The following is a 52,867-nucleotide window of genomic DNA, read 5'->3' on the forward strand; positions in this document are numbered from 1 at the left end:
TCGGAGCTCGACATTTTGTCGTCGCAGTTCGGCCAACTCCCTGGCGTCGGCCTCTCTCTGCCTTCGGATAGCGGCCATTTCTTCTCGTAAAGCACGTAAGTCATCTTGGAGGTCAGGTTGGTCTCGGTTGGTGTTCGGTCGGACCTCTTGTATAACAGGTTCAGGTTCAGTTTGAGGCATTCCATACGGGTAGCGTTCTTGGTTGGTCATGACGGGGTTGCTATCGGGATTAGGAACCGGTTGAGTTGCTGTTGATTGTCCTTTGCGGGTTACTACCATGTCTTGGTCTCAGTCGCAGAGTTCGAAAGGGGCTGAAAACCTCTTCTCGGCCCCACGGTGGGCGCCAAATGTTCCTGTGTTAGGATACACACTTCAATTATCCTTGTTGTAGCAGGTCTGATCCTGGGTCTCGGTCTTCTCGTCCTATCCGGGTAGTCCGAAATGAGGGGGGTGCCTGCAAAGACACTCCAACGCTCAAGTAAGTGCTCGGCGTAATAAATGTGGTAGTTCAGAATTAAATGCATACCTTGTTGAGGTCCTATTTATAGTGGTTCTTATTGGGCTGCAATTAGGGACTGGGCCCCGGAAAATTAGGGGTTTAATCCTGTGCATTATATTAATTAATCTCTCCGTAACCATCTAGATGATGTCGACAGACTCGGCCGACTCCGCCGACCCGCTTTACCCATGTAGGGTTGGTCGGCGGGTTCGGGTATTCGGCGTAATCAACGATCTCGGGAATTCGGACGTTTCGGCTACTATACGGTCAACGATCTCGGGTATTCGGCCGTTTCGGCTACCATACGGTATAGGTAATATTTGGAATGAGCAGAATACAAGATTCTAGAAGGAGGGCGACTGCATTGGAGTAATTGAAACCAACTTACGACTTATATGTGTAGAAGGAGGGCGACTGCATTGGAAGAATTGAAACCAACTTATGACTTAATGTGTGGTCGTCGCTGAAACTATTAATGACCTCACGAATATTTTATCTATGATCAATGGCTAGCATGCATGTTCCTCTCAATACATGTAAAATGGTTGGAGAAATCAAATTTGAGATAAGTGTTAAAAATTTTATTTTTAATAATTAATATGTACTACATATATTATTTGTAGAATTTATATTAGCTATTTATATTTAATTGGAGTCAATAAAAGTGATATGATTTTAGTGAACTTTTAGACTGTTAATAAAAAAAAATTAATATAAGTCTAAATAAGTGAAAACTAGATTTGACCCGTTAGGCGTTAATAAAAATCTTAATAAATTTAAAATCGTAAAGATGATGATGGTCCCCAATATGCCAAATTAGAAATTAAAAAAATTATTTAAATTAATTCTTATATATTAAATACAATTTTTTTGTGATAGTATTTTTAATTTTTTTTAGGTAAGAGAGTTTTTAAGAGTTTTTTAATTACTTATAAAATTTAATTTTTATTTATTATAATTATTTATAAATTAAATTTTTATATTTTAAAATAAATTATTGATAAATAAAAACAATCTTATGTTAAAATATAAATTACTTATCATAAATCTAAAATATAATTTGTATTTAAAAATATCTATTTATACAAAATTTTACTATAATTTATATATTTAAATATAATATTTATTTATACATATAATTTATTTTAAATTTTTGTTATATATAATAAATATTTAAAATATACATTGTATAAGTTAAAATACTAATTTATATAAAGAGTCACGGATAACATTATGATTAATATTTTCTTTTAAAATAATATTAAATTCAAATAAAAAGAATACATTGTTAAAAATAGGAGATTTAATTTTTTTTATTTAAAAAATCTCTCTCTCAAGAAACCTTATTCGATATAATTATTTAAATTTAATATATAGAATGATTTAGTTTCTTTTATAATAATTTGATCTTTAAGATGATTTTTTTTAGAGTTTAAGATGATATATTAAATATGTATAAAATAAAAAAATATTTTCTCTTATATTATCTTTTATCCACATAAATAAAATAAAGATAAATGTTATCATAATTACTAACACACTTTGATTAATTAGTTAAATTTTATTAAAAATTACAAAATTTTATGAAATCCTCCAGGTCTTTCTTAATGTCTCTTTCATGAGTTTTGATTTTCAATAAAGAGTTTTTATAAAAAAAAATTAAACAAATAAATCCTATAACGGATTTAATTACTATAATTAATAGAATGAAATTCGTTAAGTGAAAATTGAGACGCATGTTATTTAATAATCTTAAAAAAAAAATATTAAAAGTGTTACGAAAATACAATATAAAATACAATAAAATAAATAAAGGGAGCATCATTTGATTGAAACTTGCTTGACTTGATTTACAGAGGAACCATCATTTGTTGACGATTAAGGTTTCTTATCACTGATTTTGGGTTTCTGGTGGTCTTGTTCAGGGTCCCAGTATCAAATATTTTTGTTTGGTTTAAATGAATATAAAAATTTACGTAATTAAATTGTATAAAAAAATATTATAAAAACAAATTAATAAATAACAATTAATAATTGATAGGTGATATTTTTATTTCTCAAAAAATATCTACTTCTAATTTAAAAAAATAAATAAATCGATGATGTTAAATATTATAAAAAAAAGTGATAGATATTATTTAAAAAGTTTTTCCTATAAAAATGCTGAATTGTATATTCAATAAATCATTTTTTTTCCAAATATTTAACACAATTGTACTACTTATAAATTTAATAATATACCGATTTATCGACATACTTTCAGCAATACTTTATTTAAATATACTTTAATTCATTCAGAGGCATGCGCTTAATATTTATATTTAAAAAGAATTGTTAAAGAAATGGTAGATGAATATCATAATTATGAGTGACCTTTTGAATAGGTTATTGTCAATTTTTATATATTTAATTTTCTTCTCTTAGTAAGTGATTTTCCATCTTTTGATTAATATTACAAACTTTCATAACTGATCTAGATCCTTTATTTAACTATAAGGATGTAATCACCCACAACCACAAAGAAATTGGAACTACTCTTTGATACACACAAGATGTTATTTCTTTTAACTTTTATTATTTTATTTATTTTTAAATAAATATATAGAGTCACAAAATTCCTCTAATTAATAATAATAGTAATTAGTGAAAATAAAATGAATCATAAAGACCAAAAATCATAGATATAAAAAGTTTCACCTATTTTTTAATATGTGAAAATCAAACCTAATATCAAGAAATTTATAACACTCACATATTATATTCAACCAATTAAACTAAGTACTCTAGATTGAGATTCGATATTTATGTTTCTTAACTAAATATTGAAATTTGATCAATAACTTAAATATGAAATGAAAATTAAAAATATACACTTTATTAAGTCAAAGGTAAAAAAAAAGGAGATTAGACAATTATTTTAGTGGTTTAGTGGCCTTAGTTTCTTGCCACTATGTTAACGGACCAAACAAAGGGTTATGGCATGTAGGAAGTTTTTATTTTTTAATAATTAAAGGCGGTTAAATTAGAAACTATTAAACATCAAGTGAGATATAAATAACGGTGACAAAACATGGTAACGGTATATTTCACATAACATAACTTATAAAATATATACATAAATTCTCAAAACGAGCTTAACTTGCAAGTTAGTTAAAAGAGAAAAATAGAGTAAAGAAATAGATATCTTAGAAAGAAAAAAGAAGATAGAATTGAAGAAATGGCATTGTGGTTCTATATTCTTGCAACCATTTGTCTATGTATATCTTTTCAAGCACTTCTCAAAGTAAATCGCAACAAAAGGTTACCACCAAGCCCTCCTACCATACCCATCATAGGTAACATATTTTGGCTCCTTAAGTCATCAAAAATTTTTGCTGATCTTGAACCCGTTCTTCGCTCTCTACGTTCAAAGTACGGTAACATTGTTACCATCCACATTGGATCTACCCCTTCAATTTTCATAACATGTCATGAAGCTGCTCATAGAACACTTGTTAAAAATGGCACTGTATTTGTTGGTCGTCCTTTGGCTCTTAAAATTGTAACGACCCACTCTAGGCCGTCACATCAATAACCAACCAAAATAAAATAATATAAAATAAAGAAAATAGAGCAAAAGTCAGCTACGCTAGAGTGTAAATATACAATAACATATAAATTGTTTCCAAAATATATAATATAATCTTCTATAGCAGAGTCATCATCCTTAGTAAAGTTATACAGTAATCCAAAAAGATAATATAATTACAATGTCATGAAAACATCAAAATAAGACACCCTAGGTGCTGGTCAAACTCTAAACCTAGCCACTTCTCAAAGCAGCTATCCAAAAGACTCCTTGTTATCCCAAAGCCTCATACCTGATCTGCTCCCCCACATAGTGAGATCATCACAGTCCACATCATGGAAATATAAGGGTTAGCACATATAAAACCAATCATAGTACATCATAATAAAATATCATTAAACAAATATTTATCCACAGTATTTATCCAGACCAACAAGTCATTTTCAAGCTAAATATAGACCAACCCAAAATATAATGTATACACGTCCATGCCAATGTATACATATTTTATGATAATAAAATAATCCATAACCAATGTATACAATCCATACCATATGTATACATATTCCATATCCAAAACAAAGTCACACCACTGTATAATCCATGATGTAACCAACACATCCAAACCAAATGTTGGCCTCAACACCATCCAAACCAAGTGTTGATACGGTGAAACATGTCAGCAACCCATGTCCCACGCCTAACCTCTCATGGAAAATATACAGTTGGATTACGTCGTCACGTAACCCTGGTGGGGCCACCTCATCCATCGGTATGACTCGGCCTAGACCCATACCGGTAGCAAATAGAATACTTAGAGGAGTACTTCAAAATTCACCTAACATCTGAAGTGGTTTATCATATAATCTTTGGAAAAGTTCCACATTGGAATCCTCACCATGGGATTCCCAAATTCCATATTTTTCCAAAGATTATATCCTGATCTCACCAAGAGATCTAATCCATACCATAACCTTACTCCTTTAAGTCCTATTTACTTTTCCAAACCACATACACATAGCATATTCCATAATTAAACATAACCATAACCATGCCAATTTGTCAATATAATAATAATATAAATAATTAAATATCCAAAACAACCATCAATTGATCCAAATTATATTATGTGAAATGAAAATCTCCACATAAAATAGCATATTAAAATTATACTATTCCTATCATGCTCATACGCACTAGATTAATTTTATAAGCACTACCCTTACTTGGATAAACCTAAACTGAAACTCGGGCAGAACCTTCTCCTCTTTCTTGCTTAAACAAGAACCGAAACTCGGGCAGAATCTCCACCTCTCTCCTTAAACAAGGATCGAAACTCGGGCAGAATCTCCACCTCTCTCCTTAAACAAGGATCGAAACTCGGACAGAATCTCCACCTCTCCCTCCTTTTTTTTCTCCCCTGGCAGAACCTCCTCTACTGGATTCCTCTTTCTCTCTCCACTTTTCTTTTCTCCTCCCCTCTTTTTCTTTCTCTCTCTCTCCTCTTTCTCTCTCTAGGATTCTCTTCTCTCTAGTTATATTTTTTTTCACCCCCCTGCCTCCTATTTATAGGCAATCAGAGTCACCCGGAACGGCCCGTATTGAATTCAGAACGGCCCGTTTTGAATCTTTCAAATGTACGCAAATTTTTAAACTGGAACGGCCCGTTCCAAAATCGGAACGGCACGTTCCCAAAAAGCAGAACGACCCGTTCTAAAATCAGAACGGCCCGTTCCGAGACTCATCCAGAACGGCCCGTTCTCCTTCCGGAACGGCCCGTTCTCCCTCTAGAATGGCCCGTTCCAAAGTCAGAACGGCCCGTTCTGGACCCGTTCCCAACTTAAAATTTAGTGTCTTTTTATTGCTTGGAACAGCCCGTTCCAAGTTACCCATTTATCCCTCAAACTTTAATAAAATTTGCGAAAATGCCATTAATAGAAATTACAAAAATACCCCCTTTAGAAAAATGAATATTACAAAAATCACCCAAGTTTTCTTCCCTAACCAATACACTGTTACTACTTCTCCATATGGCTCCAATTGGCGAATGTTGCGCCAAAACTTAATGCAAATAATTCAACCTTCTAAGTTAAAGTTATATTCCCATTGTCGTAAGTGAACATTTGATGTATTAAAGAAACATATTTTAGATGAAATTGAGTCGGGCAATAAGGAGATTACAATTAATGGTTATTTCAATTACACATTGTATGCTTTATTTTCATATATATGTTTTGGAGAGAAATTTGATGAGAAAACCATTAGGGATATTCAAAGGGTACAACACGGTTTTGTTCACAATTTCATTATAGGTTCAACGTGCTGAATTTCGTGCCGCTCTTGTCTAAGATTGTGTTTAGAAGACTGTGGAGAGAGATCTTGGAAATTCGTGAAAATCAGGTGAATGTGTTACTCCCTATCATAAAAGCACGCCACGAGAAAATGAAAAGCAAGGTTGGTATGGAAGATGAAAATGAAGAGGAGTTCAAGGCTTATGTGGATACCCTTTTTGATATGAAGCTTCCAAGCAATGGAAGAAAGCTAACGGATGAAGAGTTGGTGAGTGTGTGTGCTGAGTTTATGTTAGGTGGCACGGACACAACAGTTACCACTTGGGAATGGACCATGGCGAATTTGGTGAAGTACCAACGCCATACAAGAGAAACTGTTTGAGGAAATTAAGGAAGTTGTCAAACCGGATGAAGACATTGAGGAGGAACATTTGAAGAGGATGCCTTATTTAAAGGCTGTGGTGTTAGAGACTTTAAGGAGACACCCTCCGGGGCATTTTATATTGCCTAGGGAAGTTACACAGGACACTGTTATGGATGGTTATCATATACCAAAAAATGCAATTGTGAATTTTCTTGTAGCAAAATTTGGGTGGGATCCAAATGTGTGTGGGAAGATCCTATGGAGTTTAAGCCTGAGAGGTTTTTGAGGCATGATAAAGGTGATGCTAAGTTTGATCTGAAAGGGACTATAGATATTAAAATGATGCCTTTTGGTGCAGGAAGGAGAGTTTGTCCTGCAATTAGTATGGCAACTCTTCACCTTGAGTATTTTGTGGCCAATTTGGTGAGGGATTTTAAGTGGACACTTGAAGAGGGGTGTGAGGTTGACATGAGTGAGAAGCAGGTCTTCTCTATTGTGATGAAGAATCCTTTGAGGCCATGTGTGTCTCCAAGAATTAATCACTTGAAGACAAGTATATAGAAGCTTTCTAATTTTGCATTAGGGGTGCTAGGATTCCACAATCCCTATAGAAAAAGAAAAGAAAAATATTCTTTTTTGTAATTTTGATGGATCAATTGTAAAACCCTTTTATACTATTCATAATGTAAACTTGTAGAAGCGAATAATAATATCTATATGAAAGCTGTCATAAACATAAGAATAAAGTTAGAGTAGAAGGAATTGCATAGGCATTATTTATAGAAATATACAAGAAGTTCATCCTTAATTATTCTTTTTCTTTATTAAAGGATTTATCAGATTTTCTTTGTTACTTGTTCTTCCACTTTATTATTCCTTTTCAAGCTTCTTACTTAATACATCTACTAATAGAGGTAATAATATATGAAGGGGTTTTGTTGACCAGACAATATATTGATACATGACAAATAGAGGTTCCCATCCCAAGTGACTGCATAATCTTAACTTGCAGAACTATTATTTCTGCCAATCCATCCTTGATATGGGTGTTATGGTAATGAGTTTATCTGTATGTGTCATGGTGTATGTCCAAATTATTTCATAATGTGTTCATGTATTGTTACCATTTTGAATATAAAAGTTATATGGTTGATTGCGGGTGGAATAAACACGAACATGCATTGCACTTGAGATAATTTGTCTGCATCCAGTTTTTTGGTATCATATTTAAACCAAAGTAGTTCTTATAGCAGCTTTATGATTTTGTCTATATATCTTCTGAAGCATTGAGAAATAGAGGTCTAGTTGTATATCCATCCAACAAAACCTCAAATTTCCATGTGAGTAATAGTGAATTAATAATTAAATACTAACATATTTGTCATATAATTTTCAGCAAGTGGCTGGATGCTGGTCCATTCTGCTTAGAAATATTTATCCTACACGAAATTATCCTAATCTACATCGAATATTCGAATGTTATGGTACAAGCCGAACAATATAATTTTAGCCATTTATGTTTTATTTGCAGGAGCAAGATGAGGGACATCAAGATCAAGCATTTTGATAACAATGTTAAGAAGGTCTTTGTCTCTTGTCAATCAGGTACGAACATAGGCATAATTTTATCTGTATAGTAGAAAACTAATCACAAATATGATGCTAAGATAAAATACCTTTATCACTAAATTTTGTCTTTAGCAATGTGTAGTAAACTGTTAAATAGTATGTCGCAGGGCACATGGTTAGTTATAATGTCCGTGAACTGTTAACTATTTTGGTAATGATATTTCTATAGTTCATGGTTGACATTTGTAATTTGTTATATTTTTGTGAAACTTTAGTGAAACAGTAAGATTTCTAAACTAATTTTTTCAATTACATGATTTTATTTATATAATATATTTTTATACATTTTTATCTGTATACAAAATAAAAATACTATTTGTAGGAAATAAAATTTAACTTACTAAATGATGTGCATAAAAAGATTTTAAATTATTTTAAAATTATATTAATATGAATTTTAATTTGGTTTCTTTAAAATATATTTAATAACTTTTTTTATAAAAAAATGTATAGAAAATTTTAAAATACTTGAACACAACTTATTTTAAAAGTAATTAAAGACACAAATTTAGTGACTATTTATAACTATTTATATTTTAAATTGTACACATTATATTATTAAACATTTGATTTTTTAAAATATTTTTATACTAATTTTTAAGTTTTAATTAAGTAACAAATCTCTGTCAAAAATTATTTTTATATTTATTTTAATATTTTTTCTCCTCAAATGAAAACTATTCTCTTAATAATATAGCATTTGAATTTTCTTCTTATTACATTTGTATTGTTACATGCAATATTTTTAAATTAAAAAATTATTATATATTCATTGTTTATTTATTTAACAAAATATCAATGTAACTTAATTTATCTAATATAAAAAACTCCTATAATAACATAACATATATTATTTAATTTAATTATTTTTAGCACATAAAACTTAACTTACTGTATTGTATGCATAAAATAAAAATATAACAGGTAAAAAATGATTAGATGAAATTAATGCTTAACATATAACATAATCCTTAACAAATTTAAAATTATATTAACATGATTTTATTTTCTTCTTTAAAATATGTTTTTTTTACATGTAAAAACAATAATTTAAAATAAGGATTAGATTAAAATCTATAGAATATTCTAACAATTCATTGTAATTTATTAAAAATGATAAATTATGAAAAGAAAATAGGAGATAAACTATTACATATATGTGTATGATACTAATATAAACTTGAATTATTATTTTTATTTTAAAATATGTTTTAGAAACTTTTTAAAATCTTATTTAAATAACAAATTTGTCCGGCTAATATTATATAAGAAAATATTATTTATTTGTACTATAAAATGAATAACATTAAATATTATATTAATACTTTTTTTCAAGACTAATAAACTTATTAAATATTTTAAATGTAATAATGGGAGTTATAAAATGTCGTAGTTATTTTAATTATAAGTTGGTTATTGTGTTAAAAATGTTATTTTATATTGAGAAACTTTAAAATTTAAGAACTTTTTTGGAAGTTTGAGTAGTGTTGAGGTCTCTCTAAATAGAGATCCAGATTAATATCGAGGAAAAAGATATATAAAGTTTCTGTTTTAATTTAAGTTTTATAAGTTTAAATTTTAAAAAATTCTATATTGAGAAAAATTCTATATACAGGAACTCTATTGAAGAAGAACTTTGGTTTTAATATTTTATAATATTCAATACTTTATAGATATTTTTATAATATTCAAAATTTAAAATATATTAATGCATATTTAATGTTTTATAATATTTTTTTTAATAAAAAGCAGTACTTAAAAATAGAATTTTTTTATATATTAAATTTTTCAAAAGCATTTATTATATTTTGGATAGGAATTAAAAGATAAATTATAGTGCATATATATATATTAATATAAATTTGAATTTTTAATTTAATATATGTTTTATAATTTTTTAAAATTAAATAATAATTTTTTCAGAAGAAATCTATTTAATTTTATATAAATATTTCATTAATAACATTAAATGTTACGTCAATTCTTCATGTCGAGTTTATTTGATTACATTAAATATTACATATAGAGTTATATAGATAAATACATATAACTCTTATAAAAAAGATAAATACATATAAACTTATTTTTAAATATTTGATATAGATAATGTTTTTAAAATTTTGATTAAATAATGAAATTATATTATATATATATATATATATACATTTTATAATAAAGATATTAGTATGAAATATTTACTATTGAAAATAATGATTAATACATTTTTTAATATAATTTATTTAATATCTAAAATAAATATTTAAATTTGAATAATTTGATTAAATGAGACAAGTTGTTATTATTTCTCTCCATTAAAATAGATTTTTGTCATATTATACAGGAAAAAACCCTATAATAAATTTTACATTAATAATATTAAATGTTACATTAATACTTCTTATCAATTATAGTTTCCTTACTCGTAAAAAAATTAATAATTATTTTCTTTCATATTGTCCAGTTACATAACAAAGAAGAAGAAAGAGAAAGGAATAATATTTTTTCCTGTTTTAATATTCGGATAATACTTACTATTTTACTCTGTTATTCTTTTTTTCCTATTTGACAGTGTAATTTTATTTTTATTTAAAAAAATAAAACTTGAAAAAACAATTATAGATGTTAAGTTTGAGGACTTTAACAGAAGGAAGAGGTTTGAAAAAAAATTGGGGAGAAAAAGTTGGGATAAGTATTATTACAGGCGTCAGTTGAGTGTGGTATGAGCTGTGTGACTGGGTTCTAGTTCTAGAGCAAAGGCGTCGGTCGCACGTACGGTGTGTGGATGTTCTCACGTGCGAAACAGCCTTGCTCCCATTGGGTCCCCTTAATTCCCGAGCATCTATTCACACTCTCACCTCACTCACACGCACACACGCTCACACACTCGCACTCGCTCTCGCTCTCGCTCTCGCTCTCCGGAATCACAGAAATCTCAACGAACACAACGCAAAGCAGTGAGGCTGAGACAGGGTTTTGTTTTCCCGTTTTTCTTCTAATTCCTTTACAGCTCAACCTGCGTTTCTCTCACTCTCGCATCTCAGATCGAAATCCAGGTCAGTGCGTCTGCAATTTTCTCTCGATTTTCCGTGAACTCATATATGCTCCTCAATTTCATCATCGCTATTCCTGCAATTCAGACGCTGCCTTAATTAACTTCGATTTGATGTTTGCGCATTCACTGCTTTTGATTTCAAATGCTGAATTTCTCTTTAGTGTACTCTGTGCCAAGCTTTTCCAGCACTTTACCTAGTGTGCTTCGGTGCTGCTTTCTATTTAGATAGAAACGTGCTCCTGGTTTCAACTGAAAATTATGGAGCTCAGCTCGAAGCATTTGCTCCTTTTGTTGTATATTTTTGGTTTTATTCATATGCATCATCTTAATTAAAATATAGAAAAGTTATTTGTGTTTTTATTTATTCGGTGATGTTATATTATTTAAGTGTAAGCAGCTAATGTGGACCTAATGCACGGATACGATACGTATCCGATACGGCGATACGTCAAATTTTAAAAATATAAGATACGATATGTTTAGGATATGTATTAAAAAAAGAATAAACTAATATATATAAAATAATAATTGTAAATAAATATCATTCAAAAATTAAAATTAAGAATACATTTCTTGCTTTTTAAATTTTAAATATTACAAAAAAATTATAAATCATTTTTTATTGTCAAGAAATAGGAATAGTATTAATTTCATTCTCTCCTTGACTATCATATGTAAATAAGACAGCTTCCATTTCTGGTTCATCAAGAGATAATGACGCCATTTTAAGATTTTCAACACCATCAAAGCTACCCCATGCATCTCCACCAATGTCCCACATTCTAGTACTCCCTTGCATATATTCTTCACTTTTCCTAGACAAGAGTCGCAAATTAGTATGTACATAAACCAAGTCTTCTGCTCTTTTAGGGTTCAACTTATTTCTTTTCAAGGAGTGAATGAAGGAATAAGTACTCCAATTCCTTTCGCAACAAGATGAAGAACTAGGTTGTACAAGAAGCTTTAAAGAAAACTTTTGAAGGAGAGGGGCAGAAGAACCATGCATTACCCACCAGGATTTAGCATCTAATGTTCATCTATCTTCAATTGAGTCAAAAGAAACAAAATTATGAGTTTTTGATGAAAAATCAGCATATTCAAGAGAAATCTTTATTCTTTCTTCAGTTGTTGTGAAAAGCTTTTTTAAACATTTATTTCTTTCCATAGAAATTTCTTCATCCTCATGTGGGGAAATTCTATTTGGAGCCTCTTGAAGCCATTCATCACTGTAGTACCTGTGAATAAATAAAAAGTTAATAAATAAAAAAATTTAGTAACTATCAAATTATTTATAAATAAATAATGAAAACAAATAAATATTTAATAGGCTAATTTTACCTAGGATTTAAAGAGTGAGTCATGCAGTGGAGATGGGTGCAACTCTTAGTCCACCTATCAATTAATATAGAATAAACAACTTCATAAAATGTTGATGTATCATTTAACTCTTTTCCTTCATATCTATATATAGACGTCTTTACTTTTTCTATCATACTATCCCACATCTCATAGACCAAATGAAGTGTGGGACTATCTGTGTCACAAGCCCTAAGCATACTATAAATAGGCTCGGTGAAATTAAGAATATATGTAATTTTGTCCCACCACACATCATTCAAAATAAATTCTTTTGCAGCTTGGGCCTTACCCACATCATCTTCTCTATAAGAGTTCCATTCTTCACTAATAACCATCGATTGCAAAGCACCTTTCAAAAGTTTAAATCTCTTTAACATCACTAGAATAGATGCAAAGCGTGTTTCAGCTATAACAAGCAATTTTAGAGGTAAAAAGTGATTAAAAATTGCCAATCTCGTTGAGTGATTCATGATAAAGTTCCTAACAAAAGAAACATCATCAACAACTTGAGTAATCCAATTACATTCAGCATAAGCTACCTCATTCCTTTCAGTATTTTTGGCAGCACATATATTCTTCAATGCAAGGTTCAATGTGTGAACAACACAAGGAGTCCAAAAAAATTTAGGAAAAGAAATTTCAACAATCATTCCAGCACCTTTGCATACAGGAGCTTATCTGTTATAATTTGAACAACATTTTGTTCTCCTACTTCTTTTATAACTTCTATCATCTTATCAGCCATATAATGTTTGTTTTTAATCTCATCAGAAGCATTAATAGCTTTTAAAAATATTGGACCCCCTTCACTTGTAGCCATAAAATTGATTAAAGGTCTTCTTTGGACGTCTGTCCATCCATCAGATACTATGCTAACACCTTTTGCATTCCAAGTCGATTTAATAGGTTTAAGTAACCTCTCAACTTGTGCCTTCTCTTGTTGTAAGAGAGTTGTCCTCAAGGCATTGTATCTAGGAGGGAGAAAACCATTAAGCATGTGATTTGCAGTAAATGAATAAGAATTCACATAATAGGGATTTCTGGCAAGGTTGAAGAGCAATCCAGAAGAATAAAACATGTATGTGAGATTGAAAATATTAAAATAATAAATTAAATATTAAGAAAGATAATTAAAAAAGATAATTAAAATTAAAATTAAGAAAGATAATTAAAATTAAGAAAGATAATTAAAATTAAAAAAAAAACATGTATGTGAGATTGAAATTTTGTTAGTTTAAAAACTAGAAATTAAAAATCTGTTACAATTTTTAATACATTTTAGAGATGCTAAAAAAGAATTAAAAAAATCTAATTATTATTAATTTTCAGTTTTATATAAAATTAAAAACTTTTTAAATAAATTATAAAATTAAATATTAAAAAATGGTGAGTAATTGTCCTAAACGTGTATAATCACTAAAATAATTATCTATTTTTTAATATTTTATATTTTTAAATCCCTTCTTAAACGCAACAACAAATCCTATCTGGCTTCGGAATGCAAAGTATCTCCCTCTCAAATTTGTGTTTTCTTGCTATTTTATGGTTGATTTCCGAATAAATTTTCGTACTGGAACAAATCTGGAAAATATTTTTTCTTTTTTTCTTTTTTTAATAAAATCACTGTGGATACGGATGAGATACGTATCTTTGACGTATCAAAACGTATCCGTATCAGATACGTATCCGATACGGATACGGGATCAGATTTCACGTATCCGTGCTTCAGATGTATTTGTATCAAAATTTTATTGGAGGAATGGTTAATTAGATGTGACATCTTTTTAATTTTTGAATTTAAAGTACAAGTTGTGACAGCTTATCTTTAAATTCTTTCTCCAAAAAACAAAAATGTCCAACCAAAAATTTTTTTAAGATAATAATATTTATAGCAATAATTATAATTAAAATTTTATTGAATTGACTTTGATGTACACCTTAGTTAATTTTATATTTTTAGGGTGAATAAGCTGAGACAGTTCAAGAATCCTATATTTAACAAAAATAAAATTTAATCAACACACAAATATTTTCTATAAAGAACTAAGTGACTCTGATTCTTCATTACACATGAAGATACGTAGGAGTAAGAACTAAATCTTGTCGAGCCAAAAAATAAAAAATATATTATTTTCCTTTTTATATAATAATAATAATTTAATTAAATAAAATATATTTGATCATTTTAGTGAGATAAATATTTTATAAATTATAAATAATTAGTTTAATTAATTAAAGGTAATCGTCTTAGGATGAACGTTGTGAGGTGCTAATACCTTCCTCACACGTAATCGACTCCCGAACTCAAAAAAATTGGTTTTCGTAGACTATTTTCTATTTTATGATTTTTTCAATGTTTTTTCGTAAAAAATAACATTGGTGACGACTCCCTTTTTTTAAATTTATTTTTCGCCGTCCCATCGCGATCTCAGTTGCGATAGATGGCGACTCCACTGGGGATAATTTTGAGAGTCAAGCCTATAATAATTAGTTAAATTAATTAATAATTTTTTTAAAAAAATGTTTATCTCACTGTTATTTTTATTTTATTTTTTATTTATGTCCCTTATTTGTTGTTTGTCTTATTTGCATGAATTATATAAATATGTGTTGTGTAATTTGAACTTTAGGGTTGAAGAATTTTATTTTCTATATCATATGTGCTGTGTGTTTGTAGATTGGATAGTGTAGGATTGCTCCCTTCACACACTTCACTTGCACAAATTCACACACGTTTATGAGTGGGGTCCTACGCCCGGACTTGAGTGCAACTTAGGATAGTAAGAGGTTGAGTAATGGTAACCTTTTTGATGTACATCTTGTTTGGTTATTATGAAGGTCTCACCTAGAGTTTGATCATTTCAAGGGTATTATCACCTCTAATAGTTTACCTATTATTGTGACTAATATCCTAAGAATGGTTATTGGCTCTAGGAACCTGTTTTAGAACTATAGTTCCACCCTTTTGAGAGGAACACATATTAGTAGTCCATAGAATTCTCAACTTAGGGATGCCCTTATTAAGTATCACAGAAGCAATATTCTACCTCTACGTTCGAATGACGCAAAAAAAGAAAGAAAATTTTATTTCATTTCATAATACACATCATACATTTTTTTAACTTTTATCATATCTCACGTCTCTTCAATATAACACTCATCACAAAAAATTATTCATGCATGCATTCATTTACATTTTATAATTCATTCATGATATACATTCTACATCTTTGCATAAAAAATAATATTCTATGAAATCATTCATACAACTTTAAAAGATTGCAATTGTCATCATTATTGACACTTTTATTTTTTAAAGAAAATGAATAAAGTTCTCTCTTGCATAATTCAAAGTAAGATCATCATTTCATTTGAGTATTTAGTCTAAAATGTATCTCATAACATTCAATATTTTCATAATTTTTCATGACATTCACGCATAAACATTATTTAGATTAAGTAATCATGTTAGATATATTCATTAGGCATATTCGTCGTCTTTTCTTTTCATTCTCCATGATTGCATTCATTCTCATTTTATCCTCACGAATCAAATTCATTTGTTTCTCTATAAAAAAACAAAAAAACAAAAAAACAATTTTTTTTTTTTCAAATTCTTCATTCCAACATTTTTCTTTTATACATGCATTTCATAGTAAAATTGATTGCTCATTCATGTCATTTTAAAAAATAACTATCTAATTTGATTATTTTCTTTTAAAGAGGATACCAAGCAACAAATTTATGCAGTGTCTAAAAAAAATAGGAAAACAAAGAAAATGGGAAATAACATGAAATTTTTCATGGATCACATTCAAATCCTCTCAAAATTACCATTTTTCTTTCTTTCTGAAAAGCCCTCTGAAAAAGAAAAAAAAAATTCTTTTTTCGCTGTCAACTCCCAAAACCACACCAATGCTTCTCACAGTTTCACGAACTGGGTTCACTACACCCCAGCTTCATACACACTTGTCAAATACTCTGCAATCATCTGATCGAATTTCCTTGCATCATGGACCATAGTGTTCATCCTTTTCTGGTGCATAGTTATCTCTTCTCAGTTTCTATATTCAAATTTTGACTTAATTCTTATTTGTATTCAAACTTTCAGCACTTGTATATTCTGGACTGAATAATGGGTTGCATACTGTTCTATGTTTAGCTTAGCATGCTGGTTTAGCACGGTGTTGGTGGAAGGATGAGTGGGACATCGGTCCTTAGCCAAACCCATCTTTTGTCACTGCCAAATAATCCACCTCAAAGCTCTGAATTGAATTCAAAGTTCAATGATAAGGGATGGTTGTCTTTGCTTAAGAGACGCAAGAGCATGGAAGAGTTTAAGCAAGTTCATGCCCAAATTCTAAAATTGGGCCTTTTCTTGGATTCTTTCTGTGGTAGCAATCTTGTTGCCACATGTGCTCTTTCAAAATGGGGCAGCATGGAGTATGCTTGCTCTATCTTTAGGCAAATTAAGGAACCGGGTAGCTTTGAGTACAACACCATGATTAGAGGAAGTGTCAATAACGTGAATCTAGAAGAAGCCTTGTTTCTTTATGTTGAAATGCTTGAAAGAGGCATTGAACCTGACAAGTTCACCTACCCGTTTGTATTCAAGGCATGTTCTCTATTAGGTGCTCTCAAGGAAGGAGTGCAAATTCATGGCCATATTTTTAAGGCTGGTCTTGATGGTGATACCTTTGTGCAAAACAGCTTGATCAGCATGTATGGCAAGTGTAGGGCAATAAAGCATGCTTATGCTGTGTTTGAGCAAATGGACGAAAGGAGTGTGGCTTCATGGAGTGCCATCATTGGTGCCCATGCTAGTGTGGAGATGTGGCAAGAGTGCTTGATGCTTCTTGGGGACATGAGCAGTGAGGGGCGGCATAGGGCTGAAGAGAGCATTCTAGTTAGTGCTCTTTCTGCTTGCACCCATTTGGGGTCTCCCATTCTTGGAAGGTGCATACATGGGATCTTGTTGAGGAACATTAGTAAACTCAATGTTGTTGTGAAGACTTCATTAATTGACATGTATGTCAAGTGTGGTTGCCTTGAGAAAGGGCTCAGTGTGTTCCAAAATATGGCTGAGAAGAACAGGTTTTCTTACACAGTAATGATCGCGGGGCTTGCCATTCATGGGCGTGGTAGGGAAGCTCTAAGAGTTTTCTCTGACATGCTGGAAGAAGGTTTGGCACCAGATGATGTTGTCTATGTGGGTGTGTTGAGTGCTTGCAGCCATGCTGGTCTTGTCAATGAGGGTCTACAATGTTTCAATCGCATGAGATTTGAACACAAGATCAAACCAACAATTCAACACTACGGTTGCATGGTGGATCTTATGGGGAGAGCAGGGATGCTCAGGGAAGCCTATGACCTCATAAAGAGAATGCCAATTAAGCCTAATGACGTGGTTTGGAGGAGCCTTCTTAGTGCTTGTAAGGTTCACCTTAACTTGGAAATAGGGGTGATTGCAGCTGAGAATCTTTTCAAGTTGAATCAACACAACCCCGGGGACTATTTGATGCTAGCAAATATGTTTGCAAAAGCCAAAAAATGGGATGATGTGGCTAGGATCAGAACAGAAATGGCTGAAAAACACTTGGTGCAAATGCAAATACTTGGTTTTAGTTTGGTTGAAGCAAATAGGAAGTTGTACAAGTTTGTTTCACAGGACAAGTCTAAACCACAATGTGACATCATTTATGATATGATTCACCAAATGGAATGGCAGTTGAAATTTGAAGGCTATACACCAGACATGTCACAAGTGTTGCTTGATGTGAATGAAGAAGAAAAGAGGGAGAGATTGAAATATCATAGTCAGAAGTTGGCAATTGCTTTTGCACTAATACAGACATCTGAGGGTTCTCCCATAAGAATATCAAGAAATCTAAAGATGTGTAGCGACTGTCATACGTACACTAAGTTCATTTCCGTGATCTATGAACGGGAAATCACTGTAAGAGACCGTAATCGCTTCCACCATTTTAAAGATGGAACTTGCTCATGTAAAGATTATTGGTGAATTTCATTACATTTATGCTTAAAGGATTCTTATAGGGATAGTATTTTTACTTCTTGATATTTCCCACACATATTTGTTATTCGAGTAAATAGATAACTAATTGACATATGATTGGGACATTGTGGTATCTTGAGCATCTTTTTTTCTACCAATGATATTGTTATCCATAGCACACAAGCAACTCAAGAAAAAAGGTTTTGGTTAAATCGTTTGACATTTTCCATTTACTTGTTATAGAAATTGTAAGTACATCCTAATAAGAATAAGCAAAGATGTTGCAAGTGAGTAGATAAATTTGACTTAACTTTTGTTTTCTTTAGGCTATAGAAGACAGCAACAGAAATTCTTGGTTTTTAGAAACATGGCAAATGAAGGAAAAACACCTTTCTCATTGTACTGTTTTCAATTTTTTTGCTTCCCACCCCACAAATAACAATACCGCGTTGGATTTAATAGAAACCACTTTGTTTATGACTCTGGATGATACAAATACTCAGAATTTTTTAATCTTTTATATTATTATTATTATACATTCAAAAAAGAAGTTTGTATTCATGCATGAGTCTAGAGTGTTTATCTTTCTTTGTGGACTTGATAAGAATTCCTAGTACTGAATGAAACGTAGAAGAGTATTTGATGTTTTTACATATTCATAAAAGATCTCAAATTTTCAAATAATATCTAAAATATTATTTAGATTTAAAATATATTATTTTTCCTTAAAAGTATTGAATGAAATTAAAATATATTATATTTATTTTATAAATTTGTTTCATCTTTTAAATTTAAAATGTTAGGTCAATATATAAATTATTGACATGATTAAAGATCATCTACCTTTAAAGGAGGTCACTATCGTAAATGAATAATGATTTATATAAGAGAAGATTTATCAAGTTTCATCATAAAATTTGTATCGAAAGCTTTCAAGTTTCATCTGTCATAAAATAACTTATGAGGAAGGTATACCAAGTATTTTATAAAATTTGTATCTAAGAGTTTTCAAGTTTTATAAAATTTATTTAGAGGGTTTTCAACTTTTAATATGAAGAAAGATCTCTAAAAAAAAGTTGTAATACATATTGAGATAAATGAATATTCTATGAGATCGAATTATGTTGAATAAATTTTGTATAATTTTTTATAATATTTTTGTGTATTGTATTGTCGTAGATAAAGAAAATGAGATTTTTTTTATTCTCCAACCCTAAAAAATATGAGTAATTGAATTTTTTTTCTAACGTGTTAAGCTATTTAACAAATATAATCAAGAAATACAAAAAATTCTCAGAAAAATCTAGGCATATCAAAATACATGTAATCTTTTACTTGAATAAATATCATAATCAACACATTCAATCTTATATAATAAAGTTTTCATTAATAATAAAGTTTTTAAATATTATTTAATAATTTATTATATAGTCATTAATAATTTAATTGTTTATCTAAATCACATTCAATTATAATATAAAAGCTATGTATATGTGTGACTGGTTATTAACATAACAAGTGGTGGAACTTGGTGATTATTCAATATTTACATGGAGTATTTATTAAATATGTTGTAACCATCGATACTTTTATGCTATAAGAAACTATGAATATGGAATGATTATTGTAAAACATTTGAGTATTACTTATGCCTTTTAACATATATACAATATCTATTATTTTGCTGTTTAAATTATTTTAATTGTAATTAATATTGTTTGTCTATAAAATCATTCAAAATTTTTACATTTTTTCTTTTCAAACCACTAAGTGACATATCATTATCTACAAAATTAAATACATTATCATTACATATATTTAATAAGTTCATGTCATTTATATGAAAAATAATATTAAAAAATTAACAGAATATAAAAAGAAAAAAAATATATTATTAAAAATATATTTTAAATTATAGAAATAAAAAATAAAGCCAATAAAATTATGAGGATTACGAACTATATTTTAACAAATCTTCTTTTCACTACTGTAGTGAACTTAGTAATAAGAATTAGAATCATATCCACACAATCTTAAAATTTGAACATTTTTGTATTGTGATTACAATTTCTTAAGATAAAAAAAAATCGTTATTTCAAGTAATTTTTACATTTAATTAGTATTGCAACCATCTGATAAAATTTAATTAGAATGAAAATAATTTTGTTAACTTTATAATTTATTATTATTATTATTATTATTATTATTATTTAATCTAGTAAAGGTGCACTTGAGTAGAAAACGCTGTCGTTTCTTTTGCAACGTTGTGGTTCTTCATCGGTGGTCTTCTTCCTCCATCGTTATTCGTTGTCGTGGTAGGGTTCGCAGAGTTGCAGTTTCCCTTCATTTCTTCATCCTCACATCAACGTCTCGATCCCTCCACCAATTACACGCCAAATCAACAGCATCGCATGACACGGTTGATATTTCGTTACGTGCCTGCAAGTAATTAGCTGAAAAATTATTAAGCTTCTGAGAAGATCGTTAATCTCTGTGCATAGCATTGAAGCACTTGAAAGATGCAGAAATTGGGTGACTTCAAACTACCACATTTCTTCAATTACCCACCTTATTTCACGTAAATTCCCTTTTTATCCTTGTCTTTAGTTTTTTTATGCTTTGCAATTTTTTCTTTTTAATTCTGCTTTGTTATCAATTTTCTTCTAAGTAATTTATTAGATTTCAAACTAACAATATGATCGTTTATTTTCCTCCGTGAATAACAAAAATGCTTTGTTGTCAATTTGCTGGGACCTTCCTATTGCTTTCATTGGATATTTTATCAGGTTGCTTGTGATATTGTATTATTGTTGTGTGATTCAATTGTTTTTCCTCTTTTGTTTGCAAAGTTCGTTGCTTAGGGTTACTGATAAGATTATTGAGAGTGAGGTAGTAATTAACCAGTGGTTCACCTTTGTTTCTACCTTTCAGTTTGCAGCCAGTAAGAGACACAAGAGAGAAGCAGATACAACTATGGAAAGAGCTTATTTTAGATTATTGTAAAACACAGAAGATATTTGTAATTGGACTTGAAGAAGAATTTCCTCTATTTACAAATCATGTAATTGAAAGTAAGCTCAAAATTCCTGCTTTTTTGTCATTTTATGTGAAGTTGAGTAGTCCCGTAAATGCTCCTTTAGTGTTTTTAGGTGAATAAATGCTCCGCCAATTTTTTTTGGTGAATAAATGCTTCTTTAGTTTTTGGTCTTGCTTATTTCTGTTTTTTTTTTGTTGTATGATTGTTTTAGATTTTTCATCCTGCAGGGTCTCTTACCCATGAAGCCAGAGCAGCTTTCCTTTCAGCGTTAGTTTCTGAAGGTATGCTTCATTCATGTCTATGGATTTATAATTCTTGTATTTGGCTAAGAGAAAAATGCCTGAAGTGTGTTATTTTAATTTGGCAGGACGTGCAGCATGGATGGATAAAGGACATAGGAAGTGTCTTATTCTCTGGCATCGGATTCAAGATTGGGCTGACATTTTGATACAGTTTGTAATTTTAGATTACTAGTTTGATACTGCAATGGTTATTTAATGCCTTGTTATTGAATTTGCTTTAATATTGATTAGGCAAAAGATAATGGACTGGAAGATGGTGTTGTGACCATAGAAGAAATACGATCTGGGACTGAATCTCAAGGAACAGGTAATCTGTTAATGCTTATGTCCTATCTATTTGTTAAGCTATAATTTGTGACAGGAAAAGCTTGACGATTATTTGGTTGTTCAATACAATTGTCTTGTGTGTTGAAGCATACGAGTGTATGTTTAGGACTTGATAGTTAGTCAAAGAATAATATGTGAACATTTTCTATGAACTCACGTGGATGGAAGGTTTCACAAACCATCTGAATCCTTCGTCATTTAGGCCTGCAAATGAGTTTTACCAAGGGTTAGGCTTCCTTAGATGAGTTATTTTAATTATATCACATGTAAAAGTTGGTTACAAAGTTTGCATGAACACTTTATTATAAAATAAAAGTCTAGTAATAAAACTCCGAGTAAACACTTTTTTTTATTATTAGTCTATTCCACTTTGCCACTTTAACATTCCACATTATTCAATAAAAAAAATACGAATTAATAAATTTTTTTGAGGGGTAGAAAGAACAAAACTTACGATGAAAAAGAAACGAAAAGCCCACCTTTTCACCATGATCAATAAATTCCACGCTCAAGTTGGAAGCCTTTCATTCCACATGGGAGTGGGACAGGAGGAATATTAATTTAGTTTACTAAAACCACTTTCCACAACTTTGAATTGTTAATCGTAGATATTTTGTTTTTTTGGTGAAAAAAAAAATAGTAGATGGGAGTTAGAGGAGCTAGTTCTCTTTAATTAATGCATTAAATTAATTTAGGATTCCTCGGTCAAATTGTTGGATTACAATTTAATTTATCCGAAGAATTGTTACCATATAACTAAAACATTTTAATTTAATGCATTTCGGCTATGTTTGTTTTATTACCATATGATTATGATATATTGATTTGGAAATTTATTAGGATGATAGATTTATTTATTTTTTAAATCAGTATACTATCTGATGAACATATGACAAATGATGATTTATTGCATGAGCATGTAAATGTGGAATTTAAAATCACCACAAGAAATTAAACTTTTAATCTGGATAGTGACTAGAAGAATCCTCTCCATCAGGCAACAGTAGATTAATAAAGGATTTCAATGCCTTCTTTCAGGTGAGGGTTGTGATTTCCTAGCCCAAGAACATCTTTTGATCAAATAGCCAATGTTTAAATTCATAGGCTGATCACTAGAAATCGTTTAGACATTGTTTGTGGAGTCAATAGTTGAAACAGACAAGCTTTGGTCAAAGCTGAAAGAGTCTAAGACTACTCTTGCCTTTGCTATCTCTACCAACCAAGAGGTTCATGCTGAAAATCAAAAGATTGAAGTTGATTGTCAAAGACTTCTAAAGTTGGTTGATAACTTGAAAGATCAAGGCAAGGAGTCAAACGATGCTAAGGCCAAGTTAACTGAAGAATTTGTAAAGCTTCTTGAGTCTTTAACTATTGAGAAGGATAATGTTGTTGCCACCATATGAAGCTTACAAGGCTAAGGCTGAAGATAAAATTTATAAAGAACACGAAGGGAGCTTTCATATTGTACGTCAGGTTAAGCATTTTTTGAAAGTCTCCCAAAGCTTCCAATTTGATCTTAGGAAAAAAATTTATAAGGGGGACTTTCTTGACTTGGATGATATTCAAATAAACTCATTCAACGAGTTTTACATTTGTATCTGAATAGGGGCACACGAGTAATTTTATTGCTTTATATGCATTCTTAATCTTCTGCCACCAAGTCTTCGTACTTCAATTCTTTGACTATTGACCTTCCTATTATTGTCCTCGATTGTAGTTATTCAAAGGGCTAAATGTCTTCAATCCTACTCAAATAAGTCTTCGATCTCAGTTAAGTCAACCCAATTAATATAATAATAAATGTGATTTAAAAGTATCTTCATCTCTTTAATACATCATTATTTATACTAACTTTATTGATCCATGCCTTAATGGTAGGTCCAATAACTATCTGATTACCTTTGATTAGTGCTTCTACTACATTCTTAAAATATTTATTCACATAATTTTTAGCAGATATTTGAGAAATTTTTGATTTTATCCTTTGACTAAATCTTACAAGCATACACATGGCGAGACATGAGAGGTCTTCTAACTTGTGAAGAGAATCAGGTGGGACCAACCCTTTCCCAAAACATTAGGCTATTGTTATTGTGCCAGTTTGTTTGAAAGGGTTTTGATGCCCTTCTATATCAGCAAATCAGATGTTGACACGTATGTATAATAAGCTGAGTCATGGTCAATTCTCTCATAATCGGTCAAGGGGCAATTTTAGAATTTTACTTGGAATAGTACCTACGATCTCCACTTCCACCTTTCCCTCACGACTGCAAAGGGTACTTCCTCGACCCCTCGCTTCTTCGATCCCGTCCCGTTTGAAACACCGCTGGCCATCGCCACCGCCCCTACCGCCGACCTAGTCACCCTCACCGTCGGCACAGGCGACAGTTGGCTGATACCACCGACATCTAATTCGGTAAGGTAGAAGCCAGCTGCGTAGCAGCCCGCGGAGGCGCCACCACCGCCTCTTTCTCTAGCGATCCAAAGCTTCCAAGAACGAATCCCATGGAGAAAAACCCCAGCAGCAATAACACGCGTGTGGGCTAGGAACCAGCGGCAGCAGCGACGAAACAGGCACGCCGTGGAAGGATCTATCGCTGATACCCAGTCTCAGGGCCCGTCCGTAGGACGGGAAGCTTCTCTTGCTGGACCCATCTAGGGACGGAAAAATTGACGTAGGAGAAGGAGAGTTCCTTGTCCTAGGTCGACGGCGAAGGCGATAGCGGTGGCCACACACAGCTAACCAGTTGCATCACTTGCTTCATCGGAGAAGAAGACAGATTTGTCGGACAAGATGAGAGATTCGTCGGAGAAGAAGACACATTTGTCAAACAAGATAAGGATGTCCCAAGTGAAATTTCAAAATTACCCTTTGATCCATTTTGAGAGAACTGAGCATGACTCACACCACACGTGTTAACATCTGATTTACTGATGTGAGAAGGGGCATCCAAACCAAAATATTATCCTATCCAGAAATTCAATGTTCGATAATGTAACGTTGCTTTTTTGTGGCCGCAAATGCTCTCTCAAGTTGTATGGATCACATTCAAATCCTCTCAAAATTACCATTTTTCTTTCTTTCTGAAAAGCCCTCTGAAAAAGAAAAAAAGAAAAAAAAATCTTTTTTCGCTGTCAACTCCCAAAACCACACCAATGCTTCTCACAGTTTCACGAACTGGGTTCACTACACCCCAGCTTCATACACACTTGTCAAATACTCTGCAGTCATCTGATCAAATTTCCTTGCATCATGGACCATAGTGTTCATCCTTTTCTAGTGCATAGCTATCTCTTCTCAGTTTCTATATTCAAATTTTGACTTAATTCTTATTTGTATTCAAACTTTCAGCACTTGTATATTCTGGACTGAATAATGGGTTGCATACTATTCTATGTTTAGCTTAGCATGCTGGTTTAACATGGTGTTGGTGGAAGGATGAGTGGGACATCGGTCCTTAGCCAAACCCATCTTTTGTCACTGCCAAATAATCCACCTCAAAGCTCTGAATTGAATTCAAAGTTCAATGATAAGGGATGGTTGTCTTTGCTTAAGAGATGCAAGAGCATGGAAGAGTTTAAGCAAGTTCATGCCCAAATTCTAAAATTGGGCCTTTTCTTGGATTCTTTCTGTGGTAGCAATCTTGTTGCCACATGTGCTCTTTCAAAATGGGGCAGCATGGAGTATGCTTGCTCTATCTTTAGGCAAATTGAGGAACCGGGCAGCTTTGAGTACAACACCATTAGAGGAAGTGTCAATAACATGAATCTAGAAGAAGCCTTGTTTCTTTATGTTGAAATGCTTGAAAGAGGCATTGAACCTGACAAGTTCACCTACACGTTTGTATTCAAGGCATGTTCTCTATTAGGTGCTCTCAAGGAAGGAGTGCAAATTCATGGCCATATTTTTAAGGCTGGTCTTGATGGTGATACCTTTGTGCAAAACAGCTTGATCAGCATGTATGGCAAGTGTGGGGCAATAAAGCATGCTTATGCTGTGTTTGAGCAAATGGACGAAAGGAGTGTGGCTTCATGGAGTGCCATCATTGGTGCCCATGCTAGTGTAGAGATGTGGCAAGAGTGCTTGATGCTTCTTGGGGACATGAGCAGTGAGGGACGGCATAGGGCTGAAGAGAGCATTCTAGTTAGTGCTCTTTCTGCTTGCACCCATTTAGGGTCTCCCATTCTTGGAAGGTGCATACATGGGATCTTGTTGAGGAACATTAGTAAACTCAATGTTGTTGTGAAGACTTCATTAATTGATATGTATGTCAAGTGTGGTTGCCTTTAGTGTGTTCCAAAATATGGCTGAGAAGAACAGGTTTTCTTACACGGTAATGATCGCGGGGCTTGCCATTCATGGGCGTGGTAGGGAAGCTCTAAGAGTTTTCTTTGACATGCTGGAAGAAGGTTTGGCACCAGATGATGTTGTCTATGTGGGTGTGTTGAGTGCTTGCAGCCATGCTGGTCTTGTCAATGAGGGTCTACAATGTTTTAACCGCATGAGATTTGAACACAAGATCAAACCAACAGTTCAGCACTACGGTTGCATGGTGGATCTTATGGGGAGAGTAGGGATGCTCAGGGAAGCCTATGACCTCATAAAGAGAGTGCCAATTAAGCCTAATGATGTGGTTTGGAGGAGCCTTCTTAGTGCTTGTAAGGTTCACCTTAACTTGGAAATAGGGGTGATTGCAGCTAAGAATCTTTTCAAGTTGAATCAGCACAACCCCGGGGACTATTTGATGCTAGCAAATATGTTTGCAAGAGCCAAAAAATGGAATGATGTGGCTAGGATCAGAACAAAAATGGCTGAAAAACACTTGGTGCAACTGCAAACACCTGGTTTTAGTTTGGTTGAAGCAAATAGGAAGGTGTACAAATTTGTTTCACAGGACAAGTCTAAACCACAATGTGACACCATCTATGATATGATTCACCAAATGGAATGGCAGTTGAAATTTGAAGGCTATACACCAGACATGTCACAAGTTTTGCTTGATGTGAATGAAGAAGAAAAGAGGGAGAGATTGAAATATCATAGTCAGAAGTTGGCAATTGCTTTTGCACTTATACAGACTTCTGAGGGTTCTCCCATAAGAATATCAAGAAATCTAAAGATGTGTAGCGATTGTCATACGTACACTAAGTTCATTTCCATGATCTATGAACGGGAAATCACTGTAAGAGACCGTAATCGCTTCCACCATTTTAAAGATGGAACTTTCTGATGTAAAGATTATTGGTGAATTTCATTAGATTTATGCTTAAAGGATTCTTACAGGGATAGTATTTTTACTGTCTTGACATTTCCCACACATATTTGTTATTAGAATATATAGATAACTAATTGACATATAATTGGGACATTGTGGTATCTTGAGCATCTCTTTTTCTACCAATAATATTGTTATCCACAGCACACAAGCAAGTCAAGAAAAAAGGTTTTGGTTAAATCGTTTGACATATTCCATTTATTTGTTATAGAAATTGTAGGTACATCTTGATTTTTTTTTTAAAGATAAGAAAGATTACAAAGATGGTTACAATAAGAATTGAACTTAGGTCCTCGTGTTTCTAACTACTTAAATCCCTCCCCACCCAACCACTAGGTTAATCCTAGTGGTCACTTATAAGTGTACGATTGAATATTAGTTTAAAAATCAACGACAAATACATGTTTTAATATTAAAAAAAAAAAACTTTGAGTGTAGTTTTTTTTTTTTTTTTTTTTTTTTTTAACTCCAATTGAGTTAAATTTAACTAATTTTTAAACACACCTTAAATAGTTACAACTTACACCATATCACATTGTTGTAACTCTTACGTATCAACAGAATTACTTAAATCTGATGCCTAACTTCTCATGACTCATTATCACATCTTTGTAACTCCTATGCATTAACAGGTTTTTCTTTTTTAAAATGTGGCAGGTTCATTGGTTATGAAGGAATCTCCAGCATTTAGTAATTAGTAGTTACAGATCACAGTCTCTGTTTCTAAAGCTAACGGATTATGGATTCGTTGGTAAACCAAAATATTGAACATTTTTATTCGATAACCTCAGAATTGATATTCAATAAATGAATTATGCTCCCCACTTTATTTGATTGAAACTTGAAGAGATTTGCAGTCAGAGGTGACTGCAAAAAACAAATATTCAAGCTGATGTAAGACAAAAATATTGCCATCACTTGCAGATGCAGTATGTTAAAAGAAAAAATAAAGTTAAACCTTCCAGAGTGTACAAATTTCAAGATTTCTCATTGCAGAACCACGACTGGAATCACTCTCTCTGTCTCCTAAAGTATCTAATGAGAAGACATCCCAACCACCATCCCTCCAATAAGAGGAATAAACTGCTGGAACATGTTGCACTCTCCAATAATCCGCACCTCCACTTGGACTCAGTGCTGTAATCAATTCATCAGGCATATCAAAAAACTCTATTGATTTCAGTTTGATCAGGTGCTCAACGCCTAATGGTACCTGCTTGAATGAACTACAGCGCTGGATGATGAGCTTTTTAAGGCCAGGCATTGCTCCCTCCTCCACGGTCATAGATTTCAGTCCATTTAAATCATCAAGGCCTAACACCTTCAGACTAGGAAACCCTTTAGCCTTGAAATGCAGTGTCTCACCAACATAAACTTGAAGAAACTCAAGGTGTCTTAGATTTGGCAAATCCTGAAGATGCACCAGAGGATCCTCCTTTAACTGGCTCCATTTGAGAAACACTCGAACCAGATTCTTGAGAGAACTTATCCAGTGAGGAAACTTGTCCAAACGTCCACTCAAGTATAACTTCTGGAGATACTGAGGAGGCCTGGAAATGTTGTGAATATCAATGATCTCATCATATTCAATTGCAGTTATGGACAATGAGAGGAGATTGACCATCTTCTCAATGGAAGAACACAAAGCAGCCCCATCTTGTTGCCTCATCCTTCTAATTCCAAGCCTCCTTAGTTGAGTGAGTTTTCCTAGCTCAATCATCAAAGCTTGGTCTGCCTGTATAAAACATAGTTTCTGCAAAGATTGCATTTTTCCTATTGGTGCAGCCAACTTGAAGCCATGCCTTGAATGGAAAAAAGCATAGGATTCAATCTCATAAAAGTACACCAAGAGATGGCGTAGCCGTTGCAGCTCCACAATTTCAACTGGCAATTCAGTGACATAGGAGTGTTTAAGATCCAATGTCTCCAACTGCTGCAGCTTCTTAATGGAACCTGGAATGTTTCTTACCTTTGTATTCTTCAAACTGAGATATTTGAGAAGGTAAAGGCTGACAATTTCAGCAGGAAAAACTTCCAAAGGTGCATCCTGCAAATCTAACACCCTGAGTAACTTGTAACCAGTAGAACACAATGCACTTATAGAAAAATGCACTTGTGAATCTGATAAGGCAAACATCAGCAGAGACCGAAGTTGGAATGTGGTCCTATTTTGTTGCACATTATCCAATGTGTTTATGATTGATAAACGTCGAACTTTCTCTGGCCAGATTATGTCTTGGTCTTTGGCTATTGTTGCAAAGTTCTGATCCTTTGCCTTCAGATTCACAATCTCCCTCAACAGATCATGCATGCGACAAGTCTTCATCCTTCCATCACTGGTTTTTGCTACCACTTGCAGCAGACTTCTGTCCAAAAGCTCCTTGAGGTAACTATCTGCAACTTCCTCAAGTGTCTTTCCATCTTCTCCATTCACAAACCCTTCAGCTATCCACAAGCGAACCAATCTCGCGTGCTCAATTGCATGAAACTCAGGAAACATGCATAGGTAAAACAGGCATGATTTAAGATAGTAAGGCAAATCATTGAAACTGAGGGAAAGGACTTTCTTCATGTCCTCCAGTTTGTCATTGCCTTCAATCTCAGAGCCAAAACTTTTGCATACCATCTGCCACTCTTCTATGTTAGCCCTGCCTCTTGTAGCCAAAGCACCACCAATTGCCACAATTGCTAGTGGTAACCCCCCACACATTTTTAAGATATTCCTGCAAACTTCCTCCAGATGAGGAGGGCATGAGTTACCCTGAAATGTTTTCTTACAGAAAAGACGCCAAGCCTCTTCCTCAGGCAAGAATTCAAGGTTAAAATCCTTGCCCAATTCAGCACAGGAATACAAAGCTATGTCTTTCTTGCGTGTGGTAAGCATCACTCTACTACCACGGTTGTTATTTGGCAAAGCAAGTTTGATAGAATCCCATGCCCTAACATGCCACACATCATCCAGCACAATGAGGTACCTGCTTCGCTGAAGCAAGCTCTTGATCACCTCTTTGAGATTGTCACTTGTCATTTGCCCAACTGCTTCCGGGGCTGGTTTGCCTATGACATTGTGGAGCTGTTGAACCAAGTCTTTCAGAAGCTCTTTTAGTTTAAAAGACTGAGAGACATTAACCCAAGCATGAATCCTGAAACGCTTCTTCACTTTTGGATCATCATAGACTTGTTTTGCCAAGGTGGTTTTTCCCAACCCTCCCATCCCATAAATGGGAATCACAGCCCTACCCACTTCTTCATTGAAAAGCAAGTCACTGATTTGCTTTTTGGGTTTGTCAATACCGACTAGATCAGCTTCTTCAAGCAAAAGTGCATCTCCTTGGCTATCAACCCTTGGTGACAACCGTTGACTTGAGCTTGAGCCTATCCCAGGCATGTTTGGTCGTCCCTGGGATATAATGTCCACTTTGGACTTGATACTTTGGATATCTGAAGCAATTCTGTGCCGGGCCTTCATTGTCTTGATGCCAAAGATAAACTTGTGAAAAGAAGAATTGTTGCCTTGTCCATGTTGATCAACAAGGCGAAAGTTGAACTCATCTATAGCATCTTCCATGTCATGAGCAACATCTCTCACTCGTTTAACCCATGCTTTGAGTTCAGGGTCTTTGTGTTCCATAGCGTCAGCCATCCTTAAGATGCCCTTGTGGAGTTCTAGTTCATATTTGATGTGCTGAACATCTTCACGTACCCCTCTCTGAAGATTCACTTCTTCTTGTAGCAACAAAGACAGTTTGTCCAATAAAAACGATACTGAACTATCTGCCATGTATTTTTCTCTAATGGAAATTTTTCAAGAACTTGATATATGATTAGTTTTCTGGGCGGTTTTCTTTTTCTGTTTTCTGATAAGAATAGTTGCTAGGACTTGATGATGAGGATTTTTAATTCCTTTATGATGCCTTTGCCTTTGTGCTTATATGGCAATGTTCAAGGTTACGTGTCTGAATAATATTCTCTGAATGTGCCCTTGTAAGCGCCACCAAGGAAGTGGTCAACTGATATTTTATTGAATGCCTTATTTTTCCGCGTCACAAAACTGCCAACTGAAAAACCATGCCCTCCACACGATGAAAAAGATGTTCCATTGTATTTTACGAAAACTATGACTAGCAAGCGGTTTTCAGGTTAATAAATTAAAGTATTCACAACATCAGCTGAAGAAAAATTGTCGTTGCAACTTGCAAATATTGCATCAGAATTCAAGAGACTAATTCATCCACACGCGTATTGCGTCCTTTGTTTTGCGTCAAAAGCTTGCATGAATATCAACTCCTCTTACTGACCTACAGTATAAAATAAATTGTGATTTGTGAAAGAATTAGAAGATAAGTAAGTTTTACTGTTTTAAAATAAAAGTATTTAGCTAAGTAAAGAATCTGTCTTTAATTATTTTACATGAAAGTTTAAATTAAATTAAGGATATCATGGCAATCTTGCCTTCGTATAAAATTAAAGGAGCACTTTTAATGGGCTACTCTCTAATTGAAATCAAGTTCAAACTTTCCAAGAAAAGACCAACTAAGTCTTTAATTTAGAGATTAATTTACTTTCAATTAAAGGTGAATGTTTGCTGTGAAATAAGCAGATGATAAATTATAATGGGATTTGACACTTTTAAAGTTATGTATTTATCATAAACTTACTCTAAATTAGGGTAAATATATCAAGGAGTAATTATTCTGTAAATAAATTTTAATTCTTTTTTTAAATGATTTTTATGTAATTTTCTAATTTTATGACATATGTATTATAAATATTAATATTAAAGCAAGCCTTTAAATATAATAAAGTATCAATTTATTTTAAAACAAATCATCAATGAATAATAAAATGCTACATCATTAATGAAATTAATTACTATTAACAGGAACTAGATAATAAATATTTCAATTTTAAAATGATTTAATTAATGAAAATATGATATTAAAATAAATAAAATAAAATAGAAACCAAATTCATTAGATTTTTTTTTCTCGCCTAGAAGGTTTGTGGCACTGTCGCACACTCCCTCTAACGACTAATCACTTTCAACAGTTTGGAAACAAAGAATTTTCTATTTGATATTATTAATTTTCCTAGAATATCTTCTTATTATTAGTGGCTTTTTAATTTTAGTTGCATGTGAAACACACCCTTCTCATCATTATTAAGTCTTGACAAGCTATTAGCTTTGGCATTTGCAGCCAAAGGAAATAAAATTTCCAAAGACTTCTAGAATTAAAAATCATTTGTTCAAGATTGGTGGCTGATAAGGTTGTTTGGATATGAATGGTTGGATATGATTTTATTCATTATCTGGGAGTTTTCTATGAAGAAAAATTAGCTTCGGGAAAAGGATTTAGTTTTTGTTAAGGGGAGTAGTAGCATATCACGTAAGCTTTGCAATAAAATTGTACGTATCTTTAGTTTTGGGAAGAATTTCATTTTATTTCATCAATTTCATATTTTTTAGAACAAAAATATCTTCTCTAAAAGAAACTAAAATATCTATTATTTAGTCTTTACTATATGATAATTTGTCTCTGTAAATCTATTCTAGAATGTGTCGATGCTCTATTATAATTAAATTCTTAAACTAAGTTAACATTTGCCTTTAATTGATTATTTTATATAAGTAGAATTTTACTTTTTGTTACTTTCTTGATGAATACTTTAAAAAAAAAAATCAATCAACATTAGGCATAATGTGATTTTGCAAATCTATTAAAGTGATGTTCTTTTCACTAAAATGTTTGGGATTTTCAAAACTAAAAATATAATACCTATATCGCCATATTTTAATTTATGGATTTATTATTAATGAAAAATATTTTAATATTAAACTACCAATAGTTAAAATTAAATGAACCAAAAATACAGTTAAGCTTGAATCATTTATTGATTATAAGTAAAAAAATATTTATTAATAATTAAAATTTAAAAACAACTATAAAAGATCAAATAAAAGTATAAAAAAACATAAATAAGTTTTAGAATTTTAACTTAACTGGATGTATCACATATTAAATCATAATTCTAGTTATAATTATAATTTATTACTTCATTTTTTTTAACATGTTATTGATATAAAATATTCAAGTAGATAGTATGTTATAGGGGCGGTTATCCCAAAAACATTTTACAACCTTCACCTTTTAGGCTTTTACATAATCCAAGCACATACTATGCTACAATATCCATTACATATTTACAATGTCCATAGATAATATAATAATATCAACGAATTTAACTTTTTAAAGTTTTTATATTATATATATATATATATTAAAAATAAATATTAAATTTTGATAATGAGTGACATTTTTATTGTGAATATTGCATATTTTGTTAAATATTTTTTTTATTAAATAGACTAATTAAAAGTTAAAAAAATTATAAATATAGTATTTTTCTATTCCATTCTACCCTTATTTAGCGATGTTTTTTCATGTATAATTTCTGCTTATTGTTTTACTCGTGTAACTTTTAGAACACTTTTTTTTATTTAATTTTTATTACACTTTATAGTTAATTACTCAAAATCACTCGCAACCAATTTTAATATTTAATTTTAAATATTTTTTTATCATTTATTTTAATTTTAATTTTTTTAAAAAAAATACACATAATCACGAATTGGCTCCTGTAGGATGGTAATAATAATTTTCCCCGTTGAATACGCGGTTATATTAATCAATCTCTTAATTGGGACAATACAAGGGATGCAACATTTGACACGGCGAAGCCTAATGCCTAAATCCTAATTGATAATTACCAGCCATTGGAGTGTCTTAAAGGGCATTGACTAAATTAAACTGGTAACTTAATCCCCTAATACCCAAAAAATTACATTTTTGTTTACTTATGCAGTAAATATGTTCTTATAAAAAAAAATATTAAATACTGTTTATTTTATTAAAAAAATATAAAAATTATATAATATTTTAAGTAATTAAAAAACTTAGAACATATAATTAATGCCTTTATTGTACTGTAAAACATGAAATTTAATGAATGATGAGGTAAAAAGAAATTGTTATTATTAATTATATATTTCCTCCACAAATACTTTTCAATGATTAGTGGCTTCTTTGTACGTAAGGAAACGTAAAATGTCTAAATAAGAGTTATTCCTGCCTTGTAGGTTGTGGAGAGCAAGTCACTAAAGCAACTTGACACTCAAGCAAATGAAACATAGGGTTGAATGTTGACTAAATAAAACCAGTACTCGGACAAGGGGAGAAACTTCGTAGATAATTAAGGGGAAAGTCCGAAATAATATAAAACATTTTGTTTCTCATAACCTCAAATCAATATTTTGACATTATTTAAAATTAATTTATACATCTTAATTTTTAATAAGTTAGCTGAGAATTTTAAAAAATAAAATGCACATTTTTTTTAGAACTATGACATTGATACAAAATATTTACTATTGAAAATAATGACTAATCCTCATTGAAAAATATGGACACATACAATATGAGTATTCCTCCTAATATAATGTATTTTATACTTGAGATTAATGATGGTATCAATTAATTGCATTGCTTCTTTTGTATTTAATCTTCATCATAAATCTTTATCATAATAGGTGAATAAAGAACATGAGAATTGAGAGAATAGAAGTGGTGGAGAAACCAAAGGAGAATATAAATTTAAATACTATTTGTTACAAGGAAAAAAAATCTTTGATGAGAATTCTAATAAAGTTACACTCTAAAGAAAAGAATTCGAACTCTTAATAGAGAGAAATCAAATATTGATATATTAATATCTCAAAAGTGATTACACTATAAAAGAAATTTATATATATAGGCTAGGTTAGCTTGTAGTGCAAACTAACTCAATTTTAATTAGATTAAAGTGAGAAATCTCCTGTTCAGTCTTCACCTTCCCTTAATCTAATCTAGATACATTAGACATGAGAGAGGTGTAACTAAATATAGAAAATATGACTACGGATATATGAAGTGACAAAACAGGATGAACTAAAAATCACATGAGAAGTGTCATTAAGTAAAAGAAATGTAACTAAAAGGTGTGTGAAATATAAAGAGAAACACAAAAAAAAAAAAACACTAAAAGTAGTTCCTTCAATTGAATTTCACACAAACCCACTTACTACATTTTTTTTTATTTACAAAATACACCCCCCCTAAACTATCAAATAAACCCCCAAAGAAAAAGTACAAAATTAACCACATTCCACTTGACTCATAATACAAGATCAAAGGAAAAGACAAAGATAATTATTTACAATATACTTACAAGAGAAAAATATAGCTCACTTTTAACTCATTCCTCTTGACTATTTCTAGATTTGACCCTTAGATATAATTCCACCCAAAAAAATGATTGGCAATGTAATTAAAGAACTCAAACTATATCAATCAGTATGATTCTAATTTACTAAAGAAAGTTGATTAATTTTACTTTCGTGTTTTACTTTTCTATACTTATTTATTAAAAAATCTTATCTCAACTAGACCATAAGTTAGTGTTTAGTTACACGATTTGTCTATTATTTGATTATCACAAAGAACTTGAAAGGTATCACTTCAAAATTATTTAGGAAAACGTCCTAAATCCAACGTACCGTCAAACTCGCTCAAATATAATTGCAGAAACTATTTGATGCGCAGCAACCAGCCGTTAACAGCGTAAATAAAAGTATCTTCGGGGGTCAAATTGTTCCAAAATTGCCCGAGGAAGAGTAACTGATGATCCAGGTTTTTGCATTAGATGCACAGGCATAGTTAGGGTTATTAAAAGTATCAAATCACGATTGCCAGAAAGTCTAGTGGGCAAACTCACGTGGCTAAACAGTTCCAACGGGAACTTATGTTCCAATATGGTTTCATGTGTATGCATTACTAACCTCACAAAGTAACTTAACGCCAATAACCGGTGGGCTAATGCAAAAATAATGTTGAACATCCTCATTTACAATCCACATAAATTGGTATAACAGGCATATTTACGGTTTACAGAATGAGTGTTGAAGTCGGGGAAATAAAATTTCCGTGCAAGATACAACAAAGTATAATGGTAAATAAATAAATTAATTAAAACTTTAAAATGTTAAACTTTGAAAAATAAAAGACAACCCTAGACAGCTAAAAATATGTAAATTCAAAACTATCATCTCATAAAGTGGAGAAAAGAATTAAGGCTTACAAGCACAGTTAAGCCATGCTAGAACAGGAAAAGATTCACTAATCTTAACTATGACTAATTTTTTATTACCTTTTAAAGTAATAAATAACTCGACCAAAAACAGTAAGAAATGGCCTTCCTTCACCCAAAAATAAACACAGGTCACCCGCATTTAGTCTTCATCGTCAGAGTCAGCAAATGTTTTCTTTTGAGACTTTGGAGCATCAACAGGGATTTCCTTGAAGTGTGCCCCATAAAGTTTGGACTCCTATCATAGATTGAAAAGTTATACTTAATCAATCAAATGCTTTGCACAAGTCAAAAGCTAACGGACTGAGAAACAAAGAAATGTTTGTCCGAGCCTCATCATAGAAAAAATCTGAACTGATAACTGATGCATGCATAGACAAAAGTGAAGAAAATATACCTTCTTTTTTACATGTGTGCCAAATTTCAAGAGGGCATCGGGCACAATTTGTCCTGCTTCTCTTAAAACATTCACCAGCTCCCCAGCAAGTCCCTGAAATATTTCCATTCTTTAGTTGATAACAGGGTGAAGAAAAAAAAAACAAATATAAAATAGAAACAGCTTGCATGGGTGCAAGTAAGAACCTAGAATATATAGAATTAGAGATAAGACAATCAATACTACCTTATTCTGCTGTGTGAAGAATGTATGGGCAACACCTTTCTTACCAGCTCGTCCAGTCCGCCCAATTCTATGAACATAATCTTCAGTAGTCAGAGGAAAACTATAGTTGATCACTACTTCAACATCTGGAATATCCAATCCCCGTGCAGCCACATCAGTAGCAACCTGCTCATTGAAATGTTGTGTCAAATAATTAACTAAATAAAGCAACAAAAAGTGCAGAGAATGTTTGAGGGATTATGTCAGGTTCAATAGACGTAGAGAAAGTTCCATTAGAAGCATTTCATACATTACCCATTGAGGACATTTGCAGGAGCCCTCAAACATTATCAAGAAATAGCAAGCCCGTAGACTCTTTACAGTAAAAATACTAAAACTAGAACATTGAAAGAGAAAGGGAACAAAAGTACAGAAGAATCTGGATATTGAACATTAACAAGAGATATCAAGTCCAGAAAAACGTATTGCAAAAATATAATTACAAAATGATGCGAGAAAAATAACCATAACCATTCTCCAATATCATGGAGAACAATCAAACATCGCTGAAACCAATTTATAATTTTGTTTTAACTTTTGAGCCAACAAACTAATATGATTAATAATTAATAAATACAATGAGAAACAGGTTACCATCAAAGGACAGCTTCCCTTCTTGAATAATGACAGTGCCTTAGTGCGATCATGTTGGGCTTTGTCCCCATGTATTGACACAACCTTCCATCCCCTGAAGACGGTATTTAACATATCATAAGTATCTATTATAATCATCAGTAAGTGCTTAGAGCTAGCACCAGATATTTTTCAAGGGAAAATATAAAAGAAACGCATGACTTACCCTCCTTGAAGCATATTTTCAACTCGTGTGGCTTCATTTTTGTACAAAACAAAAACCAATACTCGATTCCTGAGAAAAGGTACAAGCTCTTAGCAACATGTGGCGATATTACACAGGTAAGAAAAAGGTATCGATACATACATATATATACATATATATATATATATCAAAACCACCATCGGAAACTGACTCTTTCTTCTCGTGTTACAGAAATACAGCTAAAGTCATGGAAACCGTATGACCAATCTAACATTATTTTACACTCCTAGACCTTTTTACATTTCTTATAGGAAATTCATGCTCCACATCCGATCTCCCTGAAAACCACATAAACAGCCAGTGAATTTTGACTATGATCTTCAACTTCATCCCTGCTTTTAGCCTTTATCTGAGATGAGATGACTTCATGACTTAGGCCAGCGAGATCTATTTCCAACTTAAACAGCCAGTTCATTGATGTTGGCACTCCATCCCCCCCACCCCCAAAGACAAAAAAAACACACCCCAGTCACACAATACAAAAACAGCTGATTGGGAAGACGTCTCTAGTTTTAAGAGGCAAGCACATGGAAGAAGCATATTGCAGGATGGTATACCTCTGAGATTGGTGGTATTTTCCCAGTAAAGAAAGCAGGCGCTTATCACGGGAACGGTCATCCAAGACCTATGAATGTAAAACGAATAAATATTCACTAAAAGCATAAATACATTACAAGTGAAATGTAGATTTGATAAAATTCACACCTCAACTATCTGCATGACATCATGATTGGCAGCTAAGTCTTCTGAACCTACAACAACCTGTTAAGAGACACTAGTTTAAATATTTCTTCCTGCAAAAACTTAAATATAAAAAAAAATAGTTCAAAGTTTGTTTCTGGAAAATGAAGATACAGACTTTTACAGGATTAGGATCCATAAACTCCTGTGCCAAATAATGAACTGGCAATGGCCATGTAGCACTGAACATAACCATTTGACGAACTGCACACAAGTATAATCTCTTTAATGGAATAAAAAAAAAAGCTGGGAAAATTTTAATAAAACAAAATACATCTATGTAAGCTCCTTGGAGAATCAAAACTGAAGGTTCAGTGTAGTTCAACTACTACAATAAGGAAAATATTAAAAATTATAACAAATTAAAATTTAAAAGGAACAATTTAATGACCATAAATAGAGGCAACAATTGATAAAGATGTTTCATACCAGAACATGTCTGACCCAGTATAGAGCGAACTATTTGTTCAAAACCCATGTCAAGCATCCGATCTGCTTCATCAAGTACCTAGGACAAATAAATGATAATGTTTACAAAAGGCTCAGCTCTGTATATGTTACTTATGAACAACAGAATTTTGCTTGACAATTTACAGCTTACCACAAAAGATACTTCTTTTAGGCAACAAACACCCATTTCAATCAGATCCTGGATACGACCAGGGGTTCCAATGACAATGTCCTGGATGAACAAATGTGGTATCAAAACATCCATTTGATGTTTATAAAAAGTGACCAAAAAATCTCACTCAATATGGAACTGAACAAGCACATGACTTCAACTAACATCAGAATATAAACCATCCAAAGGAGCAGAAGAACTTGATAACTTACAATTCCAGATTTTAGTGAGGAGATTTGTGGCCCTTTGGAGGTTCCACCATACAAACAGATTGATTCCACGCCACAAGTACTACCAGCATCACACATGACATCTGATATCTATAAAACAAATAAAGAAAATTATTAGCTATTATCATTCAGCAAATCAGTAATACTGTCTGATACCCATTGAAGTTGGAAATGTAAGATAAAGTCACTGGAAATATTCTTTATGGGGAAATAGACCAAATTGGGGGGTGAAAGGGCTGGGGAGTAAATTGTAGAGTTCACATAACAGCAGAAAACTTAAAAGAAAAATATTAAGATTATCCAAAAGTAACATCAATCAATTTCCTGTCATTGACAGTGTTCCAATGGAGAGAGAAATAAGCTATGACAATGCATTGAGACACCAATATTTAACTTCTCAGGCCATTTGAATTAATCAATAGCAGCTGGATGATGAATTGACTATAACCTATGGCTCCTCATCTAATGTACATGTAGAAATCTAAATAATAAGCTCGCAGCTAGCAAATACATCATTCACACTGCACAGCCCTTTCATTGAAATTTTAAATCCAAGTAAACCATTCTTTTTAGTAACTTAAGAGATTTAAAAATTCTCTCACAGAAATAGCATTCCATTACTACACATTACAGGTACAAAAAGGTTGAACAAAAATACAAGGGGAAGGAAAAAAAATTAGCAAATTCACAGTCTCAATGCTTGGTTGAGAGGAACGGAGGGAAGGGAAGGGGAGTGGTTATCATAAACTTTTATTTTTTAGGCTATTTTTTTCGTTTGGTTCAATGGAGGGAGGAGAGGGATTTTACTGGAAAGTAGGAGAGGGGGGAGAAGGGGAAGGGAGGGGATAAGTTAGAAATTTTGTTTGGTTGAGAGGGGGAAAAGGAAGTAGCTCTTTGATTGTTTAGTTCACAAGGGGAGAAGACGGATTTTAAAAACCAATTATTTTGGACATTATATTAAAATTGTTTCAAAATCTATCTATCCCCTCCCCTACAAATCCTGCAATATTGGAGGGGAGCTAAAATTAGATGAGCATGGATTTTGCACCCCTCAAATATTGGGGGATTTGGAGAGAGGAATGGGGTTTTAAAACATTTTTAATATAATGTCTAAAATATCCCTATTTGTATTTCTAAATTCAAAATCATAAAGATACAAAGGTAAATTGATTTTTAAAATCCTTCCTCTCCCCTCCCCTCCCCTCAAGTCTCAACCAAACAGAAATTTTAATCCCTTCCATCCTCTCTTCTCCATTAAAATCCCCCATCCCTCCTCCGAACCAAACAGACCAATATTATGTACACAATGTCTGACAATTTTCACTCCTACTTTTCTGACTCACAAACAAAAGCTACACCTAGAAGTTTCAATATTAAAAGTTTCCATATAGAAAGGTAAAGTATTAAAGAAGCAACGAAAGTCATGTAGGACGCTAATTTCAATTTGCACTTGACAAGTGCAAAACACACATGAAATTCAAATTCAAATCCAGTACAACAAACACATACTTGTTGAGCAAGCTCTCTGGTGGGAGAGAGCACGAGGCAGAGAGGGTTCCGACCCTTGGAACTTTTACTCTTTCGCTTTCCCAAAACATGCATAACCGCAGGTATACCAAACGCCAACGTCTTCCCTGAAAGCAAAACCACCATAATCATAACCTATTTCAAGCCACACAAAACACACAGCATCAGCAACAACAACAACAACACACCTGAGCCAGTGGCAGCGATTCCAATCAAATCACGACTGTCCAATAAGAAAGGCCACGCTCGGGACTGAATCGGAGAAGGCTTCTCGAAACCCTTGCAGCACGCCAACACATTCTCCGGCAGCCCCGAATCCGCGAACGTTTTCAGCGCCGCGTATTTCGCGTCTCCCGCATTCTTCCCGGTAACCGCCACGGAACCGTCCGTCAGCGTCTCGTCGCGGCTAGCGCCGTTGGTTCCCTCGGCATTCTCCTTGGAGTCGTGGTGCTTCTTCTTTTTCTTCTTCTTATTCGATTCGGCGTCGTTTTGAGGGTCGAGTTGGTCGAGCTTTCGTTTGGGGCTGGTTTCGCTTTGATGTTGGTCCTTGTTCTTATTCTTTTTCATCTTCTTCTTCTTCTTCTTCTCGGAGTCGAGCTCGGGGCTGTTAGGGGCTTCTTCGGCGACGGGTTCGTGTTTGCGACCCATGTTTGGAGATGGAAGATGGTTGGGTGAAGTGAAGGGAAGTTAACAACGCCGCGAAACTGCGAAAACCAGTGCCCAAAACTGTAACGAAGGGCAACCGCGGAAATTTATAGTTTCTAGGGTTTTGACTTTTGACTCTCTAGTTAGTTTAGCATTTGATGTAGAATATGCAAATGTTTCAATTTCATTCCTTATATTTTCAACTTGTTAGGGTATGCCTATCCATCAATCAAAATTTATTCGACCCAAATTTATAAATAAATAAAAAATGTGAGGTTTTAGTTAGATTGAGTTTAACTTTTTTTTTCTTTACTCTTTGGATTAATAATTTTTTCCGTGGATTTTGCTATGGAACACACATTTTTTTAAAAAGAAATTTAGTTTTATATATATTAAATATTTAACCTATAAAATATATATAAACTAAAATATCAATATTTTTATGAAAAATAACCAATTCTTGAAAAATTTTATGTTACCATTCATGTCAACATGTTTCGGTAATAAAATTTATAAGAATCGATTTTTATCTTTAAGAATACAATTAAGATTATCGATAGATGACTTTATAAAGTGAGTTGATCTTATTTAAAGTTTGTATAGATCTCTTATTTTGTAGTGGAGTTATCCTTGCTTATTTTATTTTTTATTTAAATTTTATAAAAGAAAATAAAAATTAATATTAAATTAAATTAGTCTAGTATATTTCAAACATAAAATTTATTATTGATCAACCCAGACTAAATTAATCTTATTCTCTTTAATTTTGTTTGTAAGTTTGTTACACTTACAAACTATATTTTTTTCTTTGATTTCATCTAATCCAATAAAAAAAATTAATTCATTTTTTTCTACTGAATATTAGATTTTAATGTTGAAAATTCATCCCAATGATGTATTTTAAATTTCAATTTATCATTTTTTTTAGAAAAATTCAAATTATTATATAAAAAGTGAAAGTTGAGAACTAAAAAGGAAAAACCACTAATATCACTATACATAATTACAAGTCAATTTATTGACCTAACTTACTACTCATCCACCCTCACACTTTACATAGGTTGATTGTTCATCATATTGTGTTAAGTTGTAATGTAATAATACAATTATTTGTTTGTTGAGAATGTAGTTAATGTTATAGAATGACATTTGAGATTTATTGATTGCTCATTACATTAGGTATTATTTATTTAGTTAATCATTCATACACTGCACTGACAATCAATCATATTTTTTTAAGTTGTTTATTTTATTATTATTTCATTAAATAAGCAACTGACATGACACTATTAAAATATATGATTGGTTATCGGTATAAAAAAATTATATATCAACAGTGTATATGTGATTAACTCTTATTTATTACATAGGTCGTTACTTTTTCATGGTGCAAATAGAGCATTATAATCACAAAATGTATAATTTTACTAATTTATTTTAGTGTATGAAGTTATTTGTGAAATGTGAACAAAAATATCAAAATGCATGTAGTGATATATGTTAATAAAAGTTCACTTCAAAAGAAAGTCATACACGACATCATTATTGAAAAAATAAAACCAAATAGCATATAGCATATATATGATACAATTATGAGCAAGTCAGCAGGATGTTATTTGAAAACGGTAAGAAAAATGTAATTTTTTAAAAAATAAGTTTAATTTTCCATACCAAATGACTCAATACAAACAATTCGAATTTGATAAAAAAAAAATTATACAAATTAAAGTACCTGATCCAACCAAACTCAAGTTACTTTGATTGGTTCGAGCAATGTATTTTAAAAAATCAACTTAATTCTATCACACCTAGAGGTGTTCATGGATTGATTTTTTTAAAAAATCGATCCAAATCGAACTGAATCGTTTTATAAAAGTGGATCGGTAAACCGATCTATTTTTATAAAGTGAATCGGTTCGGTTTTTTTAAAATATGGATCGGTTTTTTTAAAATTGAATCAGTTCGGTGCGGTGCAGTTATCCACTTTTTTACTCATATATGAATCAATTATTTTAGAAAACCAAACCGAACCGAACCGATTCACTTTGTAAAAATGGATCGAATAACTGAACTGATTTTGTAAAGTGGTTCGGTTTAGATTTTTTTTCAAAATAGATCAAATTTTTCAATATGGATCGAATCGATTATGGATCGATTCGGATCAATTTGGATTTTTTGCACCCCTAATCACACCCCTAAATTTACAAACTCTGGTTGAAAACATGGGACAAGTGTAGTTTTCAATTCCTCTTGTCATTCAACTAATCCTAATAGGTTAAAAAAACCAATTTTGATGTAAAGCTTATAATAAATAAATATATTATACAATTTTTTAATTATTCATAAATAATTTAAATTATATTCCAAACATATGATGTTAGACATTTTTAGATTGAGACTCTTTGACGTCGAATCCTAATTAATTAAGTGTTGTGTTGATTTATGTATCTTAAATTTGATGAAACTCGTATATTGCTTGAATTGTCGAGAGCTTGTTGAATACATGATCCAATTATCTTAAGAGTTGGATGTTGGATTTGTGGAGTCATATGATATGATTGAAATTTGGAATTTTATACGGTTAGTATATTATTAAAAAATATGAATACAAGATATAATGATGTATAAAATATATTATTAAATTTTATTTAAAATAAATATTAAAATTATATATAACATTACAAGAAATTTTACACATAGTGACATATAAAAAGTGTCACTATAGGTATAATATATATAGGTATATGTCTATTTGACATATAATTACACACAATTTTAGTATTGATTTTGAATGAGATTTAACAACATATTTTGTGTGTCATTAATTATAGCCTATACCATACTTTTTAATAATATACCAACAAATATTGTAGTTATTGTGTAGGTAAAAGTAATTTTTAGTGACATATATAGTATCGTTATAAAGTGTGTGTCACTATGTAACAATTTTCTTGTAGTGTAATTATATATCAAATAAATATATAGTTATATATAATCTACTTATAATGATAAATTTTATAGCAGTTATTATATTTGATGTATGTAGTAGCATTTACAAAATTGGTAATTGTTCTTCATAAATTTGATAAGTCGTGATTTAGTAGGCTATTGGCATTATTGATAATATTGTGATGCATTACAATTAAAGCTACCAATAAAAAAAAAACTCAATCTTCTTTTATGATAAATAATCAAGTTTATGCATGAAAACTTGTGTCAAGCCTTTGCATGTGTATTCTCATACTTCATATTACATAAATGTTACAAATGTTCATGTGTTATGATTGAATTACATGGTGTGTGGTGAAGTCCACTTATTCTTTTATTTACATTAATTACGATATGGTAGCATTTATTTTTATATTAGACATGTTTGTCGTGATTTGTCATTAATTTTATTTTTATATTTGATTTAAGTATAGATCATATTTCCTTTTTTATTTTATTTAAATGATTACTTTATGCTTTATAGTATGTACATCCCCCATATCTTTAAGGTAACACTATCTTACACTTGACATAATTGAGAACTTAGAATTTTGTCGAAATCACTAAACTAGGTTATTGGGCTTTCATATATGTTTATTAAAAAAAATCATGTAATAATACACATCTTATTATTACATAATATTTATCATTAAAAGTTATTTTATTTATACTATAAATACAATATTTATTAGTATATTGTTAAAAAATATAAATATAAATGATAATAATATACAATATATATTAAATTTCCTTTAAAATCAATATTAAAATTATTTATAATTATATACATATATTATATTTATAATAACACATTTTATATGTTATATAATATGTTTTGTAGTGATTATTTAGATTTCTCGAGGAAAGCATGTATCATAAGTCGCTTAAGAGAGCATTAGATATTCATACTATATTATTTTAAGAATCGCTAAATGACAAATTTGAACATTTGTCCACCTTTTAAGAGATAATTTTTTATTTTTTACATAATTATTTTATTAAATTATATAAAATAACTAGAGAGAGTGTTTTTAAAATAATGATATTCTTAACTTTTTTCAATCTATATTTTTTTAATTTAATTTTAACATATTTTTTTAAAACAAATTACTCAATATACAGTAGTGAATGTCTATAATAATAAAAAAATTAAAGTTATGTAATAAGTAGTAAGTGAATATAGAGATAATCCTTAATTAAAATTTTGTTTAAAAGTGAGAGGAAGGTTTTTTTAAAAAAGAAAAAAAAAAATAGGTAGACACTTACAAGTGTCTCAAGAAATAGAGAACAAAAAATAATTCATTTTATATATTGATATATATATATATATATAATATAATACATGTTATATAAAATTTAAAAAGAGAGGAAAGACAAATTATGTGGTATTGAATGAGTGTATACATAACTGCTAATTAGAAGTTGAGTAAAAATTTGTTAAATTGAAATATTATTAAAATTAAACCCTTTAATTACCTTCAAATTGTTGTTCAGTTTTAACAAATTTTGATATAAATATAAAGTGATATTAACTTGCAATCTAATCGTTAGATTTATAAAATTTACATTTAATATAAAATTATTGAGCAGTATAATATTTAATAAAAGTTACACTAATATTATTATAATTTTTCTTTTATATATATATATATATATATATATATATATATATATATAACTAAGTTAAAGTGAGAGAAAAACTTAATAGAAAAGTAAAAGAAAAAATTAAAAAAATAAAGACATTTGAGGGCAAAACCATCCCAACAAAGTGGTAAGCAAAAGTCGATAGAAGTGAATGTATCCTTTTGTTATTTTGTTAACAGTGTAGTTAAGACATTTTGTATTTTTATCTATTTTATTTATAAATAATAATAAAAAAGAATTCAAGTTATAAAATTAAATTAAGTGAGGTAATATATAATTTAAAAAAGTAAAATAATTTTAAACTCAAAAATGGAGATCAAAGGAATTATCAAATAAGAAGGTAGTCTTACAGTGCTAATTATTTTTATAAATATATATATATATATATATATATATATATATTTTTTACCTTTAAGAGATATCATGGTGAGAAAAAATATAGAATAAAAAAATATAAATGTCTAAAAGAATCTAAAAATAAAAAAAATATTTTATAAATAATATAGAAATATTATTATAGATAAAATAGAATAATTCATTAGTTTGTAAACACTTCACTCTTCCAATCTTCTCTCATAAGACATGTCCATACTTAAATATTATTGGATCTCATCTAAAGATAAACTTCACACTCCTAACATATATTTGATAATGTCTCTCGTATATTTAATATTAAATGAACAATATGTTATTTTACAAGTAGTAACTAAACATAAAAAAGAGAAATATATATATGTTTTATCTTCAAAATTCAAGTACTATCACTTTACATCATTTTAAAACTTGCTTTAACTCTCATCTCTTTAAACATGTCATTTTTTTATATTCATTTCAGTATTATTTTAACCTATTATATATATATCTTTCGATATATATTTTCCATATTTATTAAACTTTTAAATATTATGAATATTCAAAATTTCGTATATCACTATAAATTATTATCAGAAATCTAAAATATAATTTATACATTAAAATCATATAATTATTATAAATTTTAATTATAACACAAATATATTAAAATTATTTATTTATTATAAAGCTGTTATATAAAATAAATAATTATCATATGCATTACATAAAATATGAAAAGTTTATGATAAATATAAAATATAATTTATATAATAAAAATTAATACAAAATTTAATTATAATATAATTTTTATATTCAATATATTTAGTTATCATAAATTTTGATTACATAAAATAAATCTCTCTATATATATATAAAACTAGATGGACACAAATTAATAAAATAAAATAATAAATGAATTAAAAAAAAAACAAATACAAATAGATAAAAAAAGGATAAAAATATAAAATCTATCTACTTTATCCAAAAGATTTGAAGCTGTGATCTTTAAATAAATATAAATTAACCTAAACCTATGGATTCCCTAAACAGAGTGAGGTTCTTGATTAATTAGTTTATGCCCTATAGTTTTTCTCTTCATTATTCCCGATTCAGATACGTAGTTTGTTTCTCTAACTTCTGAGGTTGGTGCTGCGACCATGTGGCAACGGCTATTCTTCTTCCTATTCGTGATGGCTATAGTTCTAATTGCAGTGTTGTTCATGACCAAGAATTACTTTTTATACGTATTAGGATGGCTCACATGGCTTTCGGCCGTAGTTTCTGCAGCCTGGGGAGAATCTCAAAGCATACAAACGAGCGACATTGGCGAGACCAACTGCTATTTTCTTTTGGTCGTAAAACACACGTTGCTAGGTTGGCATGAGAGTCTTGCCTCCTGTTGCATGCTTCCTCAAAGATAAAACTCCTCATCAATCCCTATGCGATTGTCCTATTTGCATGGAGGAATTTCAGAATAAAGAGTTAGTTCAGCCTTTTGGAGTCTGTGACCATCAATTTCATTCGTCTTGCATCAACTCTTGGTTACTCACTGGAAAAATTACTTGCCCGGTTTGTCGCGAACAATTGTTTTCATTGTAGCCGCACCATGAGTTTATCTTCCATGTTTATACTAGCTGGTTTTTTAGTAACACAAAATGTGGTTTCCACCAATCTCTTTATGTATTCATATGTTCTGTATATATATGCTTTTGTGTTTGTGTCCTCAGTAACTTGACGTTATTCGATCCATACTTTTTTACGTGACCACTTCGGTGATGTTGATGTATGTTTCTTGACCATATTCAATCCAAATTTCTTCACACAATCATGTGGTAAGTTACCTATATATTTCTGATTAATGATTAATGTATGAGAACACTATCAAGATCTTTTATTAATGATAACAGTTACATTAATGATTGATAAAAATAATTTTATAAAAATGAATTAATTCAAATTATTATATTAAAAAGTTTTTTTTTATTCATTAGAATCACAAATTTACAATGACAGCCATCAGATTCAAAAAGAAAACACTACATTCTACTTTGACCCATTTCCTTTTCTTAATGTATGGAGCCTTTTTATTATATACTAAATTTATTTTTGCATCTCTCTTTTGTTCTTCATATTTTTATATTAAATATTAATATTAATTTGCATGAGTATTACTTTTTTTTTTAATAATCAAATTGAATTATAGAAATTTGTTCTAAAAAGAGTTTGTTATCACTTGTTTGTATTTTATGTTGCTGAAGATGGAATTAGACTTTGTAGTTTGTACCACAGACTTATTACCACTTATTTGTATTTCACTTATTTATCGATTGTTTTATAATTTCTCAAATTTAATTTTAATCGACTAAATTATATTTTTAGTTACTTTATTTTTATTAATTTATAATTTTAATTCTTTAATTTTAAAATAAAATATTTTAATTCATCTAATTTTAAATATATGAGTTTTTAACTAATCTTATCAAATTACGATCTATTAATTATTAAATTTTAATATTTACATATATAAAATGATGTGACATTTAATAATAATATTTTGAAATTAAAATTTTAACAAAAATATGTAAATAAAATATTAATAAAATGAATATTAATTATTCATTAAAATAAATAAAAAATATTTTATATACTATTTTAATTTTTAATTCTTATATATTATGATATTAAATATTACATTACTCGATAATGCACGAAAATGAAAAATGTTAAAATTTGTTAAAATTAAAATTTATTATTTTTAAAAATAAAAATTAAATATTTTTATTTTGAAATATAAAAAACAAAATTTTATATTAACAAAAAAAAATAAAAGAACCAAAATCATATTGTAATTTATCCTTTACCCGTTACTTTGAGTAGTTTAGGATAAAACTTTTGTAACTACTCTTGTATGTTATCTAAACTACTTTAAAGGGATAAAAATAATATATTTTTTAAAATTTGAGAGCAAAAAGTACTACAGTTTTTTAAGAAAATTAAAACTGAGTTTCTAAACTTTTAAAATGACTAAAAATGTATTTTTCTTTGATAAAAAAATAAATGATCTAAAATTTAAAATAAATACAATTTTTTTTTACAGGATTAAAGAAAACTTTTAAAATTTAAAAATAAAAAGTCGTAAAACCTTGTTCGGGATTTCAAATTTCAAAATTTTTAATCGCGTTTCGCCTTTTTTAATCTAGACAAACTTCGTTAATAGTTACGACTTGAGAGGTAAATTTACCTATCTGTCCCTTGAGAAGTCGGTTGCGCCTAATTTTTCAAAAACTAATAATTAAAAAATAATAAGAAAGTGATAAAGTTGGTAGGATGTCACCGCTTGTACGAGCTCTAATCCGGTGACACAGCCTCCACCCATTCTCATACTCACCCAACCAACATTCGCCACGTCACAAAACCGCACGCGAGAATCACGTGAAGGTTCCCACTTCGCACGCCACACTGACAGCACCCGCATACCGACTCAATGGCACGCATTGTAAATCCGAAGCAAGGAGAGGGGCAAAGTGTAGAAATTCAAGTTCAGTTACTTTTTCTCGCAAATCCAAAACCATATCCCGCGTTGCGAACAAGCCAGGTAGCTAGAAAAAGAAAAGCGAGAAAGGTGCGGTCTCTCACCGCACGCACTATCTCACTCGCTCACGCACCTCACGCCGTAATCCTCGCAAGTTTTTGCGGATCTAACTGAGTTCTCGCCATGAATCGCCACCACGATCCCAATCCTTTCGACGAAGAAGAAGTGAATCCTTTTTCGGTAATCAAATATCGCTCCCTCTCTTTCCGCATCTATATTTACTGTATTTACTGGTTTCTTACTCAGATCCAACCTTGTTTTCGCCCTAAATTTTCGGTTCAACTTGTGAGTATAAATACGGAACTGCTTAGGTGTCTCGTCGTTTTGATCTGGATCTGTGGTTGATTTGCATCGATATGTTTTTTTTTTCTCGTTTTCCCGTTTGGTTGCGGACGCTGTTAATTGAGAAAGAGTGTGTGCTGAATCATAGAGTTTTTGCTGAATTGGCACCGACAAGACAAATCTGTGCGGAGCTTGGTGTGGATGTTTGTGGAGGACTTGGATCTGGAAAATATATAGGTTTGCGGTTTCCGTTATGGTGTTCTCTGAGTTACTCGACTGAATGGATTCGTGAATTGTAAAATGTGCAATGCATGAAATGGTTATGCGATGCTTAGCTGTTAGTGTTATTTGTTCGTTATTGTGGCTTAATGTCGAGTATTTCTATAATTGGAATTAGCCAAGAACTGTGGTGTGTAATGATTGATCTGAGCTGCTTAAGTTTACGTGGTGCGGGCTTGTGCTTGAATGTTAGGACAAGCATAGTGTAGAAGAATCGTTGGGTTTGATGAAGGCAAATGCTGAATTGTTGTCAAGTAGAACTTATCAATGCTTCAGCTACCGCGTGAGACGTGTCTTTTGTGAATTGTGAAATCCCTCAGACCAATGTAGTATCTAAGCAAATTATGTTGTGGGCCTGTAGGCGTACTATTTAAATTCCAATTAACTGAGATGAAATAAAAGTTTAATAACAGCTCCACTGTGTATTTGTGTGTATAAAAAAATTGTCTCTAAAAAATGAGATTGTATGACAGGTTTGGTAGTTCTGCATTTGATTCAGTTTACAGAGTGATCTTTGTGTGAGTTTGCTTTCAATTGCTACATTTGCCTTAATGTAATTCTATCATTTACAACAGATTGTAACCGATTGATTGATTTGAGCTTGAGTTCAGAGTTAATTTAGCTGCATACAAGATATATAACTAATTGAAACCGTGTAAATTCTGATGAGCTAACTTTAATGTCTGATTATAGAACACACTAATTGAAATAATGTGTGGCCATTAGAGTTGTCATTTCTGGTGCAAATTTCTAGACTTGAATTCTTTTCCATTTGATGCTTTATTGTTTAATTTAAGTCATGGTGTGGTGTTTTTTCATTCTATTTATTCTTACAGAATGGTGGTGCTGCTCCTGCATCAAAATCACGAGTTCCACCAGTAGCATCTGAGCCTCTGGGATTTGGTCAAAGGCATGATGCTACAGTTGATATTCCTTTGGATAATACAAATGTAATCTCATTACTAATTCAGAGACTTCCTTAAGACTGTGAGATTCTTTTTATGTGTCTGATTTATTCTCCATATTGTTATATAGGACTCTAAGAAAAAAGGTCAAGAGCTAGCAGCTTGGGAAGCAGATTTAAAACGGAGAGAGAAGGTTGATTTAACAATTTACTGTTGCAGATTTTGGTTTTTAGCATTTGTTTTATTGATTTTATTGTCATTTGTCAATATCAACAGTGATATGCTAATATTCTCTTAAGTCTTAACTACCTACATGTGCAAGTTCTTACTTTTGGCACTGTTAATCAACTGGTCATCCTTTGCTTTTGCTGATTTTGTGACTTCTCCAAAATGCATATGTAGGAAATAAAAAAAAGAGAAGAGGCTGTTTCTAGAGGTGAATGATGAGACCCCACCATGCTGTTTCAATCAAGTGTTTTTCATTGGATCTCTATATTTTTGCCGAGTCAATAACATTTTTTTTCTTGTTTAAAATATAAATCTGCTTTTCAGCCGGTGTGCCTGTTGATGATAAGAATTGGCCTCCATTTTTCCCAATCATTCACCATGATATTGCCAATGAGATACCAGTTCATGCTCAAAGGCTGCAATATTTG

General features: G+C 31.2%; 7 protein-coding genes and 1 pseudogene across 11 annotated transcripts in view; 5 read left to right on the top strand and 3 right to left on the bottom strand.

The window, feature by feature from the left end:
- LOC109817228 (uncharacterized) overlaps positions 1-279 on the bottom strand; it is a 3,087-nt gene extending 2,808 nt beyond the window's left edge. The window contains exon 1 of the mRNA XM_020382443.2: positions 1-279. This exon is cut by the window's left edge and continues 2,808 nt beyond it. Within this exon, the coding sequence (XP_020238032.2) occupies positions 1-279 (279 nt within the window).
- Positions 280-3,716: 3,437 nt separating this feature from the next.
- LOC145953185 (cytochrome P450 89A2-like) lies at positions 3,717-7,483 on the top strand (annotated as a pseudogene).
- Positions 7,484-11,032: 3,549 nt separating this feature from the next.
- Positions 11,033-18,911, top strand: LOC109807993 (pentatricopeptide repeat-containing protein At1g31920). 2 transcript variants are annotated; one of them, XM_020370772.3, is made up of 2 exons: positions 11,033-11,404; positions 16,874-18,911. In XM_020370772.3, exon 2 carries the CDS (start codon positions 16,961-16,963, stop codon positions 18,782-18,784), a length of 1,824 nt encoding a protein of 607 aa, XP_020226361.2. In that variant the 5' UTR covers positions 11,033-11,404; positions 16,874-16,960; the 3' UTR covers positions 18,785-18,911. The 2 variants fall into 2 exon arrangements, with proteins under 2 accessions (XP_020226361.2, XP_020226362.2); XM_020370773.3 differs by having other exon boundaries at positions 16,925-18,911.
- Positions 18,912-20,912: 2,001 nt separating this feature from the next.
- On the top strand, positions 20,913-31,771 carry LOC145949311 (vacuolar protein sorting-associated protein 25). Of its 4 annotated transcripts, XR_014430502.1 has the most exons (7): positions 20,913-21,356; positions 21,710-21,849; positions 22,043-22,096; positions 22,183-22,271; positions 22,349-22,424; positions 23,483-25,724; positions 28,378-31,771. XR_014430502.1 is itself a non-coding variant. In XM_083066211.1 (6 exons), the coding sequence occupies exons 1-6, from the start codon at positions 21,298-21,300 to the stop codon at positions 28,416-28,418; spliced, it is 459 nt and encodes a 152-aa protein (XP_082922337.1). In that variant the 5' UTR covers positions 20,913-21,297; the 3' UTR covers positions 28,419-31,771. The 4 variants fall into 4 exon arrangements, 3 of the variants coding, with proteins under 3 accessions (XP_082922337.1, XP_082922339.1, XP_082922338.1); XM_083066211.1 differs by lacking the exon at positions 23,483-25,724; XM_083066213.1 differs by lacking the exon at positions 23,483-25,724 and having other exon boundaries at positions 20,923-21,356; positions 22,183-22,267.
- On the top strand, positions 25,723-27,716 carry LOC109807995 (pentatricopeptide repeat-containing protein At1g31920). Its single transcript, XM_083066210.1, is given in 2 exon segments — positions 25,723-26,731; positions 26,733-27,716. Coding segments are annotated over 2 exon segments (1,809 nt in total). The 5' UTR covers positions 25,723-25,883; the 3' UTR covers positions 27,694-27,716.
- LOC109807990 (disease resistance protein RPM1) lies at positions 28,514-31,501 on the bottom strand. Its single transcript, XM_083066209.1, has one exon. It carries the CDS (start codon positions 31,499-31,501, stop codon positions 28,673-28,675), a length of 2,829 nt encoding a protein of 942 aa, XP_082922335.1. The 3' UTR covers positions 28,514-28,672.
- Positions 31,772-36,760: 4,989 nt separating the features above from the next.
- On the bottom strand, positions 36,761-42,289 carry STRS1 (DEA(D/H)-box RNA helicase family protein). Its single transcript, XM_020373124.3, has 13 exons — positions 41,711-42,289; positions 41,505-41,629; positions 39,978-40,085; positions 39,745-39,825; positions 39,573-39,651; positions 39,262-39,347; positions 39,108-39,164; positions 38,960-39,027; positions 38,364-38,432; positions 38,159-38,252; positions 37,526-37,690; positions 37,301-37,393; positions 36,761-37,141 (listed from the first exon to the last, which is right to left on the bottom strand). The coding sequence occupies exons 1-13, from the start codon at positions 42,168-42,170 to the stop codon at positions 37,046-37,048; spliced, it is 1,581 nt and encodes a 526-aa protein (XP_020228713.1). The 5' UTR covers positions 42,171-42,289; the 3' UTR covers positions 36,761-37,045.
- An 8,431-nt stretch (positions 42,290-50,720) lies between these two features.
- Positions 50,721-52,867, top strand: part of SCAMP5 (SCAMP family protein) — a 6,595-nt gene continuing 4,448 nt past the window's right edge. Inside the window, exons 1-5 of the mRNA XM_020370284.3 lie at positions 50,721-50,925; positions 52,143-52,256; positions 52,342-52,404; positions 52,614-52,647; positions 52,764-52,867. The exon at positions 52,764-52,867 is cut by the window's right edge and continues 19 nt beyond it. Of these exons, the coding sequence (XP_020225873.1) occupies positions 50,869-50,925; positions 52,143-52,256; positions 52,342-52,404; positions 52,614-52,647; positions 52,764-52,867 (372 nt within the window). The 5' untranslated portion in view covers positions 50,721-50,868. The remainder of the gene's footprint in view (positions 50,926-52,142; positions 52,257-52,341; positions 52,405-52,613; positions 52,648-52,763) is intronic.

The sequence above is a fragment of the Cajanus cajan genome, chromosome 11 (assembly GCF_000230855.2).
Source record: "Cajanus cajan strain Asha chromosome 11, NIPB_CcT2T_4, whole genome shotgun sequence".
In the NCBI taxonomy this organism is placed as follows: domain Eukaryota; kingdom Viridiplantae; phylum Streptophyta; class Magnoliopsida; order Fabales; family Fabaceae; genus Cajanus; species Cajanus cajan.

Excerpts from the sequence above, each read along its gene's own strand:
- LOC109807993 (XM_020370772.3), top strand. The coding sequence starts at position 16,961 with ATGAGTGGGACATCGGTCCTTAGCCAAACCCATCTTTTGTCACTGCCA.
- LOC145949311 (XM_083066211.1), top strand. The coding sequence starts at position 21,298 with ATGCAGAAATTGGGTGACTTCAAACTACCACATTTCTTCAATTACCCA. Across the intron at positions 21,357-21,709 it reads AATTACCCACCTTATTTCAC|TTTGCAGCCAGTAAGAGACA; the intron begins GTAAATTCCCTT and ends TCTACCTTTCAG. Across the intron at positions 22,425-28,377 it reads GACTGAATCTCAAGGAACAG|GTTCATTGGTTATGAAGGAA; the intron begins GTAATCTGTTAA and ends AAAATGTGGCAG.
- LOC109807990 (XM_083066209.1), bottom strand. The coding sequence starts at position 31,501 with ATGGCAGATAGTTCAGTATCGTTTTTATTGGACAAACTGTCTTTGTTG.
- STRS1 (XM_020373124.3), bottom strand. The coding sequence starts at position 42,170 with ATGGGTCGCAAACACGAACCCGTCGCCGAAGAAGCCCCTAACAGCCCC. Across the intron at positions 39,826-39,977 it reads CCTCACTAAAATCTGGAATT|GACATTGTCATTGGAACCCC; the intron begins GTAAGTTATCAA and ends TTGTTCATCCAG. Across the intron at positions 39,348-39,572 it reads ACTGGGTCAGACATGTTCTG|TTCGTCAAATGGTTATGTTC; the intron begins GTATGAAACATC and ends ACTTGTGTGCAG.